Below are 70,900 nucleotides of genomic sequence, written 5' to 3' on the forward strand. Positions count from 1 at the left end.
ATGGCCTGTTCTCTGGTTGGTTCCTCAATGTATTGGTCCAGAAAACCATCCCGTATACACTCCAGGAATTCCTCCTCTGCGGTATTGTTACTAATTTGATTTGTCCAATCTATATGCCTATTAAAGTCATCCATAATTACAGACGTTCCTTTATTGCATCCGTCTCTAATTTCCTGTTTAATGCCATTCCCAACTTCACCACTACAGTTTGGGGGTCTTTCAACAATCCCCCCACTAACGTTTTTTACCCCTTAGTGTTTCTCAGCTCTACCCATACAGATTCCACATCGTCGGAGCTAATGCCTTTCCACAGCTGTTGAATACGGAGAGAAAGTCACAGGCTGTCTTCATGATGGAGCTTTCACAGATGAACAATAACAGTGAGTGTGTGACAGTGACCAGAATCGCTGTCATGCCTTCAGTTATCTCAGAACCTCTCAACAGGTTCAGCCCAACACCATGCTCTGCCCTCACCTCCTGCCATCTGTAAATTGTGTGGTTTGAGTGCAGTGCTGTGAAAAGATTATATGGAGCAGACCACCCACTCTCCATCTCTTCTGACCCATGAGTTCCTCCAGTTGGTAACTAATGTCCAAGCACTGCTCTAAGTGAGCAGACAGTGGCATAGTGGTAATATCACTGGACCAGAGGCCCAGGCTAATGCCCTGGGGCCAAAGGTTCAAATCCCACCATGGTGGTTGGTAAAATTTAAATTCTATTAATAAATCTGGAATATGAAAGCTAGTCTTAGTAATGACGACCATGAAAGTATCATCGATTGTTGTAAAAACCCATCTGATTCACTAATGTCCTTTAAGGAAGGAAATCTGACATCCTTACTCAGTCTGGCCTACATCTGAGTCCGGAACCACAAGTTGACTCTTAACTGCCCTCTGAAATGGCCTGGCAAGCCATTCTGTTTAAGGGCAATTAGGGATGGGCAACAAATGCTGGCCTTGCCAGCGACTCCCACACCCCATGATCGAATAAAGAAAAAGAAACGGTCTAATGGGTTGCTGCATTAAAAAGTTGCTCCTGGTCAAAGTTGGGTGGTGAGACCTCAGGTAACAATGACCAACTTAACTGTCTATTCTCACTTACATCTTTACAGCTCTATCTGAGTGACATGGGGGGCGCAGAATTTCCCTTGTATTTTGTTAAACTAATACCCAGAGTAAAAGACTAAAACAAACTCAGGTGTAAGCGTGTTAACACATGTGTTTATGTAGCACCCGAAGTCCCTCACTCTTCGATGGGCACCTAGCCCTGTTTCCAAACGCAACTTGACTCATTATAATGGCCTCCCCCTCCCCAGAATAAGGAGTCATACAGGCAAACGTCCTGTAATTAGGGTGGTTCAAAATGGGTATACGATTAAGCCTCGGATTCTAAGCATAGCATAAAACAAAGATGTTATTCTGGTGTTATGTTGCTATTTGTTTTGACGTAACTCATGGGAATATATACAGTGAGTTCCACATTTTCTCCGGGCTCCAATTGGTTACACTGATTCCCGATGGTAATGGCGATTTCCATGGCCGATTGTGATTGGCAGGAATTTTAGGTGGAAGTTCAGGGTAGTGAAGCAGGTGGACAATTGAGTGTAACTTCTCAATTCCCATTTCCTAGGCACTTCCAGCACACAGCCCTCATATTGACAAGGGCAGGCTGAGGAGACGGTGCTGGAGGGGGTCGTTTTTGTTCATTCATTCAGAAGCCAGACGGGTGAAGTGGGAAACCAGACCCCAATCTTTTATATAATGCTCGATTTATTTACAGAATGCAGCATTACCGCCTATCTACCTCCTCCCTAACCAACGCCCAGTGTTCCAAAAGTCTCTCTTTGTACTATTTTGAGTGGCCAATAAAAAAAATAAATGAACAAATAAACTAATTAACTAATCGAAAGTGCCTTAAAGGGGCACTGTAGCAAAAAAACGAAACTTTCAAAGGGAACTGAACAAATTAAATGAATATGTTATTTCCAGGGCTGATGATGCACTGCAGCCTCTGTGGAGACCACAGGTAGCGGAAGGAAGTCTCTCTTTACATTCTTTTGAATAAATTATTGGAACAAAAATTAACTAATTAACAAATTAATAAAGTGACAGCCCCTAAAAGGGGCACTGTTACAAAAGCAACATTTTAAAGAAAACATATCTGAACAAATAAAATGTTGTCCCCAGGGCAAAAGATGCACTCCTGCCCTCTGTGGTGCCCACTGGTCACAGGATCACAGAATCACACAGTGCAGAAGAGGCCCTTCGGCCCATCGAGTCTGCACCGACACGTGAGAAACACCTGACCTACCTACCTAATCCCATTTACCAGCACTTGGCCCATAGCCTTGAATGTTATGACGTGCCAAGTGCACATCCAGGTACTTTTTAAAGGATGTGAGGCAACTCGCCTCTACCACCCTCTCAGGCAGTGCATTCCAGACCGTCACCACCCTCTGTTTTTCCTCACATCCCCCCTAAACCTTCTACCCCTCACCTTGAACGTATGTCCATTCGTGACTGAGCCTTCAACTAAGGGAACAGCTGCTCCCTATCCACCCTGTCCATGCCCCTCATAATCTTGTACACCTCGATCAGGTCACCCCCTCAGTCTTCTCTGCTCCAACGAAAACAACCCAAGTTTATCCAACCTCTCTTTGTAACTTAAATGTTTCATCCCAGGCAACATCCTGGTGAATCTCCTCTGCACCCCCTCCAGTGCAGAGGAGGGTGGCCGCAGAAGGCTTCAAGCGTACCAATGGACAGCATGTGCTCCCTCTCCAGGGACACCCAGGCATGAACGTAGCCATGGAAGTGGTGCAGACAGTCAGGCCGGATGACCCCTTCACCTGCTCACTGCCTGGACCTGTTAATGGCCAGCTCCAAGAGTAGGCTAACAAGAAGGCCCTCCACCCTGCCCACACCTCTCTGCACTAGTGGCCAAAGGTCAGGCGTGTGGGGCTGAAGCACAATCAGAATTTGAGGACCAAAGTCTCTATTTATATGTGCTCAAGATATTTAATCAACCCCGGCAGTGCCAGTGGCAGCAGTGGCCAGGGCTGGGACTACAGCAGCCCCCAGATGCTAAGTCCTGGAGCCCAGGAGCTGGTAAGTGCATGGTGCTCATGGCGAGGTGGGGGGGAGGTGAGGCCCAGGGGTTGGGAAGATGGGGGGGTGGGGGTCTTGATGGAGAGGTCAGTGGGAGGGCAAACCCGTAAGGGTCACATCTTGTTGATGTGGTAGGGGGTGCGGCCAATGAGGAAAGGGGGCCCTTGAGGGAGGTGCCACACCCCCTCTACCCCGCCCCCACTTCATGCCCGAGGGTCAGGCAAGGTGACCTCCTGGCTTCCCCCCACCCCCTCCGGATCCCATCCCACCAGCCCCAACAATGAGTGGCTAATTGGGGTGAGGGTGGGCAGGCTGCCCTGTGCCTCACCCAGCCCCTGTCCAATTGCAGATAAGCTGGGGGTGCAGGCGGGCAAGTGGCAGGGAGACCACCCGGGGAATCTTTACACACCCCCCTACCCACCTGCAAACCCACCGGTGAGAGGCTGTAAAATTCTGCTCTCGGACCCCCCGCTCTGTTTTCTCTCTAGTGACGGCGATTTTCAATTCTAGTTTCACAGGTTTTCACTGAAGTGAACAGCTCCCAATCTGGGTTTAGGGCGGAGTTTTCACATTTGAAGAAGAATTGTAAGTCCTGACGGCTGGTACTCGGTGTGTTTGCAAAGGGCACAATGTCTCACAAAGCAACTGTTTTCTGTGTCCCTCTACCCTTCCTCCAATGTACAGGCTTTTCACCCGGAACTGACTGGCTAATCACCGGTTAACGGTCCCATTTTCTCAGACCTATAGAGCACGCTCATTCATCTACGGTTTTGCTGCTTTATGTGTGACCTGTGTTAAAAACTTGCACTCTGGACAACCAATGAGGCAGCGGAAGGACACATCGGAGGGATAACTGAGTCAGGACACACCCCTTCACACAAAGGGTCGTGCACTCTAGAACGCTGTCCCCTCCGCCCCACGAGAAAGAAGCTACAGATCACAAGGGTCAATTGGAAAATTCAAACCTGAGAGGGGTAGGTTTTTTTGTTGGTCAGGGGATTTGGCATCAGGGAGGGTCAATGGAGTCGAGGCACGGATCAGCCATGAGCAAACTGAACGGTGGAACAAGCTCGATGGGCTGAGTGGCCTTCTCCTGTTCACATGCTGCAATTGAAAGAGCCATTGACAATAGCACAGGGGAGCTCAGGGCAGCCGCTTATGCAATTATCCTGAATAACGGAGCCTTGAGATGAAGGAAAGGAAGGTTTGCTGACCTGTCCCAAAGGAAGAAAGGATATGGGGGCTAGGCTGGGTGAGATGTATGCTCCCCCATCCTTCCCAAAGCATTTGGCAGAAAGCAGCAATAGGGTCGCCACAGTGTACAGGATATACACGCAGGAAAGGATGGCCGGCCTTGTAATGTCTCCTAACTTAATCCAACCACATCTGTACAAACATCAACTGCAAGCAGATCAAAGCAAGTCAGGTGCTGGACCGTGAGAAGAGATTACTGAGCGCACTCGAGCCAGGGGACTCAGGGTGTATTCTATATAATTACAGTCAGGAAGGAATTAGCAGCTTATGTGCTCAGCACCAATTCTCAAATGAGTTTCAGTCATCTGGAACATTTGTCTGCAATTTGTAGTCACACCTTCCTGAAGCAGTGTCGGCAGGGTGGCTCTATGTACACTCAACATTATTTGGTAACGTGAACCTATCAATAAACGTGGCACTCCAAGGAGCTGCTCCTTCTGTTGGGCCGAGCTCCCTTGGGATGCACCCCGAACAGGAGAAGGCCACTCAGCCCATCGAGCCCGCTCCAGCATGAAAGCATGTTCTCCTTTAAGGACGAGTCAAATATTATTAACCTGTGAAGGGGCTCCAAAGCAAGACAACTCCATGAATCTTTGTGAGGAGGAGATTTTGCTGACTTGTGGATCTGGGTTAAAACTTGCACTCTGGACAACCAATGAGCATCACTGCGGTGGCAGGGGGGAAGAGCGATGAGGCAGAGTGGATGAAGCGATGGCTTTCTCCTGCTCAGTTCCATGTCTACATGGAGCCCAGGGCATTCCTGAGGCTGGGGTAGGAAATGGGAGCACCCCATTAATATGCAAACTGTAGCAGGCCAGAGAACTGGAGCTCACTTTATACTGCCCCTCTTTCTCACAACGCTGTGGTCCTCTGTACACCTGATGCAGCTACACACTCAGCCTCGACTGCATTCCTCTGCTCACTTCAGGTGAACGGGGATGAGCCAAAAGCAATACTCAAAGATCAGGGTCTTACCCAAGGGAGCTCAACACAACAGAAGGAGCAGCTTCTTGGGCTCCACGTTTATCGATGGTTCACTTTACCAAATAATAAGTTGTTTCAGAACATTAATCGCATGAATCTCTTCCAGATATTTTGATGTAATTGGGAGCGATGAAGATCAAAACTTCACTTAATTTGACTCAAACATGTCCAGCAACAACAGGGTGTTTCTGGGCTGGGCGCCTGATTTATCCCTCCCCCAATTCACACCCCCAATTCACCCCCTGATTTACTCCTCCAATACACCTCTTATTCAGCTCCCTAATCACGCCCTCACTCACTCTCCCTACTCCTACTCCCTACTCACCCCAATCCACCCACAGTTTACCACTGATTTACTCTCCCTGATTCATCCCAAAATTATCCCCGATTTACTCCCAATTCACCTCTCTGATTTACCCCTGGTTTGCCCTGATTTACCCCTAATTCACTCACCCTGATTCACCCCCAATTTATCACCAATTTACCCCCAATTCACCTCTCTGATTTACCCCATGATTTACCCCCTGATTCACCCCAATGTACCCCTGATTTGCCTTGACTCACTCTCCCCGATTCACCCCCAATTTTCCCCTGATTTACCTCCCTGATTTACCCCCTGATTTATCCCCTGATTAACCCCCGATTCACCCCTGATTCGCCCCCTGATTCAGCCCCCGATTCCCTCCCAACTCTCCACCCCCACCTCACTCCTCAAGAAACGATACCTCTGACAGTGCAGCACTCCCTCAGTATCGGCCCAGATTGTGTGCCTAGGTTCATGGCTGACTCTTTGATTATCAGGATAGTGTCTGCTTCTCCGACACAGAGTTCTAACTCAGTGAACCTTTCGAGTTATCAACAGTCACGGATTGCAACTCTTTTGAGTACAATCACAGTTCTTGGTTTCCGGGAGTGGGACATGAACCCACAACCTTCTGATTCAAAGGCGAGGGTGCTATGGACTGAGCCACAGCTGATCTTTTTTTTTTTTTGTAAAAATATACTTTATTCATAAAAATCTTCAATCACATTCAAAACCATTTCAAAAACAACATTACAAGGGTACAATCCAGGTTAAACTTTTACAAAATGTATCACCAGGTGCATCAGTACAAACAATATTACAGTCATTTACAGCCTTTCATTTTGATCTGTACAGCCCGAGGGGCTCTAAACAGTTCCCAGTCTCTCGGTGCGCTGTGGTAGAAAGGTCTTAGACAGCGACCCTTCCCCATTGCGCCTTTGCGGCAGCTGCCCCAAGCTTTAGTGCGTCCCTCAGCACGTAGTCCTGGACTTTGGATTGTGCCAGTCCGCAACAATCGGTCGGGGACAAATCTTTGTGCTGGAAGACCAACAAGTTTCGGGCAGACCAAAGCGCGTCTTTCACCGAGTTGATGATCCTCCAGCTGCAGTTGATGTTTGTCTCGGTGTGTGTCCCTGGGAACAGCCCGTAGAGCACAGAGTCCTGTGTCACAGAACTGCTCGGGATGAACCTCGACAGCAACCACTGCATCTCTCTCCAGACTTTCTTTGCAAAGGCACAATCCACAAGGAGGTGAACAACGGTCTCTTCCCCACCACAGCCACCTCGAGGGCATCGTGCAGAGGGGGTGAGACTCCTGGCGTGTAGGAAGGATCTGACGGGGAGGGCCTTTCTCACCACCAGCCAAGCTACGTCTTGGTGCTTGTTGGAAAGTTCTGGCGATGAGGCATTCTGCCAAATGACTTTGACAGTCTGCTCGGGGAACCATCCCACAGGGTCCACCCTCTCCTTATCCCTCAGGGCCTCTAGGACGTTACGTGCTGACCACTGCCTGATGGACTTGTGGTCAAAGGTGTTTTTCTGCATAAATTTTTCCACCAGGGACAGGTGGTACGGCACGGTCCAACTACTTGGAGCGTTCCGCGGCAGCGTGGCCAGACCCATCCTTCGCAACACCGGGGACAGGTAGAACCTCAGCACGTAGTGACACTTGGTGTTTGCGTACTGAGGGTCTACGCACCGCTTGATGCAGCCGCACACAAAGGTGGCCATCAGTATGAGGGCGATGTTGGGCACGTTTTTTCCCCCTTTATCTAGAGGCTTGTACATCGCGTCCCTGCAGACACGATCCATTTTCGACCTCCAGATAAAGCGGAAGATGGCTCGAGTGATCGCCATCGCGCAGGAGTGTGGAATGGGCCAGACCTGCGCCACGTACAGCAACAGCGAGAGTACCTCACACCTGATGACCAGGTTCTTACCCGCAATGGAGAGGGAGCGTCGATCCCACATGCCCAGTTTCCTTTTCACCATAGCCACTCGCTCCTTCCAGTTTCTAACGCATGCCCCGGTCCCTCCGAACCATATCCCCAGCACCTTCAGGCCGTCAGCCCTGACAGTGAAGGGGACAAAGGATCGGTCAGCCCACTTCCCAAAGAACATGGCCTCGCTCTTCCCACGATTTACCTTGGCTCCCGAGGCCAGTTCGAACTGGTCGCAGACGTGCATCAGTCTGCGCACCGACAGCGGATCCGAGCAGAAGACGGCGACGTCGTCCATGTACAGGGAGGCTTTTACCTGAGTGCCTCCACTGCCTGGGATCGTCACTCCTCTTATGCCCGGATCCTTCCTGATGGACTCGGCAAAGGGTTCTATGCAGCACACAAAAAGGACAGGCGAGAGAGGGCAGCCCTGCCTGACTCCAGATTTAATCGGAAAGCTATCTGTTTCCCACCCATTGATTGAGACTGCGCTACTGATGTTAGTGTAGAGCAGTTGGATCCAATTTCGAATTCCCTCCCCAAACCCCATTTTGGAGAGCACATCCCCCATGTAGGTGTGCGATATTCTGTCAAAGGCCTTCTCCTGATCCAAGCTGATGAGGCAGGTATCCACACCCCTGTCCTGTACATAGGCAATCGTATCCCTGAGCAGCGCCAGGCTGTCAGAGATCTTCCTGCCTGGCACAGAGCAGGTCTGGTCAGGGTGAATCACCAATTCCAGAGCGGATTTGACCCGGTTGGCGATGACCTTGGACAGAATCTTATAGTCCACATTCAACAGTGAAATGGGTCGCCAATTTCTAATTTCCTCCCTTTCCCCCTTGTGCTCGAACCAGTCACTCACAGTGTCTCCATAGACAGAATTTAAAACTGCTAAACATGGAGCATTGTGGAAAGCCAACGTGTTCGAAACACCTTACATTCAGAGTTTGTAACTGCATAAACCGAGATACTGATTGGTGCAAAATTCATATGAATCTCTGGCTCTTAATTCCAATGGTACAAAAATAGGGAAAAACATGACTTATTGCAGGAAGTATCGGAATCTTTCCTCCATTTTAGTTGCACTAAATTTGCTGAGCAAATCACAAGCTGGTTTTGAAATGAAGTACGTTAGATATGCACCAACCAGAGCTCCCCTCAAATCTGCCCTTGAAACTGTTTCCACCTCCCCCTCAAACCTCCCTCCATCTTCCCTCAAATCTCTCTCCATCTCCCCTCAAACCTCCCTCCATCTTCCCTCAAATCTCCCCTCAAATCTCTTTCCATCTCCCCCTCAAAACTCCCTTCATTTCCCCACAAATCTCCCTCCACCTCCCCACAATCCTCCCTCCATCTCCCCCTCAAACCTCCCACCATCTCTTAAACCACCCTCTATATCCCCCTCAAACCTTCCTCCATCTTCCCTCAAATCTCCCTCCATCTCCCCTCAAACCTCCCTCCATTTTCCCTCAAATCTCCCCTCAAATCTCCCTCCACCTCCTCCTCAAACCTCCCTCCAACTCCCCTTAAACCACCCTCTATCTCCCCCCCAAATCTCCCTCCACCTCCCCACAATCCTCCCTCCATCTCCCCCTCAAACCTCCCACCATCTCCTCTTAAACCACCCTCTATATCCCCCTCAGACCTTCCTCCATCTTCCCTCAAATCTCTCTCCATCTCCCCTCAAACCTCCCTCCATCTTCCCTCAAATCTCCCCTCAAATGTCTCTCCATCTCCCCCTCAAAACTCCCTTCATTTCCCCACAAATCTCCCTCCACCTCCCCACAATCCTCCCTCCATCTCCCCCTCAAACCTCCCATCATCTCCTCTTAAACCACCCTCTATCTCCCACCCAAAACTCCCTCTATCTCCCCACAGACCTCTCTCCACCTCCCCCTCAAACCTCCCTCTGTCTCCCCTTGGACCTCCCTCCATCTCCCCTTAAACCACCCTCCACTCCCCCTCAAATCTCTCTCCCTCTCCCCCAAGCCTTCCTCCATCTCCTCTCAAACCTCCCTGCCTCTCCCTCAAACCTCCCTCTGCACCCCCCTCCCCCCCGCAACCGAATCTCCTTACGTCTTCCCCTAGATCTCCCTTTGTCTCCCCTCAAAGTTCCTTCTCTCTCTCCTTTGAACCTCCTCCATTTCTCTCATCTGCAATGGAGACCAGGAATCAGACACATGACTACAGAGCTAATCTGTCCTTTCACTGGGAATGAGGGGGAATTGGGCACGAGAGGCTGAGATGGAGAGACTGACGGAGCAGTTGACAGTCACCTGAAACTCACACTCACACGCAAACACACTCATATATCCATTCATGAACTCCAACACACAAACAGAAACACACAAAACCACTGAATCACTAACATAAATTCACATTCACAAAAACATTCACACACCTTTATTTTTATAGATTATTTTTTCTGCACATAAATATGTGATCTTTTGGGATTTGAGAGGAATTAGCTTTTCCTTATCATTTTTTACAAATTTATTCACAGAATGTGGACTTCGTTGGCTAGGCCAGCATTTGTTGCCCATCCCTAATTGCCCCTTGAGAAGGTGGTGGTGAGCTGCCTCTTGAGCCGCTGCAGTCCATGTGGTGTAGGTACATCCACAGTGCTGTTAGGGAGGGAGTTCCAGGATTTTGACCCAGCGACAGTGAAGGAACGGTGATATATTTCCAAATCAGGATGGTGAGTGGCTTGGAGGGGAACTTCCAGGTGGTGGTGTTCCCATCTATCTGCCGCCCTCGTCCTTCTAGATGGTAATGGTTGTGAGTTTGGAAGGTGCTGTCTAAGGAGCCTTGGTGAATTCCTGCAGTGCATCTTGTAGATGGTACACACTGCTGCTACTGTGCGTCGGTGATGGAGGGAGTGAAAGTTTGTGGATGTGGTGCCAATCAAGCGGGTTGCTTTGTCCTGGATGGTGTTGAGCTTCTTGAGTTTTGTTGGGGCTGCACTCATCCAGGCAAGCGGAGAGTATTCCATCACACTCCTGACTTCTGCCTTGTAGGTGGTGGACAGGCTTTGGGGAGTCAGGGGGTGAGTTACTCACTGCAGAATTCCTAGCCTCTGACCTGCTCTTGTAGCCACAGTATTTATATGGCTAGTCCAGTTCAGTTTCTGGTCAATGGTAACCCCCAGGATGTTGATAGTGGGGGATTCACCGATGATAATGCCATTGAATGTCAAGGGCCGATGATTCCTAGTTCTCTCCCTTGTTAAGTCCAAGAAAACAAATGTGACAATGTGGTGGCTGCCTTTATTTCTGACTCCCTGGATGTAACTTGAAGTATAAGAGGAGGTCCTGCAGGATAAGTGTGATGGGTTTTTTGCCCTCATGAGGGAGTCCTGTAGCATCTAACTAGCAATATGCAAATACAATACCTCTCTCTCGCAGACCAGTGGGGAGCAGCCTAACTACTGAGTGATGAGATCTTGCAGAAACGCACTGACTGACAAACTTCCCACTCTCCAACAATAAGAACAGAAACAGGCAGGAACCAAATGATGATCAAAGTGATGGCAAAGATTGACACTTAATATCCTGCTTCTCTTTCAGTCACACAGATGTTCAATGAAATGAAAAAATCGGCTGCTATAGTCAAGATGGAACTAATATACATGGAGAATAAACGTGAGTGTCACTTTGAAACATTTCTCTTGACTTTCCCAGATACTCGTCCCTCAGTAATTATGAAATTGAAAGATGGGCTCGCCAAATGTAAGAGGTCATTTTTTAAACTTATTCTCAGGATATGGCCATCATTGACAAGGCCAGTATTTAACCCCCGTCTTAGTCGTCCTTGAGAATGGACTTTCCTCTTGAACCATTGCAGTCCATGTGGTGTAGGAACATCCACAGTGCTGCTAGGGAGAGAGTTCCAGGGTTTTGACCCAGTGATGACAAAGCAAGGGCGAAATAGTTCCATGTCAGGATGGTGTGTGATGTGGAGGGAAACTTGCAGGCGGTGGTAGCCTTGTCCTTCCATTGCACGATTATCTGAGGAGTTGCGAATGTAACTGAAGACCACAGTCTTGATTGGTAAGGGGATCAAAGGTTACGGGGAGAAGGCGGGAGAATGGGGTTGAGAAACTTATCAGCCATGATTGAATGGCGGAGCAGACTCAATGGGCCGAATGGCCTAATTTCTGCTCCTATGTCTTATGGTCTTATCAGCGAACATCCCCACTTCTGACTTTGCGATGCAGTAAGGTCATTGATGAAGCAGCTGAAGATGGCTCGGTCTAGCACGTTGCCTTGAGAAGCAACCTCCATTTTATGATTCCAGCCAGGAAAGTTTCCCCCCCCTGCCGATTCCCAGTGACTTTAATTTTACTGAGGATCCTTGATGTTGCACTCGGTCAATTGTTGACTCAATTCAAAGGTGGCCACTCTCCAATTGGCCGGCTTGGATTTGTCCTATCTTTTTATGGACAGGGCATAGCTGGGCAATCGTTCACGTTGTCGGGTTGTAGTTGTACTGGAACAGTCTGGCTCTAGACCAAGAGTTCTGGAGCACTGGTCAGATACCACATGCTTTGAGAGGGAGGCACACTTACAGGCAGAGCAAGATCAAGATCAAAGCAGCATCAGTCTAATTATCCAACCCTGCTCCATCAGAGTGACGGAATTAACCATCAGACAAAAGCTGAGATTAGATCATTGGCTCACAAGTGCATTAATACTTTGTGTTAACAATGACTTGTGTTAAAATAATAAAAGATGCCAACACACTTCAGAGGAGTTATCCAACAAAATCTGACACAAGGCCATGTGCGGAGATGTCAGAGGCCTAAAGCTTGGTCAATTTGGTAGGTTTTATTGAAAGCAGGGGACAGAGGTAGGGAGGTGGAGAGGTGTAGGGAGGGAATGCCAGAGCTTGGGCCCCTGAAGTCACGGCCACTGATGGTGGAGCAGTTACAATTGGGGATGCGCGAGGCTGGAATTGGAGGAGGACAGAGCATGGTTTCGAGGCTGGGAGAGATTACAGAGATTGGGAGGGACCCAGCCATGGAAGGATTTGAAAGTAAGGATGAAAATGTTAAAAGTCCAGGCACTACCAGACCAGGAGCAAATAGCAGGGCATAGGTAGACAGGACTTATTTATTTATTTATTTATTCATAGGTTGTGGGCATTGCTGGCTAGGCCAGCATTTATTGCCCATCCCTAATTGCCCTGGCTAAGAGGGCATTTTTCATGTTGCTGTGGATCTGGAGTCACATGTAGGCTGGACTGGACTAGGGTGAGCACAGCAGATTTCCTTCCCTAAAGGAGCATTAGTGAACCAGATGGGTTTTTACAACAATTGACAAAGGTTTTCATGGTCATCATTAGTCTTTTCATTTCAGATTTTTATCGAATTCATTAAAATTCATGGTGGGATTTGAACCCAGGTCCCCAGAGAATGACCCTGGGTGTCTGGATTACCAGTCCAGTGACAATACCACTATGCCACTGCCTCCCCTGGTGCCAGTCAATATATGGGCAGCAGAGTTTTTAAAAAATGTATTCTTTTGCGGGATGTGGGCATCACTGGGAAGGCGAGTATTTGGGTTAATTGTCCTTGACCTGAGTGACTAGCCGGCTCATTTCAGAGCTGAAGTGATGTGGTAATACAAATATCAAATGTCTGGCTTCACTCGCAGTTTCTCAGATGTCAGAGGAAGCGAGAAGTTCACACGCTGATTTCAGAATGAAGCTTTCACAGCTGAATAACAGTAAGTGACCAGTAAACTGAGACATGTTATGCTCCTTTAATTTAAACACGCTGCATTCATCAGAGGGTCGGATGCTGCTTCACAGATTCATCCTGAGACATCCTGGTGCTCACCTAATATCTGTCTCAGTACAACATTGCAGAAGACGAATAGACACTTCACCCACACCACATGTGTGAATGGTCTTGAATGGGAAGTAAATGATTAAACCAAGATATGGATGGGGACTCAGGAGGAGGGCATGTGGTCCAGACTGAAACTCCTAAACTTTAACTTGCATGTTAGGGTTTAACAAGAAGTCCATTTCTGTATTTTGGAATTGGGAGATGTCACTATCCACCAATCAGATTTGTTGGGTAATAATTACACTGTTGTAGGGCTGAATATATGCCTCCTAACAAATGAAGGCAAGAAATTAGACTGTAAGTGCAGTGGGACAAGGGTTTGATCAAGGTAATGTCACTAGAACCAATGCAATCTTTTGGAAGATAGAACCAGAGTCAACCAGGAGCAATCCAATAGGTTGGAACCAGGAGTAGACTGAAGGCTGCGAGACCTATCAGAGTTGCTGAGTGCCATTGAATGATCATTGGGGGTTATCAAGCTTATCCATTTCAATGGAAGATCTACAGAAACCCTGGGAAATTTCCACAAACCACCCCCTCGATGTCAAAGACAGGACTGGAACCAATCAATCAGACCTAATTCTCACCCATAGTTTATTGTACATGTACTTGAGGCAAAACATTTAAACTGCGCTAACTGCTTCTGTGATTCAGTTGCAGATACTTAACAGTTGTTTAGTGTTCATTTACAAAGAGGTTTTACAAAAGCGGCTAAAATTAAGTTTTTGAAAGCGTTTTATTTTCTTTTCAGAGATATTTGGCTCAGGTCAGCTGTTGTCTTGTGTGGAGATTTATTTAAGAGGCAGATTTCATACCGACTGGAAACATAACTTTGCATTCAAATTGCAACCAGGAGCAGGAAATCAGAAAGTTAGCCTTATTTTTGTCAGCATGAATTAAAGCCACTAACCTGAGATAAACATACATGTCCCGATGTGGCTGCATTACTTGGATTTATTCAAGCCTTCCAATCGCTGTATTTATAGTGCTGTCGTTATAGGAACATGACAGGAATGATTCTGAGCTTCATCTAAAATAAAAACGGCACTGAAATGTGCACGCTGAAGGCTAGGAAGTGGAGCATTGGAAATTGAAACTCTTTAGATTTCACCCATTCCCCAAGAAATAGAACTCACACTTTCACCACTCACATCCACCCTCACTCCCCATCCCCCGCCCTCAGTGATTCCTGAATCCCCCCACTGCTGCAAACTCACTGTTCTGTGTGTGCTGCAATTAAAGTGACCAAAAATCGAGGGCAAACTTTCACCGTCAGTTGTCACAAGCCTGTGTCCCACTGCACTTACACTCTAATTTCTTGACTTCATGTGTCAGAAGGCATATATGCAGCTATGTTAACCTGTTATCAGTTTCAATGCAGGAGAAAAGATCATTCTGGCCCTCAAACTCTTTCATAGAAACATAGAAACTAGGAGCAGGAGTAGGCCATTCGGCCCTTCGAGCCTGTTCCGCCATTCATTATGATCATGGCTGATCATCCAACTCAATAGCCTGCTCCCGCTTTCCCCCATAACCTTTGATCCCTTTCATCCCAAGAGCTGCATCTAACTCCTTCTTAAAAACATACAATGTTTTGGCCTCAACTACTTTCTGTGGTAGTGAATTCCACAGGCTCACCACTCTCTGGGTGAAGAATTTCTCCTCATCTCAGTACTAAATGGTCTACCCCGTATCCTCAGACTGTGACCCCTGGTTCTGGACTCCCCCACCATCAGGAACATCCTTCCTGCATCTACCCTGTCTAGTCCTGTTAGAATTTTATAGGTTCCTCTGAGATCCCCCCTCATTCTTCTGAACTCGTGCGAATATAATCCTAATCGACTCAGTCTCTCCTCGTATGTCAGTCCTGCCATCCCAGGAATCAGTCGGGTAAACCTTCGCTGCACTCCCTCTATAGCAAGAACATCCTTCCTCAGATAAGGAGACCAAACTGCACACAATATTCCAGGTGTGGTCTCACCAAGGTCCTGTACAATTGCAGCAAGACACCCCTGTTCCTGAACTCGAATCCTCTGGCTATGAAGGCCAACATACCATTTGCCTTCTTTACCACCTGCTGCACCTGCATGCTTACCTTCAGCGACTGGTGTACGAGGACACCCAGGTCTCGTTGCACATTCCCCTCTCTCAATTATCATTCAGATAATAATCTGCCTTCCTGTTTTTGCTACCAAAGTGGATAACCTCACATTTATCCACATTATACTGCATCTGCCATGCATTTGCCCACTCACTCAGTTTGTCTAAATCACACTGAAGCAACTCTGCATCCTCCCCACAGCTCACCCTCCCACCCAGCTTTGTGTCATCTGCAAATTTGGAGATATTACATTTAGTTCCCTCATCTAAATCATTAATTTATGTTGTGAATAGCTGGGGTCCCAGCCCTCATGGTAGGCCTTGTCAGATTTATTGGGCCAAAGTTCTTGGAAGTGTGGCGAGACCTCCCCCTCCCCCAGCCTGCCATTCCAGCCCTCACACTCTGATCATGTGTTTAGGGATTAACCAACTAGTAAGAGTTTTGGCAAATGATTCAACAGGTCAAACTTTGCAGCAGCCAATCGGGAGGACCGTTGTAGACATCTTTTACACCCGCCCAAGCAAGTAGGTTTGAACTTCAGTTTAACGTCTCAATGAAGAACATGAGGACTAGGAGCAAGAGGCAGCCATTCAGATAAAGCCTGTCCTACCATTCAGTCAGGTCATGGCTAACCTCCTAACTCAGCTCCACCTTCCCCACCCTATCCCCTAATTTCCTTGGTGTCCATAAATCATAAGTATGGTGAAAGACTGAGTACACACAGCTCTCTCCCTCCAAGTGAAAACATTTCTCCTCATCTCAGTTCTACGACTGACCCCTTATCCACATAAGTATGTGGCTCCATGTTCTAGACTCTTCAGCTAAGAGACACCTCCTCTCACCATCTACCCTGTCAAGCCCTCTCAGAATTTCACATGTTGCAACGAGATCACCTCTGACAACGCAGCACTCCCTCAGCACTCCCTCCGCACTGCGCTGGAGCTTCAGCCTGGATTATGCAATAAAGTCCCGGGGTGGGGCTAAACCCACATTCCTGTCTCATAGGTGAGAGAGCAATTCCTGGTTACTGTTTGCAGATAAATCAATGGGGCTGCCCATGTTACAAAGACATCCAAAGATATATCCATGGATGAACCTATTTAACAAACATGGTGTTTCCTTTTCAGGCACATGGATGTTGAATGAGATAAGAACCTCACACGATGATTTCAGGTTGGAGTTGTCACAGATAAAAGACCAGGGTAAGGTGGTGGGATGTTGTTCCCTACTACCTGTTGTACAAATTCTGTCCATCTCACCTGGACTCTCGGCGAGTTTGAAATAACCTGACCCCAACATTACATACGCCAGCTCACTACTGGAGCTGCCAGACTTGGAAATTCCCTGTGCGGGATTATATCAGTGGGGATCTGTTCCCAACAATCACTTCCATTCTCCTGCTTTTTCCCATTTCCCACACGATCACAACTAGAACTTAAAGTGTTGGCGGCGCGCGCGGGAGACACGTGTGATCACGCGGCGAAGGAAGCTGTTCACTGGTGAAACCCGCCGTCAGCTGACAATGCTGCAGCTACGGGCGGCCTATAAAAGCGTCTCCTGGACAAACAGGGAGGCTCTGTATCACGGCCAAAACCTTTCTGCCCAATTCCATTTCCATTAACATTAGACTGATTGAGAGCACAAAGGTGGCACGGGGGGCATTTTTCAAACTTAAATTTCACTTGTAAATATTTCACGTGACATTGGTTTCACTTTATTCATGTGTGCATCACCGTTATTTGTTGAGGTGAACTTAGAGAGTTAAATGTACTGGCATGCCTGACGGCTGGCATACATTGATGATTACAGGGGAGTTCGGGACAGTTCCATTATTGTGGGAGAAACAATGTTGTGTTTTTGCGTTCACTCTTTATTGAATGTTCATGTTAGTGTCCAGTGTTGTACTCCCCACTCTGTGGGACATGGCTGAACTAGACTCCACTGACCCTCCCTTCTATACATTGTTAAGGACATTGTCTGAGATCACTCTCAGCAGGAGTAATTGAAATGTTGTAGGTGAACACAAAGCCCTGTAAGGACACAGCCAGCTAACACTCTGAGATGGACACACATTTGGTCAGCACCGACATCACCCTTTAGGCTCCTCATTTTCTTACTTTGACTGACTGTTCCCACCCCCCCACCTCTCCCCCACATCACCCAGGACACCAGGGCCTTCCCACTTCACTCCTCCGTGCCCCCTAACACCATCCTCTGAGCTCGCTTGGACCTCCCTTCCACTCCCACTCCAACCCACATCCCCCACACCCCTCCACTGCCTCACTCTTGCCGGTCCTGAGGCTCCATGTGAGCTGCCATTTCTGCTGCTGCCCTCCCTTGTGCCTTAGACAAGGAGAAAACCGTCGACCTTACCCACAAGCGCAGAAAGCCGGCTGGTGCACATCACTTCTGAACAAGTGTGAAGCGGGTGCCCAAGATTCTCGCGCACCGCTGACTTTATCCTGATGTTAGGACTCAGCTGACCCACCCCCCACCACCTTCTACACATTGTTAAGGATAATGAAAGAAAGTTTAATGTTAATGAGAATTGACGACATGCTGAGGCCAGTCTGAGGCTCAACACGCCACAAACGCACTGCTAACTTTATCTCTGCCCCTCAGCCCACCGATGGGAAATCGGGGTTCCACCTCCCGCCGATTGAAGTCACCCCGCGTGCCACCTTTCCTGCTCTTGCAGGCTCCATAAAATCCACCCCCCACCCCCATGTATCCTCCAGTGAGAACATTGACAGACCCAGACACAGGCTGGGAGGAACAGTTCCTGGAGAAGCGGGCACGAGGTAAGAGGCTGTGTCACAGTCACAGCACAAGGGGGAAGCCAATTAGGACTGAGGTGAGGAGAAATGTTTTCACTCAGAGGGTTGTGACTCTTTGGAATTATCTACCCCATGGGGTTCTGGGAGCTCAGTCCTTCAATATATTCAAGACTGAGATTGATAGACTATTGGACACAAAGGCAATTATGAGGATAGGGTGGGGAAGTACACATGAGGTAGAAGATCAGCAGGCTCAGGGGTCCAAAAGGTCTATTTCTTCCATTTCCTATGTTGTACTCTGCTTAAATGAGACATTAAAATGAAGTTCTATCTAACAGGGGCGAGATCAGAGGTTGGATATTCCTCAGTGTTGCTCTTGGGGAAGGTTTAATGAACACTTCCAGAATGATTCACTGGCTGTCTAATAGACCACACACTACCCCGACCCCTAACCCTAACCCTAACTCTAATCCTAACCCTTACCTTGACCCTGACCCGAACCCTGACCCTAATCTAACCCTAACCCTAACTCCTAACCCTGACCCTAACCCTAAACTTGAACCTAATCCTAACCCTGAGCCTAAACCTAATCCTAACACTAAACCTACCCCAAACCCTAACCCTAACCACATCCCTATTCCTTGCCCTATCACTAACCCTAATCCTAACCTTGATCCTGACCCTAACCCTTGATCCTGAGCCTAAACCTAACCCGAACCCTAATCCTAAACCTACCCCAAACTCTAACCCTAATCTTATCCCTAACCACGCACTACCAGTAACCCTAATCCTAACCCTACCACTAACCCTAATCCTAACCTTAATCCTAACCCAAATGCACTTCCAGCATGATTCACAGGCTGTGTACTAATAGAGTTCTACAGCACAGAAAAAGGCCCTTCGGCCCATCAAGTCTGCACCAGTCAAACAAGTACCTAACTATTCTAATCCCATTTTCCAGCACTAGGCCCCATAGCCTTGTATGCCATGGCATTGCAAGTGCGCATCCAAATACTTCTTAAACGTTATGAGGGTTTCTGCCTCTACCACCCTTTCAGGCAGTGAGTTCCAGATTCCCACCACCCTCTGGGTGAAAAAATTCTTCCTCACATCCCCTCTAAACCTCCTGCCCCTTACCTTAAATCTATGCCCCCTGGTTATTGATCCCTCCACCAAGGGGAAAAGTTCCTTCCTTTCTACCTTATCTATGCCCCTCATAATTTTATACACCTCAATCATGTCCCCCCTCAATCTCTTCTGCTCCAGGGATAATAACCCCAGTCTATCCAATCTCTCCTCATAACTAAAACTCTCCAGCCCAGGGAACATCCTGGTAAATCTCCTCTGCACTCTCTCTAGTGCAATCACATCCTTCCTATAATGTAGATTCCAGAACTGCATGCAATACTCTAGCTGTGGCCTAACCAGCGTTTTATACAGTTCCAGCATAACCTCCCTGCTCTTATGTTCTATGCCTCGGCTAATAAAGGCAAGTATCCCATATGCCTGCTTAACCACCTTATCTACCTGTCCCGCTACCTTAAGGGACCGGTGGACATGCACACCAAGGTCCCTCTGATCCTCGGTACTTCCCAGGGTCCTACCATTCATCGTGTATTCCCGTGCCTTGTTTGTCCTGCCCAACTACATCGCCTCACACTTATCTGGATTAAGTTCCATTTGCCACTGATCAGGCCATCTGACCAGCCTGTCTATATCCTCCTGTCATCTAAGGCTATCCTCCTCACTATTTACCACCCCTCCAATTTTCATGTCATCCCCAAACTTACTGATCAACCCTCCTACATTCAAGTCTAAATCGTTTATATATACCACAAACAGCAAGGGACCTAACACTGATACCTGTGGAACCCCACTGGACACAGGCATCCAGTCACAAAACCTACCACTAACCATAATCCCCATTTTAACCTTAACCCTAACACTAACCGCTAACTGTAACCACTAACCCTAGCCCTACCACTAATGCTGATCCTAATCCAAACCTGAGTGCACTTCTAGCATGATCCACTAGCTGTGTACTGGACCCTATCCCAATCCTAACTCTAGCACTACCACTAAACATAACCTTAACCCTAACCCTAACCCACTGGCTGTGTACTGGAACAAACCCTACCGCTAACCCTGACCCTAATCCTAACCTGGACTGAAACCCAGGCCTTTATCCTAATTCTAACCTTATCCCTAACCCTACTCCCAACCCTAACGCTAAACCAACCTCTAACCCTAACCCTAACCCTAGCCCTAATTCGAACCCTGACTCTGACCCTGAGAATGACTGGCTCTGAAGTTTCTGATTTAAAAGGCCACATGCTTGGTTGTTAGTGTTAACCCGTAGGGATAATGAGCTGCAGGGCAAGTGAGTGATAGGGCAGTCATTTTAACCCCCAGGGAATGGGAGGTTTGGGTCAATGGAGAAGTAAAAACATTTCCAATCTAGAACCTGACCCCACCCCACCCAGCCGTGGATTTAACAGAGGTGGAATGGTGGGGTGGGCAACCCAATCCTCTCTCAGCAGGTGGGCCAGTCGATAGATCTTTTACAGGGGTTACGTTCTGAAAGGATTTTTATTTTTGTTTTTTTTTTTGTCTGACCTTCAGCTTCAACTCCACTTTCCCATTCATGTCAGCTGTGTTTGCTAGTCCTCAGGTAAACCCAGCAGGTAAAAGGAGATGAGAGCCATTGAGTTGGACAGTACAGAAGGAGACCACTGGGCCCTCTGCATTGGCTCCCTCTTAAGCTCTTTCTTTCATGGGATGTGGGTGTCACTGACAAGGCCAGCATTTGTTGCTCATCCCTAATGCCCTTGAACTGAGTGGCTTGTTAGGCCATTTCCTTTAAGAACTAACCACATTGTCGAGGATCTGGAATCACGTAAACCTGGGCCAGCTAAGGATGGCTGATTTCCTTCCTAAGTGAAGGGAAAAGATGATAGTTGTCATGGTCACCATAACTGAGACTGGCTTTATATTCCAGATTTATTAGTTTAATTTAAATTCCACCAGCTGTCTTGGTGGGGTTTGAATCTCGGTCCCCAGAGAATTAGCCTGGGCCACCAGATTGTTAGGCTAGTGACATTGCCACTGCATCACCATCTCCTCATACCCCTGCCTTTCAAAGGACAATCTATTAATCCCTGCTCTTTCCCCATATCTCTGCAGTTATTTCTTAGTTGAGTTAAACTGACCTGTCCTGCAGTTATCTGTAGTGACTTGAAACGTACAAGATTCAGAAGGGGGTTAGCGGGGTAGGGATTGAGACGTTGTTTTCGCTGGTCGGGAAATCTAGAACACGGTAGACCATCAGATGCCCCTGCGTGGTCCCTACGTCCCCAATAAAACGGCGTTACACTACTAGGCATTACTTATCCCTGTCCACCCTCCTCCCAAATTCACATTAGGAAGTCGTTGGGTGTCCTGACCAATCGACCTTGCCATCCGCCCCTTCGATCCTGTGATTGGCGATCTGCCTCTGGGACTGTGATTCTTCCCCCTTCCCCCGCATCTCCCCTCCCCCCATCCCCATCCCAGTGAGGCAATGGATCACTTTACCCCAGTTCCTCTGTGCTGCTGATGTGGCCCCTCCAGCCTGCTCTCCAGTTCCATCCAGGTCCAAGTTTGGGACCCCAATGGTGACCTTTCCTTTGATTGGCTGATCTCGAAATACAGGCCATAATAATAGTCTCCCCTTGAGCCCTGTGTGCAGGTGAACCTAACGCACATGCACTCTTGCAAATTTGGCTAAAGGAAGAGAGGAACAGAGCAGTATCCCGAGCAGCGGCATAAGGGCTGAGTCAGAGGCTGTGCAGGGGACTCGAGTGCCAAATGGAGGGAAATTTAGTGTGGTCTGCCTACAACTCCCCATGGCCCATAGGCCGGGTGTAATTGGGAAGTCAGCCCTGTAAGGTGCAGTGGGCCTCAGTACACCCCGAGTAATGTCTCACTAGACCCAGTAAAATATTCTGCCATGCCTAGAATTATCCACCTACATCGTGCACGGTTAATAACTCGTCAGGTACACGCTGGCTATTAGCATTTTAGATCAGGCCATTAAGCTATTTTACCTCTACACACACAAAACATTGATCCACAAAACGTTTGAGCTAAATTTTATTTCTATTTCAGTTCCGCTGATGTTTGGTGAAATATGTCACTCCCAGGACAATTTCAAGACTGAAATCTCCGGGGTGAAGATGAATGGTGAGCGTTAAAGATTTTTCTGTCGCCAACTCAACTCGTTCCCTACCTCTTTTCAGAAGTTCAAGTGACCATGTTATCTCAATCTGAGCCAGTGGAAAGCCCATAAGACAGGATTGGGAAGCTGGGGATGTGGGGTGTAGAGCAGTGTGGGAATAGGGGAGTGGGGTGCAGTGAGAGTGAGAGTGAGGGAGTGGGTGGGTAGGGGAGACGGGTACAGTAAGAGAGTGAGGGAGTGTGGGGCGATGGGGAGTGGAGTACAGTGAGGGAGAGTTATGGAGTGTGGGGGATAGGGGAGTGGGGTACAGTGAGGGAGAGTTATGGAGTGTGGGGGATAGGGGAGTGGGGTACAGTGAGGGTGGGGGATAGGGGAGTGGGGTACAGTGAGGGTGGGGTATAGGGAGTGGGCAAGTGAGGTACAGTAAGGGGGAGTTAGAGGGTGGGGGATAGGGAGTGGGCGAGTGGGGTACAGTGAGGGGGAGTTAGAGGGTGGGGGATAGGGAGTGGGCGAGTGGGGTACAGTGAGGGGGAGTTAGAGGGTGGGGGATAGGGAGTGGGCAAGCGGGGTACAGTGAGGGGGAGTTAGAGGGTGGGGGATAGGGAGTGGGCGAGTGGGGTACAGTGAGGGGGAGTTAGAGGGTGGGGGATAGGGAGTGGGCGAGTGGGGTACAGTGAGGGGGAGTTAGAGGGTGGGGGATAGGGAGTGGGCGAGTGGGGTTCAGTGAGGGGGAGTTAGAGGGTGGGAGATAGGGAGTGGGCGCGTGGGGTACAGTGAGGGGGAGTTAGAGGGTGGGGGATAGGGATTGGGTGAGTGGGGTACAGTGAGGGGGAGTTAGAGGGTGGGGGATAGGGAGTGGGCGAGTGGGGTACAGTGAGGGGGAGTTAGAGGGTGGGGGATAGGGAGTGGGCGAGTGGGGTACAGTGAGGGGGAGTTAGAGGGTGGGGGATAGGGAGTGGGCGAGTGGGGTACAGTGAGGGGGAGTTAGAGGGTGGGGTGCAATGCTGAGGATGGGGGAGTGGGACACAGGTTGGTGAGGACTATGGATTGTGGCCCCTCCTTTTGCCTGACCATTGGTGGCCGTTCCTTACACAGGTTAGACCCCACGTTCTGGAATTCTCTCCCCAAGACCCTATCCCTGCCCACCTCCATCACCCCCTTTACACTCTGCCTTACCATTCACCTGGACCAAATTTCTGGCCAGCTCTGACCAGCATCCTGTCTTCTGCTCCGGCATCACTTTTTATCTGATTCACCCTGTGTGAAGTTTCTACATTAAAGCCACAATATAAACCAAAAGGAGTTACTATATATTCAGCTCGAACAGTCTGCTTGCTTTGCTCAGCATTCGTTTAGATTGTGGCAAGATCTGTTTTCCGCTGTTTTATTGCTATGGTTTGAACCGCTTTGCACTCACAGGAGACCCGCCCACTCATGGGTCAATTAGGGCCTCCAAGAGGCCAATTAATATCTACAGAAGGGCCTCTTCCCATTGCCCGGTGGGATCTCACCTGCGCTGATGAGAAGTTGGCACTAAGTACTCTGCCTGGCAAGTTCCACGAGGTAGGTTGGTGGTCAGTCATGGGACTGGGCGTGGAGGGAGGTGGTCCTCCGTTATGGCTCCCCAGTGGCCATCAGAGCTACCCCCCAGCCCTCATACAAGGTCTTTCCACCCCTACATTTGCCTTCCCCCTGCCCTGTCCACCCCGCCCTCTCACCCCCGCCCATCCCCCGACCCCCACTCATACTCCCTCAACTCATATCCAATCATCGGGTCTGTTGCATCCGTTTTGGTGTCCCGATTTTTATCAGTTGTGCTATGGTCCTTTGGTCATTTCCTCTCTTCGTCCCAAACTTCAATATGGCAAATTGGATCATCCTCTTTTTTTTTGCTGTACCTTCAAATGAAGATATATCATCTCCTGCTCTGACTCAATAGGCATTATTTTAGCCAAAGGGTGAAAATGGGCACTAAACGTGTGCAGTGCCAATCGGACATGCCTGTTTGCGCCCAAATCTAGCACACAATTTAGGTCCTAATTTTCTTTATTCTTTCATGGGGTGTGGGCATTGCTGGTAAGGCCAGTATTTGTTGCCCATTCCTAATTGCCCTGGAACTGAATGGCTTACTAGGCCATTTAAGAGTCGACCACATTGCTGTGGGTCTGGAGTCACATGTAGGCCTGACCGGGTAAGGACGGCAGATTTCCTTCCCTAAAGGGACATTAGTGAACCAGATGGGTTTTTACAACAGCCAATGATAGTTTCATGGTCACCGTTACTGAGACTAGCTTTCAATTCCAGATTTATTAATAGAATTTAAACTCCACCAGCTGCCATGGTGGGATTTAGACCCACCAGAACATTAGTCTGGGTCTCTGGAATACTAGTCCAGTGACATTGCAGCTATACCACCATCTCCCCTGCGAGCTTCTGATTATCATAACTTGAACTTGCCTGGGGGTTTTAAACTAGAAACCTACAGGGGTTTAGCACTGAAGTGCTGACTAGACACAATTTTCATGGAGTGGTGCATGTCAGGTCCTCACACACACTGAAGGTGTGGAGTACACAAGCTTAACACACAGTGGCACATTTCAAGATGGCTCAGGGCCTGAGTGAGACTCTTGACCACCTCAGGGGCGCTTCAGTGCAAGAAGTGCTCGGCGAAAATCACCCCGACGGACTTTGGGACGCGTTTTCTGTTTATGCTGAGAAGCTTACGTGAAGATTTAAAACCAATGGTTGGGCAGATCTTCAAAGTCAGATGAGTAGAACAGGAGGCTGAGTAAACCCAGTCACCGTTATTAGGGACATGAAGCTTGGAGGTAGAAGGAAAAACATAATATTTAAGGATCTCTATAGAATGAGGTGATTTCTAGGGATAGTCCAGGCATTAAAGAGTCTTTGAGGTGGCCAAGGGGAGGTCTTTAACGGAGACGTTGGTTTAGACAGTGTTTCATGAAAAAGCACCAACTCAAGGTTGGAGTTGAAGGCAGCGCTATGAACGATGGCCTGGAGGCTCATTAAAGAGCAAACTTTTTAAAAATATTTATGACTTCACGTAGGCGTTGTTGGCTGGGCCAGCATTTATTGCACATCCCTAACTGCCCTTGAGAAGATGGTGGTGAGCTGCCTTCTTGAACCGCTGCAGTCCGTGTGGTGTAGGTACATCCACTGTGCTGTTAGGGAGGGAGTTCCAGGATTTGGACCCAGCGATAGTGAAGGAACGGCGATATATTTCCAAGTCAGGATGGTGAGTGGCTTGGAGGGGAACTTCCAGGTGGTGGTGTTTGCATGTGTCTGCTGCCCTTGTCCTTCTAGATGGTAGAGGTCGCAGGTTCGGAAGGTGCTGTCGAAGGAGCCTTGGTGAGATATTGCAGGGCTTTTTGTGGATGGTACACACTGCTTTAAATGCCTGATAGTGCCCATTAAAGAGGTTGCATGGCGCTTCAGTGGCTAGACTCTTCTCAAGATCCTCTCATAATGGTAACTGGCTCGGAGTAATAATAACATTACTTCAAGGGATACTCACCATTAGCTGTTAATTGCTGCTTGAGCTGTGAAGAGGCTCTCTGACATATGTTTTTCTGTGAAACTTTATCAAGGTTTCACTCGTCCAGCATTTATGCCAGGAATTCTCTGCAAAGTTCATCTAAAGAGACTGAGTGCTGTGCCACTCTATCTCATTAGAGGCATTATAGGCGTCGCCAATAAGTTGAATGATCTTCTATGGGAAACTGTACAGGGGCAAATGACATCAAGGTGGGCAGTATAAATGGCACAAGGACACCCTAAAAAGGATCCTTACTAACATCTGCATTGCACACGGCCATTCTTGGCGGGAAACACTGTCGTCGATTGGCCCATGTGAGGCAAGCACAGAGCTTTGGCTCAGCCTGTCGATCTACACCAAACTCCCAACATCCAACAGGCCCCGAGGATGGTCAGAGGAGAGGCAGCTGCAGACCCTTTCCCCAAGCACCAATAATGACAACATGAACGTCCAGCTCTGTGGGTGGGTCCATGGTGATCCCGCGTCGGACTCTTTCACCATGATAGGGCCATCGAAGAGGGTGAATACAGCTAGGACATACTTGACATGACACAGAGTCTACCATCACCAGGATAAAGGGAGTGCTTGGTCATGGCTCTGTTATTGTCGGCTTGTCTCTGGTTCTGGTTTGGTTTTTTTACTAAGTTTGGCTTCTTAGTCTAGAAGAGATCTTGCTGATGGCAATGGCCTCTCGTTCACAATATCTTTATTTATATCACTAAATATTTACAAGGTTACAGGAGCTACAGCTCATCTCAAAGATGCTTCTCACTCATCTTCTCTCAGTGAGTGACCTCACTATGACATTGCTCCTTCTGCACATGCTCAGTAGTTATTATTAGAGTTAACCCTTTACTCTTCCTTCCGCACATGCTCAGTAGTTATTATTAGAGTTAACCCTTTACTCTTCCTTCCGCACATGCTCAGTAGTTATTATTAGAGTTAACCCTTTACTCTTCCTTCCGCACATGCTCAGTAGTTGTTATTAGAGTTAACCCTTTACTCTTCCTTCCGCACATGCTCAGTAGTTGTTATTAGAGTTAACCCTTTACTCTTCCTTCCGTACATGCTCAGTAGTTATTATTAGAGTTAACCCTTTACTCTTCCTTCCGCACATGCTCAGTAGTTGTTATTAGAGTTAACCCTTTACTCTTCCTTCTGCACATGCTCAGTAGTTGTTATTAGAGTTAACCCTTTACTCTTCCTTCCGCACATGCTCAGTAGTTGTTATTAGAGTTAGCCCTTTACTCTTCCTTCTGCACATGCTCAGTAGTTATTATTAGAGTTAACCCTTTACTCTTCCTTCCGCACATGCTCAGTAGTTGTTATTAGAGTTAACCCTTTACTCTTCCTTCCGCACATGCTCAGTAGTTATTATTAGAGTTAACCCTTTACTTCTACAGTGGGCGGCTTGCTAAGAGAGGGTGAGGAATGGGAGGACTACATGAGGCCGAGCTGAACAGCACTGGCTGCTGCAGGAGAGAGGGACAGGAGGCTGAGGAGGATGAATTGGCATCCTTCACCCCCTATAGTACATTTCCCTCCCCCCTCCACCTTCTCTGTATCTCACACCAGGATGTCCAATGTCACATCCAAGAGTGCTTGTGCTGCCTCTCCCTCACTCCCTGAACCATCCTGCAGCCTGCCTCAGTGTGTCAGGCAGAGCACTCTGTAGACCTTCAGTGGAAACAGGCACGAGATATTCAACTAAGCTGCTCCCCAGAAGCCTGATTTCTGGTTTAACATCCTCAGGCAATGTGAAGATTGCATGCTAAATTCAGACTTTCAAATAAGCATAACTGATGATCATCTGTTCTTACCCTTTCACCAAAATAACGCCTCAGGTCTCCAAACCAAATCTGTAGCTTTATCAAAGGGCCACGAAAATCTCCAGAAAATGAACCTGAGGCATTCTTTGGATCTTTCTAATCACGGGTTTGTAGTGTTATGGAATAATACAATGCAGAAGGAGGCCATTTGGCCCATCGTGTCTAGTTACAATGAACAAACCATCTCTTCACCATCTCAGCTGGGGGAATAATGATGTTTAATTCATGGATAGAAGGGGGAGAAATGATTTAAAAAATAGAATGAAAGATTCTATGCTGCAATGGTGGTCCATAAGAGGACATTCATTCAGTTAGAACCTTTCTCCACTTCTGAACTCAACTGGTTTAATGGCAAAACCATTTTATGAATCTATTAAGACTTCAGATGCATTGCCGGCCACCCATCTGGAGCTGTAGACGAACATTTAATTAACAGCACGGAATAAATGATCACAGTAATGTCGCAACAATCTGGTTGACTCTGGGCCAGTCTCCTGATATAAGAGTCTACATTGTCTCAGTTGGATGTTTGAGTCCAGCTGATTGAAGATGTAAATGTTACAGGGAAATGTCTGAGTATAAACTTCACTAGCTGCTGTGTGCATATTGTCTGGCACTGTGGTCGGGGAACAGGAAATGGTGGTGGGGGTAGGGAGAGCACAGAAATATCGGAGCACAAATCTACAACAATTTTATTCGCTGAAAAGAGAGACGAGTTACCGAAGCTTTTTGTCTGTCACTCATCAGGACAAATGCAAGAATGCCAAATTTCAAACAATTTATACGGCAGGAGAAAAGGGTGATTGGTCAGCATGTCAACTCTGGCTGAGGTGTAGGTGAACCTATAGTTCCCCCTTCCTTTCTCCATGGCAACACCTCAGCCAATAGGTGTGGACCTGTCAACCAATCAGCACCTTTTTTTTCCTGTGGTATAAATTGTTGTGATCATTTGGAATTTGGCATTCTCGTGTTTGTCCTGATGAGTGACAGACGCTTGCCTCTCTTTTCAGCAATATTCAAGTTCTGTGCTACCAAACAACTCTTTACAACAATGTTGTGACTCCACCCTGCTCAGGTCTGCCACAGAATCCAGGGCAGCATATTCTTACCTATGGCTGGAACTTCCTGCCCCCATTGGTGGCAGGCATCACGGCGGGCAAAGGGGCGGGGGGGAGTCGGGACACAATATGGTGGGAAGGGCCAAAAATCGGTTTCACAGCGTTGCCAAAGCAGTTGGGCAGCGTGCACTCTGCCCGTCAATGGCAGACTGCCTTTCCCGCCGGCCAAACTCAGCAACATAATGTCAATGCATTTGCATCTCATCATCTTGCCTCCCCTCCCCCAGTCAAATTTACCCCCCCCATGTCGGCGTGACTTCAGAACGATGTGATTCACAACAGCATTTAAAAAGGCGTGCACCCGCCGAGCTGAACTTTGAGGGAAACTCGGAGGTGAGTGCACACTAACGTTGCTCAGCACTCGCGAGGGACACCCGTTCGACTTCAAGGAAGAGGTGCTGTGCATTCAGGAAAGTCGCTTTTTCCTGGCTGGCTGACAGCATGGTGCCAGGGTAAGGGTGGCACTGTGGTTGGGATGAGATGGGTGGGGTGGGCAAGAGAAGCAGCCATGCATTAGGGACACCTTGTATAAAGTGAGCATTCCTCTGCAGCTGAGACAGTTCAGGCGCAGCCACATGGATATGATTGGAGTCGGGACTCTAGCTTCTCTGCCCACTCCAGCAACGCAGAGGCATGAAAGTGCCACCAAGTGCTCCATAGCTTTTCACCCCTTGGGCACAGACTGCAAAGTGATTAAGGTTTTAGTGGGCTGCAGAGCAGTTGGATGATTGGACACGTTGTACAATCTCCTCGCTAAACTGACCATGGAGCAGTCACTGGTGGAGGTGCTCACAGCCCCTGGCAATGTCACCATCCCGGTTTGGACCAGTCTCCCCCATGGTTCAAGCTAACAGTGCAGCCTTGCAGTGCGGGTTAGGAGAATGCCTGTGCCTGAGCTGAGAGCACAGCATGCAGTCCAGTGGGCAAAGCTGGTGCCAATCAGTCAGGTGGAGTGGGGTGGAGGTGGGTGGGGTATCGGGTAGCCATGCAGCGCACTAAACTCTGGCCATCCAGGTGGTGACCAGCTCTCCCCGGGATGCGTTAAGGGGCCTTCAGACTTAGCCAAGACAGGTTCTTAATACACCCAATGCTAACCCACACGTCTCTCTCTTCCAATCTGCAGGAGGAGTACATCAGGACCATGGAGCCTGGTGACCTAGCTGTATGCCTCGTGGCTTACAGAGAGCGAAGACGACAGTGAAGAAAGCAACAGAGGTGCCTGGCTGGGCAGAGGGAGGATCAGGACCCTCAAGAAGAAAGGGCAGCTGGGATTCCTGCACACACTATGGAAGAGTTACAACGAGCTGTCGCTGGTCAGCGCCCGGCTAGACCCGGGGTCGACACACGGCGTTTGTCATTCCTGCAGATGACTAAGAACCAGTGTCGTCAAAGACTGCACATGTTTAGGGGGCTGGTTGGTCCACGTATGCCACCTGCTGCAGGATTTGGTGCCACAGGCACATGGAGGGCATCCACTGCCAGTGGCCGTGGTAGTGACCATGACGCTCAATTTTTACATCAGTGGCTCCTTCCGGGGCTCCACAGGTGACTGTACAGGATCTCGCAAGCCTCCATCCACAAGTGCATCCAGGAGGTCACAGGCGCCATCTTTACGAAGGCACAGAACTTTGTGCATTTCGACCAGGATCAGGCAAGCCAGGAAGCAAGAGCGCTGGGATTTGCGGCAATCTCTAGTTTTCCACAGGTGCAGGGTGCCGTCGACTACACTCATGTGGTGCTCAGATCTCCGCGGCAACAAGCAATGCAGTATGTGAACCGCAAGGGCTTCCACTTACTGAACGTACAGCTGGACCTGCAACCACAGCAAACACATCCTGATGGTCTGCACACCATTCCCAAGGGGCATCCACAACTCCTACATTCTCAGTACGTCTCCGATCCCTGATGTGCTCCAGGCTCCAGGGTTGGCTGCTCAGGGACAAGAGCTGATGATACCCGCGTGGCGGCCTCAGGCTGCAGCAGAGAGAAGGTATCAGGAGGCTCATGCTGCAACTCGCACTCTGGTGAAGCAGATCATTGGGATGTTGAAGATGAGGCTCCGGTGCCTGGACCGGTCTGGTGGAGCCCTGCAATACAGTCCACAGAGGGTTTCACACATCATCATCACCTGCTGCACCCTTCACAATCTGGCGCTGTAACAGGGCAGGGCAGGGAGCTGGCTGAGGGGTAGGTAGAGGAGCTGGGTTGAGGAGGATGTTAAAGAGGATGTGGGTGATGAGGTCCTCGAAGGCAACGATGACGGCGATGATGAGGTAGGCGCACTCAGGAGGCCCTCCCAGCCACCAGATTTGTGGTGGATGATGATGACGATGCCATGCAATGGGGACACTCCATAGTTTGTCACGTAGCTTATGTGAATGTCTGACCCCTGTCTGGCTGATGGCAGCTCGCTTGCACTCTGTGAACAGGGTCATATCATGGCGTTACAGTGCGGAAACTTTAACTCTTCCTGATTCTAAGGTCTCCTTCATGAGCTGAACCCTTCGGGACCACACTGTCACCGAACACAGATGCTGATGGGATGGTGGGTGTCAGCCGCACCTCAAAGGTGCTGAGAACACAGAGCGAGAGTGACAGAACTCTGTGCCAGCGGCCCAGGACATTCTGGCAGCAATGGTAAGCCCCATCGAGGTGCAGGCATGCCTAATGTTTCCAGTGACTGTGAAGGCACACAATCAGTGTGCTGGGAAGGTTACACAAAGCACAGAGAAGAGACCCTGGACTGAGACACCTGCCTTTATCTTCTACGGGAACCAAGGTTTCACATCTGAGTGACACGAATACTGCTCAGTAGAACAGGGGGCCATAGACAGGGTGACATTGTAGGGAGTCTATTTACAATGGTCAATGTGATGTACAAGTGATGAGCGCCCATGCCCACAAGGTGAAACTACATTTTCTTAACCTTCTTAACCCTGCTGCTACATCTTGGTTTTCCCCTGATACAGCGGAGGTGGAGGTAGTCTGCTGACTGCTCCGCCCTGTCTGTGATGACCTTGGCAGGCGTCCTCTGGAGGGCCGAGACCTGGAGAGCCCCGGCCTGCTTTCGGGTCCTGCTGCATGTCATTGTCACACTCCTCGACCTGTGGAGTTGGAACTGCTGGGGTCACAGGAAGAGGGGATTCGGATGGTCCCAGGGTGTGCACCCACTGATCCTCCTCCCTATGGGTGCCCAACGGCCCATGGCTGACCCCTTGAGGAGAAGAGGGAGCTGGAGTGAGGTCGAGCTGCCCCGCACCCCTCTCATGTTGACGCACCTGGAGGCCAACTGGTGCCAGCGATGGAGTTCAGCCCGCGCAGCAGTGCAGGAGCAAAGTCCTGGACCAAGGTCTCCATGGCGGCCGCCATCCTTACCAGTGTTGACCTTGGTGCATTGACATGCTGGCACTATCACTTCAGACTGAAGGCGGACAGACTCCTCCATCGTGCCTTGCAATCTGAGGAGTGCAGTGACATCCCTTCCTGATGTTCCCGAGCTTGTCTTTACAGCTCCAGCAACTGTGACATGACCGAGTCCAGAGGCTCCTCATCTGACTCAGACTCAGCAACGTTCTGGCCTCCAGCAGTCCTCCGAGTGCCGGGGACCTGGGAAGTCCCAGCCTCCACCTGCTGTGGATCAGACTGTGTGATCTGCCTCACCAGATTGTGATCCCGAGGCTACTCTAAAGCTAGGTCCCACCGAGGTGTGTGTCTCTGCGCTGGTGGAGGGTGTGGGTGAGCTCTGTGACGGGACTTCAATGAGGGTGTCAGCAGATTCTTCTTCTGAGGTTTCTTCGGGGCTTAAGTCGAGGACCTGGTTTGTTGACCCCTCAGCTGCTTCCCTGAAGTGCCTGCGAAAGGAAGGGGAGGTAAATAGTGCATGGCAGGGGACTGAGGAACAGGGGAAGTGACTCACAGCCTGGTTGTCTGATGGATGTTGCACTGCTAGATCCTCACTTGGTTGAGCACCAGCAACCTCACCATCGGTGAGGATCTGGACCATTCCCGTGCTAGCCAACTGGATGGCTCTGTTTTCAAAGCCTGTGAGGACCTTGATGCCAGGCATTCCTCCACCGATCTGCGACCTCTCCCTTTTGTATGCCAGCTTGTCCTGCATTAATACAAATGGAGAGAGTGTAAGTGGAATGCCTGCTAGGCCAGATGAGAATGGCCTGTGTGGGTACTGAGTGGTGCCCTGGACAGGATGAGAACACGATCCACAGGGCAGATGACAGTGAGTGAGAGAGCGAATGGTGACGTCCCTTGAACTGGATGAGCGGGATCCCTGTGGATGTGTGATGGGTTTGTGAGTGTGTGAGTTGAGAGTGATGAGAGGAGTGACTTACCCAAGCAGAGCGGAAGAGATCATTCATCCTCTTGCGGTACTGGGTGGTTGTCCTTTTTTACAGGGCATTGGCGCTGACCACCGCTGCCACCGCCTCCCATGCTGGACTGGTGACCTTGCTTGCTGGTCTTCACCCAGAGCGGGGATAGGGGGCTTCATGGCAGCCCTCCACTGCATCCAAAGGAGGCGTCACTAAATTTGGGGGCAGCATGTTTCCTCCCTTTAGCAGCCATGACTTTGTTGCAACTCTCGATGCCTTAGAGGGTGTTAGCTCTGTGCAGGGGCATCCATTAAATATGGCACACAGATTACTGAAGGCCTGAGGTGACAGTGGGCAGACTAATCCAAGCCCACCCGCCTGTGACCTGGCGTGTTTCCCGGGAATGCATCCAGGAATAGGACAATATGGCGCAAAAAGCTGCCATTCCGGCCGGCGGGTGAAATGTCCTTTTTCCCTCCCGCTACCACACTTAGTGCAAATCCGGGACGATTCCGCCCTATAATAGCTTAAAAAAACATTGCTCCGCCATACACTTTCTGTCCCCACAAACTTACTTCCTGTTGTAACAGTTTAGGCTCGATGTTTCCATTATCCTGTGCCTACCACAATGATGGAAACTCCCTATGTAAACACGTCACGCTGCAATTGCTCCCTCCTGCCTGAGGTGGCACTGTAACACCCCAATTTTGCACCTCCTAGAAAGCCTGCCTGAACTGTAGACACTCTGAAGCTCCAACCAACTCTCAAATTATTGTGAAGTGTGGTATTTATCTAGAAATGACAATTCTCTTCCTAACAGCACTGTTGGTGCCTACATCTGATGGACTGCAGCAGCTCGAGAAGGCAACTCACCACCTCAAGGGCAATTAGGGTGGACAACAAATGCTGGCCTTGCCAATGACACCAACATCCCATGAACGAATTTTTTTTAAAAATCAATCAAAACCTTCTATAAAAATAAGGTCACAGATCTGAGTTGGAGTGAATTATACCTGCATGCCCAGATCCATTTATCCCCTGCCATGCAATTTCACTTCATGTGAGGATTAAGCTTGATTTTGACTCCCATGACCACAGGAAATTGTCTTTTTTTTATTCATTCATGGGATGTGGGCGTCGCTGGCTCGGCCAGCATTTATTGCCCATCCCTAATTGCCCTTGAGAAGGTGGTGAGCCGCTGCAGTCCATGTGTCCAACTGATGTTGTAAGTTGGGCTGTTTTATAGGGGCAGAATTGTTATATCTTGCAATTCTTATCTGGCTCAGCTGGAAAGCCTAATGAGAGCTCTTGTGGTACAATAGGTAGCGTCCCTGGCTCTGCCCTAGATGTTCTGGGTTCAAGTCCCACTCCAAGACTTGATGGTCAAAGAATTTATGTCTGTAACACAGCCAACTAAGTTGAGTGTCAACTTATAAATCCTTCCAACATATGGCAGGTGGTAAGAGCAGGGGGAAGATTCCTGTTCAGCCATCTACAGAAAATAATGGAAAACTAAACTTTGTCAAGCATATGCATGGACAAACACAGAGGTCCATGGTCAGCAATGCCCTTTCTGGGCATGGTACATGAAGAGAGAGGAAAAAGTCTAATCTGATGCTGAGTAAACATTGGGTGAGCACATTCATAGGCAAATTGCTATTCAGGTCAGAGATCAAAATCTGGCTTTGTTTATGGGAAGACAGTTTGAGAATCTGCAAATATTGTGGTCCTGGTATGTTAATTCCAGAAGAGATTTATCATTTTATCAAGAAATCTGCACGGACGCCTTGTGACATTTGAAATGCTACAAGCAGGGAGTATGGCCGACAGGAGGCGTGACACCAAAATGTCAGGCAGGAAGGGGAGGAGGAGGGGCAGGCCAGAAGCCTGAATGCCAATGTAAAGATCTTATAGTAGCTCGTGGTTTAAATCCTTTAAATGTGTACCTCACCCGGAATGAAAAGCTAAGTTTTGTTTCTGTTTCAGTCACGCAGATGTTCAATGAACTCAGGATGTCCCAGGCTGATCTGAAGACTGAGCTTTCTCAGATGCGTTACGACGGTAGGTGCTGAGTAACAACTGGAACACGTTCCCCGATCCGGTATCCCCCTCACCTCCGTCGGATTCAATTCCTCCACATTCCATTTTAAGATAAATAACTGAAATGCAACCATCACAGAATCAACCAATGGCTACGTTTTATTAGCTGTAGGAGTTAGAGGCGTTGAAGTGCGTGAGCAGGTATTGAGGACCTTGGTTATAATAGGGTTTGATGGAAACATTGGCCCATAAGTTGGGCTGCAAGTTGTCTATATTTCAGGCGCCATAGGGCCTACTAAGGCCCCAAAATGGCAGGCAGGAGAGCGAACACCTTTCTGACTGATAGTGGACCTCTGCCATACTGGATAGGGACAAACAAGAGACACATCCTTTACATCCAGGCATCAAACTCTTTGTGATTACAAATAAGGGACCAGCACCCACTCATAATTCCTTTCCCAAAATTGGTTTAGCCTGAGGTAGCCTATGCCATAACACTGTTGAGGAGACCATCACTGCAGAACGCCTCAGAAAAATAATAGGTAACTTACCGAATGTGGAGCGAGGAGGAACACAAGTGATCAAGGGCTCTACCGATCGCTGCCCGCATTGACCCAATTCCCAGATCTGAGAGTCACTGTGACACCAACAGCAAGTCAATACCTCACCCCTCCCTCCATGAGGAATTGTACGATCACACTGACTCTGTGACAATGAGTGCCCAAAGCTCAACATTAGAGTCTCCTCAGACCTCCCAAATTTAGAGACCATTGCTTTATAAACAGAACGCAAGAAGATATCAACTCCAAAGTGTTAGTTAACACTAGTGCCCAAACCTGGTGATAGGCAAGTTGTGTCTGTAGTGTCGTTGTGGAGGGCCATGGGTGAGTTCTTTGACCGCTCTTCCATTATGTCAAGTGAACATGACTAGGAGGGTTCCTGGACTGCCCTCCAGAATTCTGCCGCTTGGCACCCTTAGTAGACACACCGGAACCGTCATCATCAGAGGGTTGACACCAGTCCCTCTTTCAGATGAGACATTAACTGAGCACCCTGCCCCGCCCTGTAACACCTCCACCCCCGCCTGCTCTCTCCGGTGGATGGTAAAGATCCCATGATGCTAATTCAAAGAAGAGCAAGGGAGCTCTCCCTGGTGCTCTGGCCGTTATTTATCCTTATTACTGACATCACAAAGACAGATTATCTGCCCGTTGTCGTATTGCCGTTTGTGGGATCTTGCTGTGCACAAATTGGCCGCTGTGTTTCTTTCAGTACAACAGAGACTACACTTCAAAACTTCACTGGAAATGAGGTGAAGTGGAATGTCCGGAGGGTGTGAAAGTCGCTATATAGATGCAAGTCAGTTCTTTCCTTTATGAAGCCTCTCAAAAGGCCTCCCCACCAACCACCTTACCTAGACAGGACCTTTGACCTCTGAATGGTTCGGACTGGGCTGGGCAGGGCTGAAACAACACTGCATGTGCAGACGCTCCATGCCAATCATACAAATGACACCCGCCATAACCTGGAACAGGGTCAGTGGGCGGGAAAGCCACCTGCCCTCCCTCCAACAGGGCCCCATCCCCTCCCCCAGGTGCCCGGTGTCTCCACAACCTAATTTGAAAGTGGTGCCAGTCCAGAAGCTGATAGGAAAACTCATGGGAGCCTCCTGGAAATCCCCCTGCCGAGAAACTCTGAGGACATGAAGCCAGAGGAGCTCCGCCCTCTTTTTTTTAATTCACCCACGGGATGTGGGCTGCACCGGCATTTATTGCCCATCCCTAGTTGCCCTTGAGAAGGTGGTGGGTGAGCTGCCTTCTTGAACCGCTGCAGCCCAAGTGGTGTAGCTACACCCACCTGCCGAAATAACATCTAAAACTTGCCTCTCTTGCAGTTACAAAGAGGTTCAGTGAAATACGAATCACACAGAGTGATTGGAAAGTGGAACTCAGTCAACTGAAGAGCGACCGTAAGTGTCTCCAAGGCAAATTGTTCAGAGACAGAGCATTGAACACAGACATGCCTGCTGGAGTCTAATCTGTATAACTCCCAGCATCCAACCACAAAGGGGATCCAAACCTCATGGGTAAGGGGAACGAGGATTCCCCGGTGTTGGGATCATACTATGCTGCTGTCCTCAATGATAATTCAAGAGGATTGTGCCCATGGTGGTTGGATGATCCTGCAGACTGCATCCATAGTTTTCCAACAACAGTTCCTTATAGGAAGGACTCCATCCCGGGAGCACATATCTAGAAAAGGTTGGTGGAGTGGAGTGGGCAGATAGGTGGTAGATGAAGTTCAATGCAGAGAAGTGTGAGGTGATGCATTTTGGTAGGAAGAACATGGACAGAAAATATAAAATAAGGGGTACAACTCTCAAGGGTGCGCAGGAGCAGAGGGACCTAGGTGTAAATGTGCGTAGATCATTGAAGGTGGTAGGACAGGTGGAGAGAGCAGTTATAAAGCATATAGTATCCTGGGCTTTATTAATAGGGGCAGAGACTACAAGAGCAAGGAGGTTGTGCTGAGCTTATATAAGACACTAGTTAGACCTCAGCTGGGAGTACTGTGTACAGCTCTGGGTGCCACACTATAGGAAGGATGTGAACACATTGGAGAGAGTCCAGAAGAGGTTTACAAAAATGGTTCCAGGGATGAGGAACTTCAGTTATGAAGATAGATGAGCTTGGGACTGTTCCCTTGGAGAGGCAAAGGTTAAGAGTAGATTTGATAGAGATGTTCAAAATCATGAGGGGGCTGGACAGAGTAGATAGGGACAAGCTGTTCCCACTTGTGAAAGGATCAAGAACGAGAGGGCACAGATTTAAAGTGATTCAAAAAAGAAGCAAATGTGACGTGAGAAAAAAACCTTTTCACACAACGAGCGCTCCAGGTCTGGAACGCACTGCCTGGGTGTGTGGTAGAGGCAGGTTCAATCGAGGCATTTGAGGACAATAGATGATGATTCAACTAGAAACAACATGCAGGGGTATGGGGAAAAGGCACGAGAAAGGCACTAAGTCATAATGCCCATCTGGAAAGCCAGTGCAGTTAAGATGGGCCAAATGGCCTCCTTCTGCACTGTAACAATTCTATGATTCTGAGGGTAACAGGATCAGGGGTTGGACACCTTCTGTGGGCTTCGTACGCAACTATAATGGTGGATGGGTTACGGGGCGGTGTTGGTTGGGGGGTGGGGGTGGGATTGGTCTCCGAGGCTTACAATGTACCAGTGGCACTCACAGGATCCAATTCTGGCAGAGCGAGCGAACGTAGGTGTTGGGAAACATTGTGAGCTCATTACATGTGGGCAGCAGCTCTATTGGCATGAGGCACTCGGACCTGCCCTCCTTTCTGCAGCCCAGTACCGGGGAAAGTGGCTGGTGCACAGGAGCCAGAGAGTGTTCATTGGATCCCATGCCAGATGGTGAAATATGAAATACTTTTCTTCAATTTGGTTTATTTACAGAATGTAGCATTATGTTTGTCTGCCTTCTGCCTAGCAATGGCAGTGTCCCAGCAGTCGCTTTTTATAGGTGCTCTTCACGTTTGTATCTCAGCAATATACTTAACGCACCATGAACAGGAAGCAACTCTTCACTGGCTCAAACATATAAGAAGGGCAGTAAGTTATACAGAGGCTCTCACCACACATTAAGTGGTGAGGTTGGTCCATTCAGGCACAGGTACACCCATCGCCTGCACAGTTGCCATGCCAATGATAGGGTGTGTGGAGGCAGTGGCATAGTGGTACTGTCACTGACTTGTGGCCCAGAGACCCAGGGTTCAAATCCCACCATGGCAGGTGAGGAAATTTGAATTCAATAAATGTATTGCTAATTGTTATTAAAAACCCATTTGGTTCACTAATGTCCTTTAGGAAGGAAATCTGCTGTCCTTACCCACAGCAATCTGACATGGGTGCAGCCCTGAAGGGCAGTTAGGGATGGGCAATAAATGCTTGTCCCATGAACAAGTTTAAAAAGAAATTCTCAGCCTGGTGGTCCCATTGGGCTATACAAGAACTAGTTCCTCCCACTGACAGTGTGCACTGCACTCTGTCACTCTGCCATCGCCTCTACCCCAACCCATTGAATCTGCCTGCAAGTTTAAGGTGCAGAGGAGATTTGATAGAGGTGTACAAGATTATGACAGGTTTGGATACAACATTAGCTGATGGTGTAAGAACACAGATTTAAGGTTTTGGGCTAAGAGATGCAGGGGGAGCTGTGAGGGGGGAACAACCATTTTTAAGCAGTGATGTGGTAATGAAACTGGAACTCGCAGCCCACGAGGGTGGTGGAAGCTGAGACGCTCAATGCTTTCAAATTTGGACGGACGTTTGAAGGAAATAAACTTGCAGGTCAACAAGGAGAGAGAAGGGGGGAATGGGACTGACTGGATGGCTCCCCTGAGAGGCGGCATAGATGCAATGGGCCGAATGGCCTCCTTCAGTGCCACAAATGACTCTATGGCTGGAATTTAATCCAGGCGACCGGGGTTTCACTCACCGGCTGAAGTGTCCGTGCCATCTCCTTTGGGACAGGCCCGCTGTATTAAGCGGCAAGCGGTGAACTTTCCCTGGCATCAAGGACCCTGGAGGTGAAGCTTGATGCATTTAAGGGAAGCTGAACAAACTTATGAGGTAGAAAGGAATAGACGGATTTGTTAGTGGGGTTAGATTTAGTAGATTGAGAGGAGACCAGTGTGGAGCATAAACTCCTTGCATTGACCTGATGGGCTGAATGGCCTATTTCTGTTCTGCAAATTCAGTATAAATTCTAATCAAGTGCAGATGTACGGAAGCCACGGTGATGTGTTGGTCAGGTAAGCAAAGGTTCTGAACATGTTTATGGAGCTCAATTAAGACCATAAGACATAGGAGCAGAAATTAGGCCGTTCGGCCCATCAAGTCTGCTCCGCCATTCAATCATGGCTGATAAGTTTCTCAACCCCATTCTCCCGCCTTCTCCCCGTAACCTTTGATCCCCTTACCAATCAAGAACCTATCTATCTCGGTCTTAAATACACTCAATGACCTGGCCTCCACAGCCTTCTGTGGCAATGAATTCCATAGATTCACCACTCTCTGGCTAAAGAAGTTTCTCCTCATCTCTGTTCTAAAAGGTCTTCCCTTTACTCTGAGGCTGTGCCCTCGGGTCCTAGTCTCTACGACTAATGGAAACATCTTCCCCACGTCCACTCTATCCAGTTAAAATTAAAACCTTTAACCTGCTCGATGAGCGGAATTGGGCAGAAAACCTAACCTCGGCTGTGACAAGCCAAGCTATTGAAATCCCTGTGTTTGGCTTTCAAAGTGCAGGACGGAGGGAGCACGCAACAGAGAGAGGAACTGACCCATAGCTGAGAAACAAACAGAGGTGGAAAAGGAAACGGAATCGGATTACGGGCGACTTCCTGAAGATCTCGCTCAAGTGGGGGGGGACCAAAGTGGTTCAATTCATCAACTAGTCTTCTACCTGGGGGGGCGGGAGGAGGTTGAACATCTTTAGAGTTGACATCGACCCATTTATAGAGGCGGAGAGGGACTTGGACAGAATGAAAAACGCTGGCGTCACCACTGTCATTGTTACTGTGGTGTTGTGTTGTCCAGAACCCAAAGTTATACATGGAACCTGGATGTAAGTTAAACTTACCTCAGCCTCCTCTAGGTCACTGGGAACCTGGGTACCTTATGTAAGTTACATCTCTCCATGGCTGCCCTAGTGTCATTCCATTAAGTTGAGTCAAGCTGCTCTGATGCTCATTGTTTTAAGTCGGTTGTTGTGATCCCTTGTGTGTGTAGAAGTTTGTATTAAAGTGATAGCCCAATAATCTATGTCTGTCCAGCCCTTTATTGAGCTGAGCTGTTAATCTAAACTGGGAGCAGGTGTTTCCTGTAGGGTTCCCATGTCTGAAATGATTTTTGCCCCAGCATGGCAAATCAGAGGGGCAATCGATGGAACCCACCTCCCCAGACATGGCCTTCCTGAATGTCATCGAGCTTTCTCACCGGGGGAGGGGGTTTCACTCTTTGATGTTCAGCTGCTGCAGTTAGAGGAAGCTCATAGCACACGTGGATGCTGACTACCCAGGGATCGGCCGTGATTTACTGACTCTACACAGTGCACCAATGCTTATATCTGCAAGGTAGAACATGTTTGGAATGAAAGCTGGTGATGGAAGCAGTGATTCATCAGCTCCTGCCGGGGTTCCAAGGGACCCATACTGGCCACACACACAGAATTGTTGAATGATGCATTATAGAAGGAGATTGTTCAGCCCATCATGCCTGTGCCAGCTCTTGGAAAGAACTATAGAATTCGGCCCACTCACCAGTAATTTCCCTATACCTCTGCAGGCTTGTCCCCTTCAAGTATATATGCTGTTGACTTTTGAAAGCTATTATTTAACGTAGGTCCTGGCTCTGTAATTTCCTCCCTAAACTTCTCCACCTCTCTGCCTCTCTGCCTCTGCACCTCTCCACCCCACCCACTTCCTGTAAGACTCGCCTTCTACCACTTTGACCAAGTCTTTGGTCACCTACCCCAACATTGTGCCAAATTTAATAAACACACAGTGTACAATCTGGGGTATTAGTGAACACACAGTGTACAGTCCGGGATATTAGTGAACACACAGTGTACAGTCTGGGGTATTAGTGAACACACAGTGTACAGTCTGGGGTATTAGTGAACACACAGTATACAGTCCGGGATATTAGTGAACACACAGTGTACAGTCTGGGACATTAGTGAACACACAGTGTACAGTCTGGGACATTAGTAAACACACAGTGTACAGTCTGGGGTATTAGTGAACACACAGTGTACAGTCTGGGGTATTAGTGAACACACAGTGTACAGTCTGGGGTCTTAGTGAACACATTGTGTGCAGTCTGGGGTATTAGTGAACACACAGTGTACAGTCTGGGACATTAGTGAACACACAGTGTACAGTCTGGGGTATTAGTGAACACAGTGTACAGTCTGGGGTATTAGTGAACACACAGTGTACAGTCTGGGGTATTAGTGAACGCACAGTGTACAGTCTGGGGTATTAGTGAACATACAGTGTACAGTCTGGGTTATTAGTGAACACACAGTGTACAGTCTGGGGTATTAGTGAACATACAGTGTACAGTCTGGGTTATTAGTGAACACACAGTGTACAGTCTGGGGTATTAGTGAACACACAGTGTACAGTCTGGGGTATTAGTGAACACACAGTGTACAGTCTGGGGTATTAGTGAACACACAGTGTAGAGTCTGGGGTATTAGTGAACACACAGTGTACAGTCTGGGGTATTAGTGAACAAACAGTGTACAGTCTGGGGTGTTAAGAGACGGATATTTCGATTTGATTTTGTGTTTTCTGTGATGTGAGTTTAAGGTGTGTAGTTTGCCCTGTCTCTCCTCACACTGGCTGGTGGCTCTGTCACATTTCCCCATTGATCCAGCTGGCATTAATCATTCTCCTCACTGTCTGCTCCCTCAGCCTCACTGGGATCCTGTTCCTTTGAACTCTTGGCTGTATATTTCCAACGTGCCCAGGAGCCTCTGCTATTGGCTCACAGCTGCTCTGTAAGGCTTGTTCCCATTGGGAGCAGGATTTTGATATGAAACACCTGGCGACTGTGTGTGAAACCTCTGTGTTACCAGCCGTTTCTGGAATGTGCAGATTAACCCCTTCCCTTCCGGCTGCCCGGATTACCCAGGAGCCCGGGATCCTCCGGGAGCTGTTCCCTCTCCCTGCCCCTGTCCCCCTCAGTCGGATTGCTGCTCATACCCTCCAACGGGCAGCTCCCACCGGCTAGTCTGTGCACTGAGAGGGAATTGGAGGAATGGCTTTCTATAGGGGACGGAACCAGCACTAATGCCCAGAATTGAGAGAGACTGGGGGCCAAAAAGGGGGGTAGGGAGGGCCAGGGAGAGGAGAATGGAGTCCAGGAGGGGCAGAGAGGGGAAAGGAAGGAGGAGGGGGGAGCGAGGAGGGATGGGGCAGTGAGGGAAGACAGGAGATAGTGAGGTATGAAAGAGGCAGGGTGCAAAAGGGAGGGTTCAGGGAGGAGACATGGAGGGTTAGGGTAGGAGAGGGAGGGAACAGGGGGCAAGGGGAGCACATGGTAGTAAAGCGAGGGGCAGGCGGTAGGGAGGGGGTAAAATAGGCCAGGGAGAGGGGCAGGAAGGAGGAGGGGGTCAGCAAGGGGACAACACTGGGCAGGGAGAAGTTGGCGAGGGGGGTGGGGAGGGGCTGCCAGTTTGCTGCCCCCCTGTTGCTCGGGTAAAGGGGGTATCCAGAAGGGGAGAGGAGTCTGGGAAAGGAGAGGCCACAGTGTTTCATGTAATCCCGAGTCCCACAAATAAATCTGTAAAAACCTGACGATGGGCGACCCCCGTCTGACAAACAGGTCACCTGGAGGGAAAACCTGCCCCACTCAGGCCGGAGTTAAAATTGCAGGATCTGATTGGACATCATGGGTATTGAGGGAAGGACGCCATTAGCTTTGGGTGGGCAGTTAGCAGCCTTTCCAGATATGCCAGTAAAAACCAGAATGGCCAGGATCCATGTGGGATATCATCGCAATTTCCCCATTGGATTTTAACTCCTCTACTCACTACCTTTTAATGGGGGCCGTGGGGAGGTGCCCCCATCAAAAGGTCCCTCTGGCCCTCCCTCCCAACACCCCCACCTATCCCCCAAGACCCTGATTGCCACCGCCCCCTCATCATGACCCCTCAGACGTTACCCTCTACGCCCTGGGACCCCTGACACTGACCTGTCCTCTGGGTACCAGGACTCAGTTGCTGGCAGCTCCCTGCAGTGCCTCTTCCGGCCACTGCAGCGCTGTGCCTGGAGTGACTGGACAGCTGCCGGCCAATCTGATTGGCTGGCAGCTCTCCAAGGCGGGACCTCCTCCCGAGCGAGGGCGGAAGTCCCGCCTTAAGCCAATCAGTGGCAGCTGGGGTCGGCGGGGTTGTGAAAATTCAGGCCTAGAAATAGGAGCAGGAATGGACCATTCGGCCCATCCAGCCTGCTCCGCCATTCAATACGAGCATGGCTGGTCTTGGGCTTCGACTCCACTTTCCTGTGCCACGACACCCCCATCTCTTGATTCCCTGACAGACCAAAAGAATCCGTCCATCCCAGCCTTAAATGTATTCAACGATGGAGCATCATCGGACAACCCTCCCATCCCGGGTTCCAATCTAGTGAACCTAGGCTGTCCTGCCTCCAATGCAAGTATATCCTTTCAACAATGTGGAGACCAAAGCTGCACACTGTGTTCCAGATGTGGTCTCACCAAAACTCTGTACAGTTGAGCAGGGAGTTAACAGGGAAAATTCCACATTTTTTATGGTGGGATTCAAACCTGGGTCCCCAGAACATTACCCTGGGTTAGGTGGGTAGGTGAGTAGGTGGGTGAGTGGGTAGGTGGGCAAGTGGGTGAGTGCATGAATAAGTAGGTGGGTGGGTGGGAAGGTAGGTAGGTGGGTGAGTGGGTAGGTGGGCAAGTGGGTAGGTGGGTGAGTGGGTGAGTGCGTGAATGGGTAGGCGGGTAGGTGGGTGAGTGCAAGACGTGGGTAGGTGGTTGACGGGTGAGGAGAGCAGGTGGGTGAGGGGGTAGGTGGGTAGGGTGAGTGAGTGGGTGAATGGGTTGGTGGGTGAGTGATTGAGTGGGTGGGCGGGTAAGGTGAGTGAGTGGTGTGGTGGATGGGTGGGTGAGCGGGTAAGTGGGTGAAGCGGGTAGGTGGGTGAGTGGGTAGTCGGCCAGGGAGGTAGTTAGGATGGGTTAAATTCCTTCCCCCCAGGTCTGTAATCCAGCACATTCCAGAGAGCATTGCTGAAGCACAAGTTACCCCCTCCCCTCCGACCCTTTATGGCAACATTGACTGCGCGCCAACATCTGGGAAGATTCAACCCTCATCAGCAGGCAGCCTGGAGAAAAGAAGGTGCAGGAAACCTCTGGAAACCTTCCCAGAGAATCCAGGCGACTCCGCCAGCTCAGTGTGGAGGCACTGGCTGAAGGACTGCAGCACTCACTTGTCTGGAGATTCAGTCCCAATGGGTTTGCAAAATGGACGGACCAGCGTCTGGGTAAACCGGAGGGGTGCAGTTGACACTCTCCCCAGGGGTGCAGGCATCTCCCTGCTTTCCCAGTGATCGCAGGCCCATCCGAATCTCATTCCCAGCACCAGGGAGCGAGCTGGTGTGGGACATCAGAGGCTTCATCCAGTCATGGCTGCAGCACGGAGGAACACTCTATCCACTTCCCCCAGAAACAGGGCGTGGGGGGTGTGTACCTGGACTATTTTTGGAGGAGGATCAACTTTCACTTCCCTTTTCTCCACCCAGATGTTAAATGACCAGCTTTACCTTTTCAGCAGTGTTCGAATTATGTGCAAATGAACTCATTGTGCATGGCTGTATGAATTTAATGACCAATACTTTTCATGAGTCCACAAACACTTTCAGCTCCTTCCCCATGGATCTTTGCAGCCACAGTGAGGAGGCTGTGCCATTCTACACTGAATGTCAGGATCCTGATGGGTCCCGGGTTAGAGAGCGAATCCTGTGACCCCCCATGTGTGCTCGATCGCTATGTCATTGCTTGAGTTAAATGGAGAGGTTCCTGTTCTCTGTCTATTCAGCTCGATTCCAACCCTCCTCTCCACAATATACAACTCAATGGACCAAATCTCCCAACCTCCGGAGCATCGGAGGCCGGATGTACGACTCAAGATGTGCATTGGGGCCCTGAGGAAGTCCTGACATGCGGACATACTTGGGAGTTGTCCAGGAAGTATAAACTTCCGATGGGAAATTCCGCTACTCCCTGAGACCCTCCTCGAATGTCTCTGGTTAGAGTTGGAGACTCCGAATAGTTCCAACTTACTTACCTAGATATTTACCCACAAAATGTTTGGCAGAAAAATCCCAGTCTTACTTCTGGGTAACTCCATAGTGGACTCCCGCAATCACCCAGCCTCCAGCTACCCCAGTACCCGCCCAACCAAGCAACGACCCTCCCAACCCAACTATCCCCCCGACCACCCAACAACCCACCGACCCAACCCGACTACTCCCCCACAACCCGACTTACCCCCTCGGCCAGACCTGACTACCCCCCCTCCCGACCTCAACTTCCACCCTGACCTGACTACTCCCTCAATCCAACCTAACTAGCTCCCTGACTGACTACCCACTCACCCACCTCCCACTTCACCCATTTACCCGCTCACCCACTCACCCACCCATCCACCACACCACCCATTCACCTTACCCACCCACCCACCCAATCAACACTCACCCACCAACCCATTCACCCACTCACTCACTCTACCCGCCCATCTCCTCACCCACCTACTCACCTCACCCGTCACCCACTTACCCACCTCATGCACTCACCCACCTACCCGCCTACCCATTCCCGCACTCACCCACTTGCCCACCTACCCACTCAACCACCTACCCACCTACCTACTCACCCACCTACCCATTCACGCACTCACCCACCTACCCACTAACCCACCTACTCACCTCACCCAGGGTAATGTTCTGGGGACCCAGGTTCAAATCCCACCATAAAAAACCTGGAATTAAAAATCTAATGACGGAACCATTCTCAATTGTTGTAAAAACCCATCTGATTCACTAATGTCCTTTAGAGAGGGAAATCTGCTGTCCTTACCCGGTCGGGCCTACACGTGACTCCAGACCCACAGCAGCGTGGCTGACTCTTAAATGCCCTCTGAAATGGCCTCGCAAGCCACTCCGTTCTCAAGGGCAATTAGGGGTGGGCAATAAATGCTGGCCCAGCCAGCGACGCTCACATCCCAAGAACGAATATTAAAAAAAGGCAGGAAATGCTGGAGAAACTCAGCTGGTCTGGCAGCATCTGCGGAGAGGGAAACCGAGTTAACGTTTCGAGTCCGTGTGACTCTCCTTCAGAGCTCCCAGCTGTCGGGATAACTTCACTTCAGGGCAGCCCACGGGCCAGCGATAAGAAATAAAAGCAGAAAATGCCTGGACAGACTCAGCAGCTCAGGCCAGGCAATGTCGGTGGAGATGAAAATAGAGTGAGCGCTCCCTGATGAAAGATCATCGTTGACTCTGTTTCTCTCTCCACCGATGCTGCAGGAGCTGCTGAGTGAAATTTTACAATTGCCCCTCCACCAGCAGCTTTGAAGGTTGGGGGTGGGGGGGGTGGTGGTGTCGGGGGTCATGTAACTCAGCCTGTTGCCTCCAGGCCCCCTGCTCCCTCAGCCTGTCTCTCACTTTAAGAAAGCGGAAGTGCTGGCTAATGGCCAATTAATGGCCACTTAAACACCTCATCCAGCCCCCCCGCCCCCCGCTGCTGTATTACAGGGGGCAGGGAGAGGCCCACAGAACGTGGGTAGGTAGCTGGCAAGAAGAGGGGGACCTCCTTGGGAAATCCCATCAGAGGCAAACCCCACAAGGTCCTACCCGCTTCTTTAACCTCCTCCCCATGGCCTCTCAAACCCAGACCCCCCCAATCCCGGCCTCCACCTGCCTTGCTGGGGCCTGGCACTTAGGCCTGTCCAACACCCCAGGCTTACCTGAAGCCCAGCTTCCACAACCTCCTCTTCTCCGGGGCGGTAGAGGCTGCCTGTAGTTCCAGCACTGACCACTGCTCCACCCTGGGGTTGCCCTCTAAGGCAGATCTTCCACCCCAGATGGGAGCAGAAGCCTCAACCTGAGGCAATTAATCTCCTTGGGGTGTACAACGGCAGCGTGGTAGTCAGGATCGGCAGAGATGCATTCCCCGTCAACCCTTTAGGTGGCGGTGCGGGAAACCCTGCCCACTGGATACTTCCAGCATTCCCTGTTTTTATTTCAGATTTCCAGCATCCGCAGTATTTTGTTTTTGTGTGGCCCATAAACAGGAAGTCTCAGGGTGGCCCCTGAGTGGCCAAGACTATGCTGAGCAGGCAGGGCCTCTGAGGGAAGAAAGGGTATACAAGTCCAGCTCTTGAGGGAGTTCCCGTTGATATTTACTCAAATTCAATCGAGAAAAGCAGCTGCCTGATTGTACCAGAGAATGGGGCACCGGCATTCGCCAGAGTAGTTTTCCAGTGTACCATCAGCATTCCGTTTGCTGAAATTGTCCTGTAACACTGGCCAGCCAATTTTTCAAGGAATGCGGTGGATTATCTCAGGGTGGAAATACAGCCGGGCCTGTTGTTAGGCCCTGACTGAGTGACGCACAAACATCATGTGTCCCAACAGATGTCCCCAAACCAAGAGGCCCAAACTGCAGCTCCAAACAGGAAGCCTAACTAACAGGCCCGAGGCTCAGCTGACAGGCCCACCTGACAGCCCTGATTGGCAAGCCCAACCAGCTAAAGGCCCTGACTGACATTCCCAACAGAGGGGCCCAACCTACAGCCCTGAGCAACAGGCCCAACTGATGGTCCTGACCGTGAGGCCCAAATAGCAGCCCCGGCCAATAGGCTCTATTAACAGCCCTGTCCAAGAGGCCCAAGGCTCCTCTGCAGGCAGCACACTGGCATTGCAAATGAAGAATGTCAGGCCAATGACCTCTCGGGTACCAGGTAGACAAGTGTGAGGCAGCTCATCTCGTTTGAAGCCTGTTTGCTGTGTAATAGACGCCTGACTTTCCAGCGGATTCCTTAAGTTTTCTCACTCATTGAGCAGCAGATAATCACTAGTCCAGTGACGTTACCATTATGTCAGCATCTGTCCCCCTGCTCAGTGAAGAGAATGGGGACAGCAGTAGGATAGCGTGTGACAGGGCGTGAACCTGACGATGATAGTGTTCCCATGACGATGCAATCCTTCTCAACAGTAGAGGTTGTGGCTTTAGGAAGGGCTCTCAAAGTGATCTTAGTGGGCTGGCTGGTGTGGTCTGCAATTGCAGATACTGCAGCCGGAGCAAGGGAGGGGCTGGATGCAGGCGTGAGGTGTTTGTGGCTGTGAAAGGATCCATTCGAAAACTAAGTTCTCCTTCTAACCTTTCTCCTGAAAACTGGAAAGCCAAGCCGGTAAAACCCAACCCCCTGGAGTTGTTAGAAGTCCTGAGGCTTTATTAAGTTGGTGTGAGAAAGTGGGACTGTGTAACAGGCGGGCACTTCACTCTGGAGGAGTGGCAACAAGAGCCAGATAGTTGGAAACAAAGAAAGAAGAGGGTTTGGTGACTCAGTGTGGATTGACGGATCGATCAGAACAAGCCTGTGTGAAAGCCTTTGTTAATGGTCAGGCTGAACATCTCATGTCACATAGTGGTCATTGCCTGACAAGCTTTCCATCTGATACGGACCTGTACCCATTAATTTAGACTTGAGAGAGAGAGAGAGAGAGAGAGACAGGGAGAAACAAAGTCTGTGGTGCGTGTTGAAAAACTCTTCAGGGTGACAGTCTCCGCACACACCAGGGTCAAATAGTAAGTATAAGATCATTTTAAACAGAACTTGCAACAATGCAAAGCTTTCGAAAACAAAATGTAATAACCCGGCTTGCAACCTTAAGCATGCTAAAAAAAATCCTGCACTGAGGCAGAACTCTTAAAGCATGCTTTCCTGTTACCCCCGGTCTAGAGCTTGTGGGGTGCCAAAGAGGGAAAATCCGGTTACTTTATGGCTTCCTGATTGTGCAATAGTATTTATAGATACGGTGTGAGCTAATGTTGGAAAGTCTGCTATAACTTAGATGTGCTAATGTCTCATTGAATAATTCTCCTTTTAACCCTTTTTAAAGGCAGGCTGACTTAAAGCATTCAAAGGCAATTGGTAGCATATAGCTTTACAACTACTGAGCTCTGAATGGCAAATAGTTTGCTTTGTCCAGAGATGGCTTTTTCCGGGCACGTTTTGTGAGTTTGACATGTTGGTGGGGAGATACCTGGCATATTGCCCACGATATTCCCACACCCTGGCATAGGGCGGAGATACCTGGCACATTGCCCACGATATTCCAACCCATGTCGGTACAGGGTGGGGCTAACTGGCATACTGGCCACGATATTCCCACACCCTGGCATAGGGCGGAGATACCTGGCACATTGCCCACGATATTCCAATCCATGTCGGTACAGGGTGGGGCTAACTGGCATATTGGCCACGATATTACCTGGGAGATACGCAGTTGCCAGCCGGCATTCAGAAAAATTAGGCTTTATAGCCTACACTAAGAAGCACAGTGTTTTTCAGTGATGATATTCATCGTCCAGTTGCCGTTTGTTTCGATTAGATAGAGGGGCTGGTTGTGGCGATTGGCCCATTCCTGAGTTGTAACTTTCTGTGTGAAAGGAGCCCAGAGATAACGGAGAAGTGGGGCTAGAAGAGCCTGGGGCACATGATACGATACAGCAGCTGCCGAATTCACAGGCAACACGCGAGAGAATATACCTCACTCAAACTTAGACGCTGCAAAGAATTCCGGCCGCCTGGTATCGTGGGGCAGGAGAGGGGTCCCATGTCATCCGATGAAGTGTATGTGGTTCTGACTTCAAAGAGGCCTTTAAAGGGGCGAGCTTTTCTTACAAAGTGGGTTTTGCCTTCACCTCAAATACTTTGTCATATTGCACATTACAACTTATGGAAGTGCCCTTTCCCATCCCCCACCCCCACCCCACCCAGCCACCATTAAACACAGTTTGCCAAAGACGTTTTGTTTCCTGAGTGCAGGGAGCATGTGCCTTTAAATAACTGATCTTCACAGATATTGCAATGAGTGCATGCAACCCGCTCGGATGTTAACTCTTTGGGAGCAGGGCTGCCGGGGTCTGTCAAAATGATTCAGATATAGGAGAAAGTTCCACTTTAATCACACGTGGGGCTTGATGGATCAAACTGGACAGCGTGCATGTGGGAAGGGCAAAGCCAGGAGCATCACACACCCATCAGCCCCACCAATGCCAGGCATGTCCTTTCACCCACCACCTTTCTTTATTCATTCACTGGATGCAGGCAAGGCCAGCATTTATTCCTCATCCCTGATTTCGCTTGAACTGCTGCAGTCCATGTGGTGTAGGTACACCCACAGTGCTGTTAGGGAGGGAGTTCCAGGATTTTGACCCCATGACAGTGAAGGAGCGGCCGATATATTTCCAACTCAGGATGGTGAGTGGCTTGGAGGGGAACTTCCAGGTGGTGGTGGTGTTCCCATGTGTCTGCTGCCCTTGTCCTTCTAGATGGCAGTGGTCAAGGGTTTGGAAGGTGCTGCCTAAGGAGCTTTGGTGAGTTGCTGCAGTGCATCTTGTAGATGGTACACACTGCTGCTACCGTATGTCAATGGTGGAGGGAGTGAATGTTGAAGGTGGTGGATGGGGACCAGCTCAAGAGGGTTGCTTTGTCCTGGATGGTGTAGGGTTTCTTGAGTCTTTTTAGAGCTGCACTCATCCAGCCAAGTGGGGAGTATTCCATCACACTCCTGATTTGTGCCTTGTAGATGGTGGACAGGCTTTGGGGAGTCAGGAGGTGAGTTACTCACCACAGAATTCCGAACCTCTGACCTGCTCTTGTAGCCACAGTATTTATGTGGCTGGTCCAGTTCAGTTTCTGGTCAATGGTAGCCCCCACGATGTTGATAGTTGGGGATTCAGTGATGGTAATGTCATTGAATGTCAAGGGGAGATGGTTAAATTCTCTCTTGTTGGAGATGGCCATTGACTGGCACTGTGTAGCACGAATGTTACCACTTATCAGCCAGAATCTAAATATTGTCCAAGCCTTGCTGCATTTGGACATGGACTGCTTCAGTATCTGAGGAGTCGCGAATGGTGCTGAACATTGTGCAATCATCAGCAAACATCTCCACTTCTGACCTTATGATGGAGGGAAGGACATTGATGAAGCAGCTGAAGATGGTTGGGCCTAAGATGCTACCCTGAGGAGCTCCTGCAGTGATGTCCTGGAGCTGAGATGATTGACCTCCAATAATATTCCACCCCTCACCCTCCTCCAATCCTTCCAATAACAGGCACTTGATTCCCCCACCCAGCTGTGAGGCAGAATCTGAGGGGTGGGGGTGGAGGACAAGGACAAGGATAATCAAATAAGTTAACTGGGGATAGGCAAGTCATGGCGATCAGCGAGAGTGGGACTGAAGGATAGTCAAAGATGGAGCCCAGGGCTTTTCGAAACCAAGTGTAGCTGGTGAGCCACTAGTTGACCCAGGATCCCAATGTTGAACTGGTATCACCCAAGTGCACTGGGAACGATCACCCCCAGCACACACCACTTTGCAAGGCAGCAATGATAGCAGGTACAGCAAGTAATTAAGGCGGCTAATGGAATGCTATCCTTTATTACGAGAGGATTGAATATAAAAGTAAGGATGTTATACTTCAGTTATACAGGGCATTGGTGAGACTGCACCTCGAATACTGTGTGCAGGTTTGGTCTCCTTATTTAAGGAAGGATGTAAATGCATTGGAGGCAGGTCAGAGCAGGTTTACTAGATTGATGCCTGGAATGAGTGGGTTGTTTTATGAGGAAAGGTTGGACAGACTGGGCTTGTTTCCACTGGAGTTTAGAAGAGTGAGGGGGGTGATTTGATTGAAGTATACAAGATCCTGAACGGCCTTGACAAGGTGGACGTGGAAAGGATGTTTCCACTTGTGGGTGAGTCCAGAACTAGGGGGCACTGTTTTAAAATTAGGGATCAGCCTTTTAGGACAGAGATGGGGAGAAATTTTTTCTCTCAGAGGGTTGTGCAACTTTGGAACTCTCTGCCTCAGAAGGTGGTGGAGGCAGGGTCACTGAATATTTTTAAGGCAGAGGTAGATAGATTCTTGTCAGGCAATGAAAGGTTATCGGGGTTAGATGGGAATGTGAAAATTGAAACCCAAGAAGATCAGCCATGATCTTATTGAATGGTGGAGCAGGCTCGAGGGGCCGAATGGTCTACCCCTGTTCCTATTTCTTATGTTCTTATCACACCCAGCTGGGTAAGTGGTGCACACCTCACCATCGCTAACCAGTGGCTAAGCTTAGAAGCTGAGAGATCCTGCATGCCCTGGGCTTTATGCTCAATGTTTACATGATGAAACCTGCCTGAAACAGACTGCTCAGGATCCAGGTCTGTTAGGATCAGGAGGAGGCCATTCAGCCCCTTGAGCCTGCTGCACCACGTGCTGATCTGCACCTCCGCTCACTCCACCCATATTCCCATCCAGTTACACCCTAAGCAAGGGAAAACTATCAATCTCAATCTTCAAACCCCCAATTCACCTCCCCCCCACTACCCATAGTGTTTCTCAGGGGAGAGAGTTCCAGATTTCCGCTACCCCTCAAGGTTCTTCCTGATTTCCCTCCTAACCTGCCTCTAGTTTGAAGACTATGTCACTTTGTTCTGGACCAGCCCACCAGAGGAAATATTTTCTCCGTATCTCCCCTCCTTCTAACATTTTAAACACTCCAGTCAGATCGGCCTTTAATGTTCTACACTCCGGAGAGCACATGCCAATTGATCCAACCTATCCTTGAAATTTAACCCTTTAAGCCCCAGTATAGTTCCAGTGAATCTACTCTGCACCCCCTCCAAGGCCAGTGTATCCTTCCTGAGGTGTGGTGTCCAGGACTGAGTGCTTTACTCCTAAGCAAGGCTCTCTCTGTGGCTGCAGCATCACTTTCTAACCTTCATATTCCAACCCCCTTAAGCAAGCAAAGGACAATTCTCCAGAAACTGCATTTGCCTGGATGAATGCAGCTCGACAAAATCGACACCATCCAGGACAAAGCAGCCCCACTTGATCAACACCCCATCCACCACCTTCAATATTCACTCCCTCCACCACTGACGCACAGTAGCAGCAGCGTGTACCATCTACAAGATGCACTGCAGGAATTCACCAAGCCTCCTTAGGCAGCACCTTCCAAACCCAAGACCTCTACCACCTAGAAGGAGACAGGCGGCAGACACATGGGAACACCACCACCTTCAAATTCCCCTCCAAGCCACACACCATCCACATGTGGAAATATATCGCCATTCCTTCACTGTCACTGGGTCAAAATCCTGGAACTCCCTCTCTAACAGCACTGTGGGTGTACCTACACCACATGGACTGCAGCGGTTCAAGAAGACAGCTCACCACCACCTTCTCAAGGGCAACTAGGGATGGGCAATAAATGCTGGCCTAGCCAGTGAAGCCCACATCCCGTGAAAGAATAAAGAAAAGACATATTGATAACGTTTTGTACCTATCTATGAGATTTTAATGATTTGAGCATGGGACTCTCAAAGCCCTTTGCTTCTCTACAGTTCCTAGTTCCTCATCATTTAGAAAACATTCCAATTTTTCTTTCTTGGGTCCAAAGTAGATGGCCTCACACTTGCCCACAGTGAATTCCCTCTCACATGGTTTTTACCACTTATGCAATTGGTGCCTTTTGCTCAGCTCCCACCTGCACTCGTGTCTAACCCTCTGAACTCAGCCAACTTTCTTCCTCAATGTATATAGGATTCAGGGAGCTCAGGGCCTCTCAGGTCTCATCAAAAAAACATGTGAGCTATCTCTTAAAATCAGGAGAGGTCAAAGGGGAGTGAATTGGTTCTCTTTGTTGAGAACATTTTTCTCTTATTTGCTCTTTCACAAGGTGTGGGTGTCGCTGGCAAGGCCAGTGTTTGTTGCCCATCCCTAGTTGCCCTTGAACTGAGTGGCTTGCTGGACCCATCAGAGGGAAGAGACAACCACATGGCTGTGGGTCTGGAGTCACATGTAGGCCAGAACCGGGTAAGGATGGCAGATTTCCTTCCGTTCCCCTAAAGGGACATTAGTGAACCAGTGGTTTTTTGTGAATCAGGTTGGTTTTTATGACAATTAATGATAGTTTCGTGGCCACCATCACTGAGACTCGCTTTCAATTCAGATTTTTATCAATTGAATTTAAATTCTACCAGCTGGCATGGTGGGACTTGAACCTGTGTCCCACAGAGCATGAGTCTGGGCCTCTGGGTTACTAGTCTAGTGACATTACCAGCGCTCCACTATCTCCTTTCACCAGCCACGCCCTCCCTATTAAAAGCGGCAAAAATATATCATAGATAAACTTCTGTCACCTCCCACCCCACCCCCCCAACGAGAGAAACTCTTCTAGAAAATGATGAAAAATCTACAGGTTTCAAAGGAAGGGCCGGAAGTTTCCAGGCCCTCCCGTGGTGGATTCCCCTGTGCAGGGGGCCGGCGAGCTATTGAAATCCCCGCCCACACTAGCGGGCGGAAAGATCCAGCCGGCGGTGATGGGCTGGAAGATCCCGGCCCAAGGGTCAAAAAGCAGCCAGTTACTTCGATTATGAGAGCAGAGATTCAGGGAGAGGCCTGAAGATAAAATCAGGCCAGAAAGTACTGGGCTCCCGGACCACGTACCAAGGAAGGATTCAACACAGCTGGGGGGAGAGAGCCACAGCTCAGGCCCACCCTGTTGACACCCGAGTGCTGGTGCTGATGCGGGTGAGGCCTGGGGCCTGTTCAGGATGAGTAAATGTGGCAAATATGAGGAACGTTTTGAGGACTCTGGGTCTATACTCGATGGAGTTTAGAAGGATGAGGGGGGATCTGATTGAAACTTACAGAATACTGAAAGGCCTGGATAGAGTGGACGTGAGGAAGATGTTTCCATTAGTTGGAGTGACCAGGACCCGAGGGCACAACCTCAGAGTAAAGGGAAGACCTTTTAGAACAGAGATGAGGAGAAACTTCTTTAGCCAGAGAGTGGTGAATCTATGGAATTTATTGCCACAGAAGGCTGTGGAGGCCAGGTCATTGAGTGTATTTAAGACGGAGATAGATAGGTTCTTGATTGGTAAGGGGATCAAAGGTTACGGGGAGAAGGCGGGAGAATGGGGTTGAGAAACTTATCAGCCATGATTAAATGGCAGAGCAGACTCGATGGGCCGAATGACCTAATTTCTGCTCCTATGTCTTATGGTCTTATATTGAGACTGGAAGCTATACTGGGCACTGCAGGAGAAAAGGGAGCAGGTTATGGGCTTGGAGGCAAGGGGAATGTAGAGCTAACCCCAAGATGGCCAATGCTACCTCATTAACTTGGCATCGACTCGTTGTCCAGAAGCGATGGCACGTTGATTATAACAGACAAAAATCCACAATTTAAAATGGGGACCTGATCATTGTCTTAATGTTCTTTTGAGGGGCAGTCAGACATTCCTTCATTGATGTTTTGTTTCCTTCCTCCTCCTCCTTTCTGCCTTTCAGTTTCTTCAGTCAATCTGAAGACCTCCCTATCCCCTCACTACCGGGGGAGATTCCAGTCACTGCACCTCTGATCCCTCACTCCCCCACCCTCTCTAAAACCTCCACAAAACCCACGTCTCGGAGGTACTCTGCCCTTCTTCCCCCCTCTCACCCCCACCTCCTTCTCCACCGTGCTCGAGACCCACAAATACATCCTCTCTCCCTTCCCCCACCCCCAGAACAGAGAGTGAAGGCAAGAACATTTACATAAGGACATAAAGAATAGTAGAAGGAATAGACCATTCGGCCCCTCGAGCCTGCTCCACCATTCAGTAAGATCATGGCTGATCTGATTGTACCCTTAACTCCACTTTCCTGTCTATCCCCCATCACCCTTAAGTCCCTTGCCAATCAAAAATCTCTCTAACTCTATCTTGAATATATTCATTGACCCACCTCCACAGCTCTCTGGGGAAGAGAATTCCACAAACTAATACAAATAGGAGAACCCTTATTTTTAAACTGCACCCCCTGGTTCGAGATTCCCTCCCCCACTTCACCAACCTTCTCAAGCCCCTTCAGAACCTTATACATTTCAATGAGGTCATCTCTCACTCCTCTGAACTCCAATGCGTACAGGCCCAACCTAAATGGCGGAGGAACTGAATAGGTACTTTGCGTCAGTCTTCACGGTGGAAGACACGGGTAACATCCCCAAACTTCAAGAGAGTCGGGGGGCAGAGGTGAGTATGGTGGCCATTACCAAGGAGAAGGTGCTAGGAAAACTGAAAGGTCTGAAGGTGAATAAATCACCTGGACCAGATGGATTACACCCCAGAGTTCTGAAGGAGATAGCTGAAGAGATAGTGGAGGCGTTAGTGGTGATCTTTCAGGAATCACTGGAGTCAGGGAGGGCCCCAGAGGACTGGAAAATCGCTAGTGTAACCCCCCTGTTTAAGAAGGGAGTGAAGCAAAAGACGGGAAATTACAGGCCGATTAGCCTGACCTCGGTCGTTGGTAAGATTTTAGATCCATTATTAAGGATGAGATTTCAGAATACTTGGAAGTGCATGGTAAAATAGGGCAAAGTCAGCATGGTTTCATCAAGGGGAGGTCATGCCTGACAAATCTGTTAGAATTCTTTGAGGAGGTAACGAGTAGGTTAGACAAAGGAGAGCCAATGGATGTTATCTACTTGGACTTCCAGAAGGCCTTTGACAAGGTGCCGCACAGGAGGCTGCTCAGTAAGATAAGAGCCCATGATGTTAGAGGCAAGGTACTAGCATGGATAGAAGATTGGCTGTCTGGCAGGAGGCAGAGAGTGGGGATAAGGGGGTCTTTCTCAGGATGGCGGCCGGTGACTAGTGGTGTTCCGCAGGGGTCAGTGTTAGGACCACTGCTTTTCACTTTATACATTAATGATCTAGATGAAGGAACTGAGGGCATCCTGGCTAAGTTTGCAGATGATACAAAGATTGGTGGAGGGACAGGTAGTATTGAGGAGGCGGGGAGGCTGCAGAAGGATTTGGACAGGTTAGGAGAATGGGCAAAGAAGTGGCAGATGGAATACAACGTGGGCAAGTGTGAGGTCATGCACTTTGGTAGGAAGAATAGAGGCATAGACTATTTTCTAAATGGGGAGAGAATTCAGATATCTGGAGTGCAAAGGGACTTGGGAGTCCTAGTACAGGATTCTCTTAAGGTTAACTTGCAGGTTGACGCGGTAGTTAGGAAGGCAGATGCAATGTTGGCATTTATTTCGAAAGGACTAGAATATAAAAGCAGGGATGTGCTGCTGAGGCTTTATAAGGCTCTGGTCAGACCACATTTAGAATATTGTGAGCAATTTTGGGCCCCGTATCTCAGGAAGGATGTTCTGGGCCTTGAGAGGGTCCAGAGGAGGTTCACGAGAACGATCCCAGGAATGGAAGGCTTAACATATGAGGAACGTTTGAGGACTCTGGGCCGTTACTCGATGGAGTTTAGAAGGATGAGGGGAGATCTGATTGAAACTTACAGAATAATGAAAGGCCTGGATAGAGTGGACGTGGGGAAGATGTTTCCATTAGTAGGAGAGACTAGGACCCGAGGGCACAGCCTCAAAGTAAAGGGAAGACCTTTTAGAACAGAGATGAGGAGAAACTTCTTTAGCCAGAGAGTGGTGAATCTATGGAATTCATTGCCACAGAGGCTGTGGAGGCCAGGTCATTGAGTGTATTTAAGACGGAGATAGATAGGTTCTTGATTGGTAAGGGGATCAAAGGTTACGGGGAGAAGGCGGGAGAATGGGGTTGAGAAACTTATCAGCCATGATTGAATGGCGGAGCAGACTCGATGGGCCGAATGGCCTAATTTCTGCTCCTATGTCTTATGGTCTTATGGTCTACTCAGCCTCTCCTCATAAGACAAACCCCTTCATCCCAGGAATCAACTTACTGAATTTTCTTCGAACGGCTTCCAGTGCAATCCCTCCTTAAATAAGGTGACCAAAACTGTACACAGGCCTCACCAAATCCCTGTACAGTTGTAGCAAGACTTCACTACAAATCCCATTCCCCTTGCCAAACATCCCTTCCTTCTTCAGTTCTAGTTCAATATCGAGGGTAACAAACCAATCAACGGCTTCCGCTGACGCACTGTGAATTGTTGTGGTGCCAGCGGGAATGGATCTCTCAGGGTGGGAGTTCAGCACGCGTGGGGATGATGGTCTGACTTGGACGGCCATGGTCACAATTTAAGCTGTTCCTCATGTTCCACCTGCGGCCTGAGTGGCCACGCTCTCCCTCAGGCCACCCTCAAGCAACTGAGGGCTGCCCAGCCTTTCCGCGGACTTCACCTCTGGGGTCAGTCACCAGGGTGAGGCCGACGAGGTTTGTGGCCAATCAGGAGGTGAGTCATTGAGATGCGGGGCTGTGGTCAGAGTGTAGGGCTTGTGGTGAGATCCAGTCAGGGACTAGGCAATTTCAGAAGAAGATGTGGGCTATTTTTTGAAGAGTAAGAGCCCACTGCCTTCCATTTAAAGGGTGCCTTTCACAACCTCAGAAGCCTCTGAAGTGCAGCCAAGGTTTTAATCCGGGAAATACAGCAGCCAATTTGCGCGCAGCAACTCCCACAAACAGCAGTAAGATAATTGCTTTGTAGAACTGTTGGTTGAGGGGTAAATATTGGCCAAGGAACCAGATGGAAATAGTGCATGGGAGCATTCATGCACCCTGAGAAGGCAGAGAGGACTCTAGTTTAACACCTCATCTGGAAGACCGCATTTCTGCCAATGTAGCACTCCCTCGGTACTGCACTGCAGGGTCAGTCTAGGTTTTGCACTCCAGTCTCTGGGGTGGAACTTGAAACGATACCCAGGATGAATAATCTACAAAGGTTTCAGCCCAGAGAGAGGCACAGGCATCCTGAAGCTAAAGAATGAAAAATTAGGAAATGTTTGCATCTTGAACCTGGTAATGCTACGTAAAAGGAACCAAACTATTGCAGGGAAATGATTGACTGTTAATTGGCCAGCCAGAGTGAACTCGCAGTTGGGGGCCAATCTCCGTCTGTTCCCCGGCCAACCCCCAGACCCGCCAATCGCACCTGCCCGCTGACCTCAAAATCCCACCCCTTGTCATTTTGAACACCCCGATTAACCCTTCCCTTAACCTTCTCTGCTCTAAGGAGAACAATCCCAGCTTCTCTAGTCAAGTCCCCTGGAAACAAAATGGGGAACAGGGTGAGAAATTCCTCCATGGCTTCACCTGTTCCCCTATTTCTGAAATCTCCTTGAACTCCAGCTCCCACCTTCTGCGATCTCAGAACCCCTCCAATTCCAGCCTCTTGAGCATCGCTCATGCCCTCGCTGGTGGCTGTACCTTCAGCTACCTAGGCCCCAAGCTCTGGAATTCCCTCCCTACACCTCTCCGCCTCTCCCCCTCACTTCCCCAACCTTTCAGACACTTGTTCTAAAGCTTGGACCAGCTGCCCTGAAATGTCCCGCTCTGTAGCTCAATGCCAAATTTCATTCACAAACACTACTGTAAAATGCCCTGGGATGTTTTACAATGCTAAATGCATTATGGAAAGGTTGGGCAGGTTGGGCTTGTATCTGCTGGAGTTTAGAAGAGTAAGAGGTGACTTGATTGGAACATATAAGATCCTGAGGGGGCTTGACAGAGTGGATGTGGAGAGGATGTTTCCTCTTGTGGGAGAGCCTAGAACTAGGGGGTCACTGTTTAAAATTAAGGGGTCGCTCATTTAAAACAGGGATGAGAAGCAATTTTTTCTCAGAGGGTTGAGAGTCTTTGGAACTCCCTTTCTGAAAAGGTGGTGGAAGCAAAGCCTTTGAATATCTTTAAGGCAGAGCTGGATAGATTCTTGATAAACAAAGGGGTGAAAGGTTATCGGGGGTAGGCGGGAATGGTGGGGGTGAGGTTACAACCAGATCAGCCATGATCTTATTGAATGGCGGAACAGGCTCGAGGGGCCGAGTGGCCTACTCCTGCTCCTAACTGGTAGATTTGTACCTACACAAAGCTGTTATTGAGAATAGCGATAAACTTAATTGAAAAACGTTGAGAGAGAGATCTGCACATTGAGAATTTCTATACAGTGTCTCAGTGTATTCCGATCCATTGAGCTGCAATGTGCAGATTGCAGGCTCTGGTTGCTGTAACTTTGCAGGTACTTGCCAGCCTGCCCTGTAAAGGTAGCAGAGGGGGGTATATTAGAACATGCAGCAGAGGGGTTTGATAGGGTCGATGTCGAGTAGATGGCTCCACTTGTAGGGGAGACAGACACGAGGGGCCACAAATATAAGAGCGTCATTAATTAAATCCAACTGGATGTCAGGAGAAACATCTTCACCCAGAGAGTGGTGAGAATGTGGGACCCGCTAGGCGAATAGTGTGGCTGCATTTAAGTGGAAGTTGGGTAAAGACAGGAGGGACAAAGGAATAGAAGGAATTGCTGATAGGTTGAGATAAAGAGGGGTTGGGAGGAGGTTTGTGTGGAGCGTACACACTGGCATGGACTAGATGGGCTGAATGGCCTGTATCTGTGCTGTAAATCCTATGTAAGAGCTGGCAGCCTCTATATTAAAGCAGGCAGTAACAACGATGAGGTTGAGGGGGGATAATAAGTTCTTGAAACATTGCAAACTCCACACAGTGAGTCAGATCCACCAGAGAGCATTAACTCCATCTCCCATATGGCCAAACGTGCAAACTGGCTTCTACTGCACTTTAATATGTTTTAATAAATGCCATGTGTGGACAGACTGAATCCCAGTGTAAGGAAAGAATGAATTTACTCAGGGCCTGGCAGGCCAGCAGAGACGGGAAATGGCTGGAGGCGGCATCAGTGTTTAACTGATGTATTCGACACACCGTGTGCCTGCTACAACAGAGGCTGCTCAGTTCATGTAACCAGACCTTGCAATGTCAGATTGAATGTCAGACAACCACGTTTATTTTCACATTTTAAACGTCCAAAAACTGTTCAGGAACGGTTGAGTTGCTGCAGACAAGAAATCCCAGGTGAAAGCTGCAAATACAATGAAAAATCCAACATTTCTTCATGTACATGTGTGTGTGTGTTTATGTGTGTCTGTGTGCATGTGTGTTTGTGTGTGTGTTTGGGAGTGTGTGTTTGGGTGTGTGTGCTTGTTTGTCTGTGTTTGTGTGTGTGTTTGCGTGTGTGTGCTTGTTTGTCTGTGTCTGTGTGTGTGCATGTGAGTGTGTGCTTGTTTGTCTGTGTCTGTGTGTGTGTGTGCATGTGAGTGTGTTTGGGTGATAGCGCTGTTGATGACCCCTTCCATCACTTTACTCATGATAGAGAGTGGACTGATGGGGCAATAATTGGCTGGGTTGGATTTGTCCTGCTTTTTGTGTACAGGACATACCTGGGCAATTTTCCACATAGCCGGGTAGATGCCAGTGCTGTAGCTCTACTGGAACAGCTTGGCTAGGGACGTGGCAAGTTCTGGAGCACAAGTCTTCGGTACTATTGCCAGAATATTATCAGGGTCCATAGCTTCAGCCTTATCTTTTGCACTGATGTGCTGGGTTCCCCCATCTTTGAGGATGGGGATATTTGTGGAGCCTCCTCCTCCAGTGAGTTGTTTAATTGTCCACCACCATTCACGATTGGATATGGCAGGACTTCAGAGCTTAGACCTGATCCATTCGCCGTGTAATCGCTTAGCTCTGTCTATCACTTGCTGCTTATGCTGTCTGGCAGGCAAGTATCCCTGTGATGTAGCTTCACCAGGTTGATTACTCATGTTTAGGTATGCCTGGTGCTGCTCCTGGCATGCCCTCCTGCACTCTTCATTGAACCAGGGTTGATCTCCTGGCTTGGTGGTAATGGTAGAGTGGGGGATATGCCAGGCCATGAGGATACAGATTGTGTTTGAGTACAATTCTGCTGCTGCTGATGGCTTTCATGGATGTTCAGTCTTGAGTTGCTAGATCTGTTTGAAATCTATCCCATTTAGCACAGTGATAGAGCCACACAACACGATGGAGGGTATCCTCAGTGTGAAGACGGGACTTTGTCTCCACAATGATTGTGCATTGATCACTCCTACTGATACTGTCATGGACAGATGCATCTGGGCCAGGCAGGTTGGCGAGGATGAGGTCAAGTATGTTTTTGCCTCTTGTTGGTTCCCTCACCACTTGCCACAGACCCAGTCTAGCAGCTATGTCCTTTAGGACTCAGCCAGCTCGGTCAGTAGTGGTGCTACCGAGCCACACTTGGTGATGGACATTGACGTTCCCCATCCAGAATACATTCTGTGTCTCGTCACCTCCCAGTGCTTCCTCCAAGTGGTATCCAACATGGAGGAGCACTGATTCATCAGCTGAGGGAGAGCGGTATGTGGTAATCAGCAGGCGGTTTCCTTGCCCATGTTTGACCTGATGCCATGAGACTTCATGGGGTCCGGAGTCAATGTTGAGGACTCCCAGGGCAACTCCCTCCTGACTGTACACCACTGTGCCGTCACCTCTGCTGGGTCTGTCTTGCCGATGGGACAGGGCATACCCAGGGATGGTGACGGTGGTGTCTGGGACATTATCTGTAAGCTATGATTCCGTGAGGATGATTATGTGAGGCTGTTGCTTGACTGGTCTGTGGGACAGCTCTCCCAATTTTGGCACTAGCTCCCAGATGTTCATAAGGAGGACTCTGCAGGGTCATCAGGGCTGAGTTTGCCGTTCTCATTTCCAGTACCTAGATCAATGCCAGGTGATCCGCCTGGTTCCATTTCTATTGACTTGTTTTTAACAGTTTGGTACAACCGAGTGGCTTATTTTGCCATTTCAGAGTCAACCACATTGCTGTGGGTCTGGAGTCACGTGTAGGTCAGACCGGATAAGGACGGCAGATTTCCTTCCCTAAAGGGCATTAGTTAACCAGCTGGGTTTTTACAACAATTAGCAACGGTTTCATGGTCATCATCAAACTTTTAATTCCAGGTTTTTATTAAATTCAAATTTCACCATCTGCCATGGTGGATTTCAAACTCGGGTCCCCAGATCATTACCCTGGGTCACTGGATTACTCATCTAGTGACAATACCACTGCTCCACCGCCTCCCCACCAAGGTGTATGTGTGTGTGTGAGCACGTGTGTACGCATGCGTGAGGTCGTGTGTGTGTGTGTATGTTTGTGTGTGTGTGTGCAAGTGGTTGCATGTGGGTGGTCACATGCGTGTGTGTGTGTGTGGTCATGTGTGTTGTTTGTGTGTGTGTCGTCGTGTGCGTGTGCGCAGTCGTGTGTGTGTGTTCGCATGTGTGTGCTCGTGTGTGTGTGTACGTGTGGGTGTGATCATGTGTACATGTGTGTGGTCTCATGTATGGTCGTCTGTGCGTGCATGTGTGTGCGGCCGCGTGTGTGTGTGTATGTGCACGTGCGTGCCTGTGCGTGTGTGTGTGTGTGATTAATAAGCTCTAAAAAGAATTGGAAAATAAGAGGGCAAACAAATATTTGAGTGAAATTGTGAAACAAGTGGAAATGAAGGTTCCATTTTTTAAACAACAACTTCTAGGAAGCACATGATAGACCCCATGGAAAAAGAAAACCTGAGTCCATTCTATGAATGAACGGAGCTGTGGTGACGTGGCAGGTGATGTGTGCCAGGTGGACCAAATTCACAAGGGAAAGTTAGCCATGCTTTCACCAAGGTTTTGCAATTTGTATTTATTACAAGAAGATTTGGGCACTGAATTCAGAAGTCTGCTAACACTTTTGAGATTTTAAAAACTAAATTAAAACATTTATTAACAAAAGAAAAGATTTCAAGCACATACATAAGATTGCAGTTACTTAATATGATATCAAATTCCAAAATTCCTAATTAACCTGACTCCCAACTACACACCCACTTTAAGGCAACAGTCCAAAATAGATTTTAAATTTAAATAGCAAGCCAGCAAATTTACCACAGCACCCACTCAACAGTGGGATTCCAAAGGCTTTTCTCCAACTTTAGTTACTGGACATTGCAGGCTTTTGCAAACATGGTTGGAGGCTTCCCCAAGGCTGTTTTACACACCCCTGTTAGATCTTACATGGCCCCACAGCATCACCTATTATTGCTCGACTAATAACCCAGAGTCCCAGGATAGTGTATTGGGGGCCTGGGTGCAAATCCTACCATGGTGGATGGTTGAATTTGAATTCAATTAAAAACCTGGAATTAAAAATTCAACAGTGATGATGAAACCATTGTCATAAAAACCCATCTGGTTCACTGATGCTCTTTAGGGAAGACAATCTGCTGTCCTTACTTGGTCTAACCTACATGTGACTCCAAACCCACAGCAATGTGGTTGACTCTTAAAATGCCCTCTGAACAAGGGCAATTAGGGATGGGTAATAAATGCTGGCCTAGCCAGCAAAGCCCACATGACAGAGCAAACACTCCCTCCGGGAGGAATGTAATAAGCAAATGGTATCTGGCCACAAAAGATGGATGGTTAATAAAGAGAAATTCAACAGCAAGGAGCACAGAAAGTGAATCAAGAGGAGACAACCGAGTGCCAGAAACAGAGTCCTACAGTCCTAACTCCAAGCCAGCAAAGCTCGCCCAAATCCACTGAGCCTACCAATTCTCCAGGTGTGACCAGGGAGAGATCTGGAAGAATTGTCAAGCCTCCAAACCACCTGAATATATAAAGTCAGAGTCTTGAGCGGGCATTGCCACAGCTGGCATCTCTCCAGTCACCGCAGCCTCATCAGATGCCATGGTCACTGGCAGAGGGGCTGCTGCCTTCATCCGGAGCGCCCTGAGAGGAGCCCGCAGAGACGACAGGCAGCTCGTGCGTCAACATGAGGTCTCTCTGGACCTCCCTGCTCGTCATTGATGGACAGACACCTAGCTGGGATACTGGGTGCCTCATCCATCTCCCACACTGACACTGACCACCTGAGGTCATTGCCTGTATGAGGGCTTGCAGGTCTGAGCGCAACCCCACGAACTCCTAATTCTGTCCCTGGAGCTGCCTCTCCATGAGAGTCACCAATCTCTCAGTGGAGGAGGCAGTGCACTTGGCCATGAGGGTCAAAGCAGTGCTCATGCTCCGCATGGACTCCTCCACAACAGAGACCATGACATGCACACCCTCATGGATCTTCGCCAGATCCTCCCGCACACCCCACTGGACGTCCAGCATCTGCTTCCTAATGGACAACTCCAGGGGCTCATCATCTGCCTTCGACTCAGCATCGTCCTGGTCTCCAGCAGTCCTCCGACTGCCGGCACCCTAGGCACTATGCCTGCGCCTGCTCCTCAAGCCAGTGTGAAGTGCCCTCACCTGCTGGGCTCTGACATTCTAGCTGAAGATCTAGCATCCACCGAGGTGCTGGTATCTGCGCTGGCGCCTGGTTCAGAGAGCGGGTGTGACGTAGGTGTAACTGAAACCCAGCAGTCCTCTGGTGTCAGGGGTGGCTCTTCAGGGTCCTGTGAATTTTTCTAGTGAATCTAAAGGAGAAAAACGACATGTCATTAGTTTAAGTCATCACACTGTCACTGTGCATGCCAGGCACCCTGGTGAGACAATGGAGACCTGCATCATGGTGTTATCGTCTTTCAATGATCAATAGGGACTCCAGTTTTGAGGCTCCCGTCAATTAAGAAACTACACAAGAATGGTTACACAATCCGACACGCACTCTTACCTTTATCAGAGACCCCAGCCTCTCCATGACCAGCTGGAAAAGGTGCGTCTCTCCAGCTCCAAGGCCTCCTGCTCGTACCTGGAGAGGATGAGGAGGTGTGGGGGGTCCTCTGCCAGTCCCTGACCTCTCGATGTTGTTACGGGATGTCTTCTCCTGAAAGGACAGAGGACCATTGATGAGTCCACTCTCTACCTGCAGCACCATTGCAGCCTGGCCAACCCCAGCTGAGGAACACCTCGCAGGGCACATCTGAGTCGTGGGCCTCGAGCTGCAAAGCACTCAGTCCAAGCAGCCAGGGCTCACCCCCTCGGCCAGTTCTGGCGTCATTGACAGTTGGCACTCAGACTCTAACACCCCTGAGCTCCATGGCAGGACAGCCAGCCCTTAACACTTCACCAGACTGATTCATGCCAACACAGTGCTCACCCTCGCCAAGCACAACAGGTTGTTGAACCTTTTGCGGCACTGCACCCATGTGCACCGCACATTGACATGGCTGCCAACCTCAGCTGCCACCTCCCCCAAAGCTTTATTTGCCTGTTGTAATGGCCGCCGCCTGCCCTCTCTGGGAACGAGGGTGCCCCTCCTGGCAACCACCCCCTCCAAGAGCACCGAGAGGCACCCTTCTGAAAAACGAGGGGCAGAGTGCTGAGTGCCCACCCAACTTGCCCTCCCGCCTGGCGCCTCCAGCCAGCATTGAGGCCACAGCTTCAGTCTCCGGGCCACAGAGCGTGTTTCTTCCCTAGCAGCCTCCAGGGAGCTGCCTCTGCTGTTTGTAAACTGTCCGCCGGGTCGCCCATTGGACCCAGTGGCCAACAGTCCCCCACCCCTGCCCGGCCCTTCCCCACCATTGAGAGGACGTGTTTCCCGCTGGACGCTCAACAGCTCGTCTCTCTTTTCAAACTCCGGGCTACCAAGTGACCGATTACCACAAATCCCTTCACTGCCAAATACGAAAGTGATTATAACGAACCAGGGATTGTCTTTAATGTAAAAATGTAATCTTACGTGGAGAATTCCCTTGATCATCGAAGCACCTCACCTCACGTGACTGAACGCTGTGACAGGCGCCTGTAGCCGCGAGTTTCCTCATCGGTGCTGTTCCGGTGCTGCTGCTGAGTTCAGAGAACTGGCAATCAGATTTTGCTGATTTCTCGCTCGGTTAGCGTGGGGTTCAAATCTCAACTCTGCCATGGATCCATAGAACCATAGAAAAATTACAGCACAGAAAGAGGCCATTCGGCCCTTTTTGTCCATGCCAGATGAGGCATCTGAGCATTTCTAATCCCACCTTCCTGCACCCGGCCCATAGCCCTGCAGCTTACAGCACTTAAGGTGCAGATCCAGGTATGTTTTAAAAGAGTTTAGAGTTTCTACCTCTACCACCAACTTGGGCAGTGAATTCCAGACACCCACTACCCTCTGTGTAAAAAAGTTCTTCCTCATGTCCCCCCTACACCTTCTGCCACTTATCTTGAATCTATGTTCCCTGGTTCTAGAATTCTCAACCAAGGGAAATAATTTTATCCTGTCCACTCTGTCCATTCCCCTCAATTTTGTACACCTCAATCAAGTCACCTCTCAGCCTTCTTTGTTCTAAGGAAAATAACCCCAACCTATCCAATCTCACCTCGTAGCTACACTTTTCTAACCCTGGCAACATTCTTGTAAACCTCCTCTGCACTCTCTCCAGAGCTATTACATCCTTCCTGTAATGTGGTGACCAGAACCACACACAATACTCCAGTTGCAGCCTCACCAGTGTTTTATCCTCTTTGACTATGGCCTCCTTCTCAAGTGGATGCTCCGCCTGTGCTCTCTGCTTCCTTACAATCGCCCTGCTTCCCTCCAGTGGACAGGGGATTGGGGGAGGAGTGGGGAGTTGTTTTATGATTCACAGACGGGGGCATTTGTAAAAGCTTTGCCGGCCCAGAGAGTTCCTTCAGCATCAGTGGGATGAAGAGATTCCTCTGTATCCACAAGTGTGATACGTCTGCTTTTTAAATCCGCTGTAATATTTAGGGGCAGCAATCACCTACCGTCGCGGCTGAATGTGAATGAAGGAGGGATTTTAACTGCGGGAAGGATTCGAGTGAAGGACAGGGGCAGGACAGGCAGGAGAGGGACAGATTGGGAGACATGGGGGGGCGGGGCAGCTGGGGGAAAAACATGGCTTGGGGGCAGGGAGATGGGGGTGGGGTAGGGTATGGGGGCTGGACGTGGGCGTGGGGTAGGGTGTGTAGGCTGGATGAGTGGGGGTGGGGTAGGGTGTGTAGGCTGGATGAGTTGGGGTGGGGTAGGGTGTGGGGGCTGGATGAGTGGGGGTGGGGTAGGGTATGGAGGCTGGATGAGTGGGGGTGGGGTAGGGTGTGGGGGCTGGATGAGTGGGGGTGGGGTAGGGTATGGCGGCTGGATGAGTGGGGGTGGGGTAGGGTGTGTAGGCTGGATGAGTTGGGGTGGGGTAGGGTGTGGGGGCTGGGTGAGTGGGGGTGGGGTAGGGTGTGGGGGCTGGATGAGTGGGGGTGGGGTAGGGTATGGGGGCTGGATGAGTGGGGGTGGGGTAGGGTGTGGGGGCTGGGTGAGTAGGGGTGGGGTAGGGTGTGGGGTCTGGATGAGTGGGGATGGGGCAGGGTGTGGGGGCTGGATGAGTGGGGGTGGGGTAGGGTGTGGGGTCTGGATGAATGGGGGTGGGGTAGGGTATGGGGGCTGGATGAGTGGGGGTGGGGTAGGGTGTGTAGGCTGGATGAGTTGGGGTGGGGTAGGGTATGGAGGCTGGATGAGTGGGGGTGGGGTAGGGTATGGGGTCTGGATGAATGGGGGTGGGGTAGGGTATGGGGACTGGATGAGTGGGGGTGGGGTAGGGTATGGAGGCTGGATGAGTGGGGGTGGGGTAGGGTATGGAGGCTGGATGATTGGGGGTGGGGTAGGGTATGGAGGCTGGATGAGTGGGGGTGGGGTAGGGTGTGGGGGCTGGATGAGTGGGGGTGGGGTAGGGTGTGGGGGCTGGATGAGTGGGGGTGGGGTAGGGTGTGGGGGCTGGATGAGTGGGGGTGGGGTAGTGTATGGGGGCTGGATGAGTGGGAGTGGGGTAGGGTGTGGGGACTGGATGAGTGGGGGTGGGGTAGGGTGTGGAGGCTGGATGAGTGGGGGTGGGGTAGGGTGTGGGAGCTGGATGAGTGGGGGTGGGGTAGGGTATGGGAGCTGGATGAGTGGGGGTGGGGTAGGGTGTGGGGGCTGGGTGAGTGGGGGTGGGGTAGTGTATGGGGGCTGGATGAGTTGGGGTGGGGTAGGGTGTGGGGGCTGGATGAGTGGGGGTGGGGTAGGGTGTGGAGGCTGGATGAGTGGGGGTGGGGTAGGGTGTGGGGGCTGGATGAGTGGGGGTGGGGTAGTGTATGGGGGCTGGATGAGTGGGGGTGGGATAGTGTATGGGGGCTGGATGAGTTGGGGTGGGGTAGGGTATGGGGGCTGGATGAGTGGGGGTGGGGTAGGGTGTGTGGGGGCTGGATGAGTGGGGGTGGGGTAGGGTGTGTGGGGGCTGGATGAGTGGGGGTGGGGTAGGGTGTGGGGGCTGGATGAGTAGGGGTGGGGTAGGGTGTGGAGGCTGGATGAGTGGGGATGGGGTAGGGTATGGAGGCTGGATGAGTGGGGGTGGGGTAGGGTGTGGGGGCTGGATGAGTGGGGGTGGGGTAGGGTGTGTGGGGGCTGGATGAGTGGGGGTGGGGTAGGGTGTGTGGAGGCTGGATGAGTGGGAGTGGGGTAGGTGTGTGGGGGCTGGATGAGTGGGGGTGGGGTAGGGTGTGTGGGGGCTGGATGAGTGGGGGTGGGGTAGGGTGTGGGGGCTGGATGAGTGGGGGTGGGGTAGTGTATGGGGGCTGGATGAGTGGGGGTGGGGTAGTGTATGGGGGCTGGATGAGTTGGGGTGGGGTAGGGTATGGGGGCTGGATGGGTGGGGGTGGGGTAGGGTGTGTGGGGGCTGGATGAGTGGGGGTGGGGTAGGGTGTGGGGGCTGGATGAGTGGGGGTGGGGTAGGGTGTGGGGGCTGGATGAGTAGGGGTGGGGTAGGGTGTGGAGGCTGGATGAGTGGGGATGGGGTAGGGTATGGAGGCTGGATGAGTGGGGGTGGGGTAGGGTGTGGGGGCTG

The 70,900-nt window shown here is 49.7% G+C and overlaps 1 protein-coding gene across 1 annotated transcript; it reads left to right on the top strand.

Annotated features, from left to right (window-relative positions):
• Positions 1-11,071: 11,071 nt before the first annotated feature.
• Positions 11,072-55,717, top strand: LOC144668754 (uncharacterized). Its single transcript, XM_078531085.1, has 7 exons — positions 11,072-11,233; positions 13,247-13,318; positions 16,672-16,746; positions 22,468-22,542; positions 35,352-35,426; positions 37,300-37,374; positions 55,572-55,717. The coding sequence occupies exons 1-7, from the start codon at positions 11,167-11,169 to the stop codon at positions 55,715-55,717; spliced, it is 585 nt and encodes a 194-aa protein (XP_078387211.1). The 5' UTR covers positions 11,072-11,166.
• The last annotated feature ends 15,183 nt before the right edge of the window (positions 55,718-70,900 follow it).

Source organism: Cetorhinus maximus, chromosome 28 (assembly GCF_964194155.1).
Source record: "Cetorhinus maximus chromosome 28, sCetMax3.hap1.1, whole genome shotgun sequence".
NCBI lineage: Eukaryota > Metazoa > Chordata > Chondrichthyes > Lamniformes > Cetorhinidae > Cetorhinus > Cetorhinus maximus.

Coding starts and splice junctions, on each gene's coding strand:
- LOC144668754 (XM_078531085.1), top strand. CDS start 11,167: ATGTTCAATGAAATGAAAAAATCGGCTGCTATAGTCAAGATGGAACTA. Junction 11,234..13,246: donor AATATACATGGAGAATAAAC/GTGAGTGTCACT, acceptor CTTCACTCGCAG/TTTCTCAGATGTCAGAGGAA. Junction 16,747..22,467: donor GTCACAGATAAAAGACCAGG/GTAAGGTGGTGG, acceptor TTTCTATTTCAG/TTCCGCTGATGTTTGGTGAA.